Genomic DNA, 61300 nt, shown 5'->3' on the forward strand with positions numbered 1-61300 from the left:
ATTTTAGTGATGAAATTTAATGATGAAACTTTTTACATTCTAGTAGAAGAGAAGAAACAAATGTTTCTTCAGAACCCAAATATTTTCAACAATCACAAAGGAAATTAAACAAAATAACCCCAGAGGGCCTGGGTATGTGATTTTTTTTTTTTGGTTCTTTTTAAATGGGTTTTGTAAAGCAAAGAAAGGAAGGAGGTGGAACTTAACTATATTTCTTGTAATTCAAGTTTCAAGGAGAAAAATATGTTAACATAGAAGAAAGAATAGGGGAACTAGGCATTACGTGAGCCCTACTCTTATCTGAACTTTAAAAAGGTGGGTTGAATACACACACACACACATACACATACACATAAGCACACACAAAGAATTTGGTGTAGAAATATATTAAGCTCCACAAAGGAGTAGGGCGAGTTAGTGAGGAGGGAGGAAGTTTTTAAGACAGAGTGTAAAGTTGGAAAGAAAGTAGTTACAAGCAAAATCAATGCCAAATTCTGAGGGTGAATCATTAAGGGAGGATTAAAAGGAATTAAAGAGAGTATAAAAACCAATGATTGGAGCCTAGGCTGGAAGAAGAGTGGAGGGACTGCAATATGGAAAGAGATAGCTTCAATTGAAATCACTTGTATTGATTACACTCCTTCCTTACCCCTCCCTAACACCTTATTTGTAGAGAGTAGGGGGAGGGGATAAGAAGAGAAGAAGAGTATGAGGATGTAATGTAGGGAAATGAATGATTATGCCTGTGAATGTATAGTCAGTCCTCAAGATTCAAGCCTTTAGCTTTGATGACTTCAACATTCATATGACTTTATTAGCAAATTCATTTTTGTGTTGGCAGCTGTGCACTTCATGACTATGTACAGTAAGAAAAAAATGAGAGGTGTGATGCATGTAAGTTTGTGGAGTAGCTGGTTTCCTTTTAGGTGTTTCACTGGTCTCGTTCACTCTACTGTCATAGAGGGAAGAGTTCCCTGTGCATTCGTTGCATTTTTTCATTGCCTTTAAAATTCAAGTTTTGTGTTGCAATTGTGTTCCTAAACTGAAGTGCAAGTCCTTTGAGACTAAGCCCAAATGTTCAAAGTCAGTGGTGCAGCTTAGTGAGAAAATAAAGGTATTAAATAAATTTCATGTTGAGATGTCTGTAGCCATTAGACCCTTAAAGATCTCAAATGGTGCACAAAATAGACCTTGCTGATGGATTATATAAAGCTGTTATGTCCTTCATGACCTTCAATGCCATCCATTAGCCATGAAGGATAGAGTGCTGGAAATAATGTTGAGGCCTCATCAGTCTTGGCTTCTCCCAAAAGCAGTAATTGAAGTCCCAACAACCTCTCCTTTGGATTTCAGAAAGCAGCAATGATAGATAGAGAGGTTTACATTAGTACAGTATACAGTACAATGTTCTCACATTGCCATCTGATGCAGTGGAAAGTAAGATTCAGGTTGAAAAGTGTTTTGGTTTTAAGAATTTATTTGCTATGCAGTATATAATTCACATGAAAGTCAATTTTGTCTGAAATCAATGTTTTTTTTAAGTTGAGTTGTTAATACTAAATGTCAGAATTCTAGGGAGTTACTAGTGAGAAAAATGTTTTGCATATTACCAGTTTTATGTTATGTACTGCATTTTAGGAGTTTTTTATAGTTACTGTGCTAGGAAAAATGCATATTGTCAGAATGAATGTTTTGTTATAAAGAATTATACACAGAAAAGTGTATTTTCATCAGTCTTTAGTGAAAGATTACAGTTTTTCGTGGTCAAGGAAACCTATCCCCATATCTCTCATAGGTTCTATGCATCAGCATCTGCATTTTTACCTTTCACACTGTTTTCTAGGAATATTACACCTGTAAAAGTTGAGAATTGATTGTATCTGAAATGAACTTATAAGACAGAAGATAGAATGAATTAGAAAGGATCCCAAAATATGTTGCTTGTGTAACCCTCACCTGAAAAGCTATTTGTATAAAACTATCCTCAACTTTGAACCTGGCTATGTAAAAGACAGTGTTGATAAGAGCTTGAGAAAAGAGAGATCCTGTTTTCCTGGCTTCTGGCTTTTTTAAGAGGATGTTATATGGTTCCAGACTGTCTTCAGGACTCTGAAGGGAGAGAAAGACTCTGTGAAGAAGTTGACATGTAGAGGAGTTGGCATATCTCTCAAGTCCCCTATCACCAGCTTGTGTTTCTAGAGGCTTTGGAAAATTTTCCCTTTGGTGAAATCTGAGACTCCCCATTTTGGTTGAGCTGAGTTACTTCAGTTCATTTTTTTAAATGATTCAGTTTAGTGTATAGTTTTATTTATTTATTTATTTTTTATTTTCTCAATTTCATGCAAACAAAAAAAAATTAATTTTTTTTTAAATTTTGAATTCCAAATTCTCTTCTTCACTCCCTCCTCTCCCCTCTCATTGAGAAAGCAAGCAATCTGATATATATTATATGTATGAGGTAATGCGAAACATTTCCATATTAACCATGTTGTGAAAGAGAATACCCTCCAAAAACAAACCAAATATAATTAAGTTAAAAAAGTATGCTTTAGACTGCCTTTAGACTCTATCAGTTCCTTCTCTGAAGGTGGATATCATTTTTCATCATAAGTCCTTTGGAATTGTCTTGGATCATTGTATTGCTGAAGATAGCTAAATGATTCACAGTTCATCATCATACTAATTTTGCTTTTACTGTGTACAGTGTTCTCTTGGTTCTGCTCATCTCATTTCACTTTGCATCAGTTCATATAAGTCTTTGACGGAAATTGTTTTTCTATTCTATTAACCAATTATCAGACTGGTATCTAGGCTTTTAAAAAAAATTCCGTCATTCAAGTACTGGCCCCTGTAAGTCAGTTAGCCAGTATTTGAAGGACAAAGCTGATTGATGAAACTTTCCCAATCCTTGGATACATGCTCCTTGAACTTGGGTAGGAACCCACTCACCTAGGAGACCTTCTGTTCAGAGGGTAAAAAATACAAATCCAGGTGAATTTCTGCCCCAAAATAGCAAACTCATGCCCTAGTACTCCTCCACTGGAATTTAGAGTGACCTAGCCCATGAAGGTGAAAATCAACCAGAGTGGTAGAGATGGATTCCTTTGTCCAGATTACTGGAGGTGGATGAATCTCATGATCAAGTCATGTTCTCAGCAGGAGGAGTTGAAGACCTTTCTCTCATCCCTCAATAATTGTTCACCAATCAGGGTTGATTTTTACCTCTCAGGGGTACCCCATTGTCTAAAAATGTATTAAGACTTCCAGTCTCTTCATGTTTTTGTCTTTTAGAGAAACCACTGAAGATAATTTATTGATTATTAGCTAGCCTAATTAATAAATTGATTATAATTACCCAGAATCTCTTGGATTTTTCATTTATCACAACTTCCCAGGTTTTTTTCATTTTTAAAAATATATTTAGCTTTAATCAGCCAAGAGCTGCCTTCTGACCCTTACCTCCACTCAGAAAAACAAAACCCCTCACAAATATTTATAATCCATCAAAACAAATTTCCACATTGGTCATGTCCAGAAAAATATTTGTTTCATTCTGTATTCTGGTTCTTCACTTCTCTATTAGAAGGTACATAAATAACATGCTTCATCATTAGTCCTCTGGAATCCTGGTTGGTCTTTACACTGATAAAAGTTCAGCTCAATAGCATTCCACATTTATGTAACAGAAGTTGTTCATTCACCTCCCAGTTGATGGGTATCCCCTCAGATTTCCATTCTTTGTCACCTGTATACCTTTTAAATTTGCTTTGCTTGAGACTAATCCCTCCATTAATCTATCTTCTCTCTAATTCCTCTTCCTTCCTTCTTTTCCTCTCTTATTTCTTTGTTGAGTGAAATATATTTTTAAACTCAACTCTCTGTGTGTATTCTTCCTTTTTTGGGGAGGATAAGTTCAGATCAGAGTGAGGTTCAAGTGTCAGCTATTCCCACCTCTACTATATTTATTTGTATTGATGTTTTTTTGTGCTCTGATAATGTGTGATAATTTTCTCTAACTTTCCTTTATCTGCCCTTCCTCCTTTCAATGTATTCTTCTTCCTCTCTATTTTCATTTTTAAAAAGATCAACAAGATATAAACCTGATCAGTCCCAGGCTTTGTTTAATTGGACTCCATCTAATGAATCCTGATGATGCCAGGTTTCTTTTTTAAAGCATCCTGCTCATCATTTCTTATAGCACAATAGTATTCCGTCATAATCATATACCATAACTCATTCAGCCATTCCTAATTGATGGGCATTCCCTCAATTTCTAATTTTTTGCCATCACAAAAAAATTTGCTACAATATTTTTGTGCATATAGGTCCTTTTTCTTTTCCTTTGATCCCTTTGGGATACAGACCTGGTAGTGGTATTGCTGAATAAAAAAGTTCACATAGTTTTATAACCTTTTGGACATAGTTCCAAATTGTTCTCCGGAATGGTTGAAGAGTTCACAACTCTACCAACAATGCATTCATGTCCCTATTTTTCCATATCATCTTCAAAATGTATCATTTTCCTTTTCTGTTACATTAGCCAATCTGATAGGTGTGAGGTGGTCCCTCAGAGTTGTTTTAATTTACATTTTTTTTATGATGATAGATAGCTTTGATTTTTTCTTCTGAAAATTGCCTGTTATCCTTTGAACATTTATCAATTGGAGAATAACTCATATTCTTATATATTTGACTCAGTTCTGTAAATGCTTGAGGAATGAAGCCTTTATCAGAGAAATTTGCAGTAAACATTTCCCCCCAGTTTTCTCCTTTCCAGTTATCTCACTGCTAATAAGAAAACTTATTTACTCTGTATATTGTCTGGTATATATTTATTTACACTACACTGAAGAAATCCTTCCTAGTTGCTATAAAAACTATTAATGTTTACTTTTTGAGTCTGGCTGTATAAGAAGTTATAAATCCATGTAAGTTTATTGTCTTCCAGACTACATCATTTTTTCCCAAAGGTGGACCTTAAGAGACTTTATCAAATACTTTGTTAAAATTTAGGCAAACTGTATCTAAAGCATTCTCCAATCTATGAGCTTGGTAATAACCCTGTCAAAAAAGTGAATGAGGTTAGTCTAGACTAATCTATTCTTGATGACCCATACGGGTTCTGATTCCACTTTTGTGCTAAGTATTCACAAGCCATCTACATAATATTGTAGAATTTTTTTCTCAGAAATCAAATTCATTGGCCTACAATTTACAAAGTATATTCTTTCCCCCCTTTTTAAGGGACGACAGTTGCTCTTCCTTAGTCCTATATAACATTTCTTTTATTTCTTTTTCTTTATGTTCCAAATATAGCAGTAGTTCAACAATCACATCTACCTGTTCTTTCAATACCCAAGTTCATGTAGGTCCCTGCATTCTGAAACTGGGAAGCTAATGGGCCACTGCCTAAGGGCTCATCTGGACCCTCCTGGCTTTAGAGTGATTATGAATAGTAACAGTTGCTGTTTCCCACCCAGCCTGATGCCTTTCTTTTTCTTGGCCTCATTAAAGGGGCCATGCCCTGGTTACTTCTTAAACAGGCCTATTCAATGAATGGGCATTGCCTCACCCTAAGTGAGTACCTGAAAAGATCTTGACCTAAAGGGCCCAAGGTCTCCCACTGCATCCTGGGTCATTTCCAGTCATTCTCATGAATTTCTGGTCACTGGATTCAGATGGCTCTGGAGGAGAAGTGATGTGGTGACCTGCACAGCCTTCCCTCACTCGAAACAGTCAAGTGCAAGTCATGTCATCATTTCTCTGATGGCATGGTCTTCTTCAACAATGAAAGACAAACACAATTTATACTTCAATGTATACTTTCTCTGATTTTTTATTTTTGCTTTCTGCTTGGATAAAAGAATTTATTCACTATTTTCTTTGTATATTCATTGTGGAATTGGCATTTAGTGGAAAGGAAGTCAAACCTTGGCTATACAGCTTGAAATATTCCTTCCCCATTAAGGGATAGTGACTAGTATGTAGGGACCTGAGCCATCCCTACATACTAGGAATGCAGCTTGAACCTATCAATTATATCCTCTAGACTAACAATATTTAAGGGAGTGAATAGATATAATTATGGCCCAGAACCCCCAACTTTTGAGGAGGGCAGAGCAGCTAATTTCTCACCCCAACCTCCTTTCTTTCTGACAGGAATCAAAATTTCCCTTGGATAAGGATGGAAGGAGGAGAATATCTATTCTTTCCTTCCTTTGAGCTACATCTAGACAGACCTATGTGGATGCACATAATTTACATGGGTACCACAGCACAGTGTTCTACTACATTTTTGAAAAACACACTTTTAGCATAAAGATTCACTCAGAGTTAAAATGAGGGACCAGAGAAGAATTTATTATGCTTTAAGAGAGCTCAAAAAAGCAGGGAAAGCAATAATGATCTCAGAGAAGGCATCAGTAAAAATAAGCATGGTTAAATGATAAACAGGGAAACTACATTATTCTTAAAGGCACCACAGACAACAAACTAATATGAATGCTTAATATATATATACAAAATAGCATAGCATCAAAGTTCTTAAGGGAAAGTTTTATTGAATTGCAAAGAGAAACAGACAACAAAACTACAATTATGTCCAGAAGTAAATGAGCCTGGTAGCACAATGTTTAATAAACCCAAAGCTCCTACCTACCAGGGTAAGGATTACACTATTTAATAAAAACTTCTGGAAAAACTTGAATGTAGTCTAGTAGTAATTAGGTTTAGCCTAACATCTCACGCCATATGCCAAAAAACCCCCAAACCTCTAAATAGATACTAGATATAAAAGACTTAGATATAAAAAAATCATATCATAAATAAATGAAAGGAACAAGGAAGGAAATAGCTTTTACATCTATGAAAAGGTGAAGCATTCTTGATCAACTAAAGTTTAGAGAGGATCATAGAATAAGATGGGAAATTTTGATTACACAAAATTAAAAAGCTTTTGCATTAACAATCATTGGGGTTAAAATTAGAAGAGAACTGAAGAACTGAAGAGAAGAAGAACTGAAAAAAATCTTTGCAGCACAATTTTTTTTGTAGTAAAGGTTTGATATCAAAGATATATAGGTAACTGGTTCAAATATATAAAAATGACAGCCATTGTCCAATAGATAAATGGTTAAGGGATTTGAACAGTCCTTTCCCAAGAGATGCAAGATATCAACAAACAGAAAATATGCTCCAAGTGACTAATAATGAGGTAAATACAAATTAAATCAATCTTGAATTTACAGCTCACACCCACCCAAAGATGACAGAAAAGGGAGATGACAACTGTTAGAGAGGATGGCACAGTGGATAGAGCACTGTATCTGGAATCATGAAGACTTGAATTCAAATTCAGCCTCAGACAGTTACTAGCTCTGTGACTAACAGTACTGCACCCTAACATTCACAGGGTGGCTTCCTATCACAGGTTCTTAGATCTGCATTCATAAACAGAAAGGCAGCTTTTAAGGGATTAACAATCACTTTAATCAAGCACATGTATTAATCCTTTAACCAAACACATATATCATTCACCTATTTCTGGGAAGTTAGAACTCCAAACTTCAAAGAAAGTACAGAGAAATTATGTCAATAGGCATACTTCCAAAATGTCTGACCATTAACATACCAGAGAGGGAATATCTGGGTTTCTCAAAGCTGGGGTGGGGGTGGTTTCCCTTACTGGCTTCCCACAGTCCTCTTCTGGCAAAACAAACAGTTCTAGTCAGTAAGTCCCAATGTAAAACCTCACCCTCACAGTATTTATACACTTTTTAGAGGCAGAGGGCTCAATCCTCTGACCCAGAGCCTCAATAGAAAAAACAAAAGGTACCTGGGACCTTCCTACAAAACAGCTCCCCTAATCAAGCTTCTCACAATGGGCAGGCCCATCAATGGGTGGGAAAGATCCTCCCCAATAACATTCAGATGGAGGCATTATAGTTCTTGATTATACTAAAACAAAAGCAGCAAAAGATCCTATTTTACTTGCCATTACAGTGACCCTGGGTAGCAAGTCACTTAACCTCTGTTTGCTTCGGTTTCTGCCACTGTAAAACTAGCAATAATAATTAATTCCTATCTCCCAGGGATTGTTGTGAGGAGATGATATGAGATATTTATGGTAAAGTGCTTAGCATAGTACCTGGCACATAGTAGGTGCTTATTAAATGCTTGTTTCCTTCCTTCCTTGAGCACTTTGGAACTACAACCTCCAAGCCACAAAGTGTGTATCCTTTGCCTCAGAGATACCACTACTGGAACCAAGCTTCAGGAGACAAAAGAAGGAGGAAAAAGACATTTATGTACAAAAATATTTAAAGTAGCAAAGAGCTGAAGCTAAAGAGCTGCCTATAAATTGGGGAATGGCTGAACAAATTATGGTATATGTATGCAATGGAATACTTTATGCCATAAGCACAGGCAAAAGGCATAGATTCAGAGAAACTTTGGAAGGTCTGTATGCACAGCCAGAAATATAATTTTTATGTGTAATGGCCATATTATGCAATGACTTTATAAGATATTGAAAAATTCAAGAACTTCAGAGGACTGATGATGAAGTAACCTTTACCAAGTCTACTTCCTGACTGATTAGTCATAGATGACAGATTTGGTGCAACTAGGTGATGCAGTGGATAAAGTGGCAAGCTGGGAGTCAGGAAGACCTGAGGTTCAAATCTGACTTCAGATGTTTACTAGTTGCATGACCCTGGGCAAGTTATTTAACCCTCTTTGCCTCAGTTTACTCATTTGTAAAATGAGATGAAGAAGGAAATTGCAAACCACTCCAGTATCTTTGCCAAGAACACTCAAAATGGGATGATGAAGAATCAGACATGACTGAAATGTCTGAACAATGAGAGGTTTAGGATTTATATGCATATTTGGATGTGATCAATATGTAGATTCGTTTTGTTTGACTATGATTATTTGTTACAAGGGAAGGTTTGTTTTTTAATGGGGGTGTTAGGAGAAAAAGGGGAGACAATGGAGACTAGTGGAGTGATATCCAAAAGACAATAAAAATCAATGTGAGACACAGACAACCAGCAAAACTTACAAACTAACTTGTTGAATTTGTTGCATATTTAAAAAATGAACTGTATGTACTAGAGATTTTGAATTTCATGTACAATCTTCCTTATATGTTCTTTGTTTGTAAAAAAGTTTATATTTGTTAGTGTTTGTCAAGTATAGATTAACACATTTTTTATTAATGTTTATTTATTTTGTTTTCAATATTCATTTTCACAAAATTTTGAATTCCAAAATTTCTCCTCATCTCTCCCCTCCCCCAACCCAAAATGCCATGCATTCCAATTATCCCTTCCCCCAATCTGCCCTCCCTTCTATCACACCCTTCCCTTCCCTTATCCCCATCTTCTCTCTTTTCTTGTAGGGCAAGATAGATTTCTATACCCCACTATCTATATTTCTTATTTTCCAGTTGCGTGCAAAAACAATTCTCAACATTTGTTCTTAAAACTTTGAGTTCCAACTTCTCTCCTTTCCTCCCTCCCCATCTATCCCCACTGAGGAGGCAAGCAATTCAATATAGGCAATATATGTGTAGTTTGCAAAAAAACTTCCATAATAGTCATGTTGTGTAAGACTAACTATATTTCCCTCCATCCTATCCTGCCCTCCATTTATTCTATTCTCTCTTTTGACCTTGTCCATCCCCAAAAGTATTTATTTCTAATTACTCCCTCATCTCATTTGTCCTCTCTTCTATCATCCCCCCACCACACTTCTCCCCTTCTCCCCTACTTTCCTGTAGTGTAAGATAAATTTTCATACCAAATTGAGTGTGTATGTTATTCCCTCCTTAAGCCAAATCTGATGAGAGCAAGCTTCTCTTTTTCCTTCTCACCTCCCTCCTTTTCCCCTCCATTGAAAAAGCTTTTTCTTGCCTCTTTTATAAGAGATAATTTGCCCCATTCCATTTCTTCTTTTCTCCTCCCATTATATTCCTCTCTCACCTCTTAATTTTATTTTTTTTAGATATCATCCCTTCCTATTCAACTCACCTTGTACTCTCTGTCTATATACATGTGTGTAATCCCTCCAACTACCCAAATAGTGAGAAAAATTTCAAGAGTTACAAATATTATCTTTCCATGTAGGAATGTAAGCAGTTCAACTTTAGTAAATCCCTTATGATTTCTCTTTGCCATTTACTTTTTCATACTTCTCTTGATTCTTGTGTTTGAAAGTCAAATTTTCAATTCAGCTCTGGTCTTTTCATCAAGAATGCTTGAAAGTCCTCTATTTCATTGAATGACCATTTCCCCCCTTGAAATATTGTACTCAGTTTTGCTGGGTAGGTGATTCTCAGTTTTAATCCTAGTTCCTTTGACTTCTGGAATATCATATTCCAAGCCCTTCAATCCCTTAATGTAGAAGCTGCTAGGTCTTGTGTTATCCTGATTGTATTTCCACAATACTTGAATCATTTCTGTCTAGCTGCTTGCAATATTTTCTCCTTGACCTGGGAACTCTGGAATTTGACTACAATATTCCTAGGAGTTGTTCTTTTCCTATCTCTTTCAGGAAGTGATCAGCGGATTCTTTCAATATTTATTTTGCCTTATGGTTCTAGAATATCAGGGCAGTTTTCCTTGATAATTTCATGAAAGATGATGTCTGGGCTCTTTTTTTTGATCATGGCTTTCAGGTAGTCTGATAATTTTTAAATTATCTCTCCTGAATCTATTTTCCAGGTCAGTTGTTTTTGCAGTGAGATATTTCACATTGTCTTCTATTTTTTCATTCTTTTGGTTTTGTTTTGTAATTTCTTGGTTTCTTATAAAGTCATTAGCTTCCATCTGCTCCACTCTAATTTTTAAAGAACTATTTTCTTTAGTGAGCTTTTGAACTTCCTTTTCCATTTGGCTAATTCTGCTTTTTAAAACATTCTTCTCATTGACTTTTTGAATCTCTTTTGCCAATTGAGTTAGGCTATTTTTAAAGGTGTTATTTTCTTCAGCATTTTTTTGCGTCTCCTTTAGTAAGCTGTTGACTCACTTTTCATGATTTTCTTGTATCACTCTCATTTCTCTTCCCAATTTTTCCTCCATCTCTCTTACTTGATTTTCAAAATCTTTTTTGAGCTCTTTCATGGCCTGAGACCATTGCATATTTATTTTGGAGGTTTTGGATGCAGAAATCTTGACTTTTATGTCTTCCTCTGATGGTATGTATTATTCTACTTCATCTGCAAGGATGGAAGAAAATACCTGTTCACCAAGAAAGTAGCCTTCTATTGTCTTATTTATTCCTCTTTTTGAGGCATTTTCCTAGCCAGTTACTTGACTTTTGAGTCCTTTGTCAAGAGAAGGGTATACTCTGGGGACCTGTAAGTCCTCAGTTCCTCAAGGGAGAGGAGTTTACTCCTCTCCTGGCCTGTGCTCTGGTCTGAGAGCAACCACAAGTACTCTGTTCTGCCCAGGATCTGCCAGTAGGTTTCCCTCTTCAGAGCGTCCACCAGTTCCACCAGGCCAGTCCATACTCCTCCTCACCCCAGGGCTGCCACTCAGGGCTGAGATGCAGATCAGCTGTGCAATTCCCCCAAGGCCTTTAGGCTGAGGGCTCCTAAAATGGATGCTGTGCCACAGCAACTTCTGCCACCCTGGGGCCACTGGGACCAGGGACTGTTCCCTTCTCATGCAGGTGAAAGCACTTTCTCCTTTGAAGCTGTCTTTGGCATTTGCGGGTTGAAGGATCTGGGAACTGTAGGTCCTGCCAGGCATTCTGCATGCCCTGAGGCCTGCTCTAGTCCTGTCCCTGCCTTACAGCCAAGGCCAGGCTGTGCTCCACTCTCAACCTAATGCCCTTTCTTGTCAGCCTTCCAGGTTGCCTTGGGCTGAAAATCTTTCACTCTGTTGTATGGCTTCTGTTGCTCTAAAATTTCTTTAGAGTCATTTTTTACAGATATTTTATGGATTATGAGGTCCATCCTTCTACTGTGCCATTTTGGCTGTATTCCTAACACATTTTTTAGAAAGAAAATTTATTTCCCATCCTCTCTAGAATCTGAGTTGGCATTACTGCAAGGTAGAATCTCAAAGTACCTCTATAAGGCCTTTGATCTTTACTCTAAGAGTATAGTCTAAGATAGAGGTGGGGAACCCATGGCCTTGAGGCCACATATGGACTTCTAGGTTCTCAAGTGAAGCTCTTTGACTGAATCTAAGCTTCACATCAAATCCTTTTATTTGTTCCATGAAATTCGGATTCAGTCAAAGGGCTGCATTTGAGGGTCTAGAGGGCTATATGAGGCCTTGAGGTAGCAGGTTCCCCACCCCTAGAAGGCTACCATACTGGTAATGATCACAGAATTTAGAAGTCCGAAATCTCTAGGAAAACCCTGTCACTGATCAGTATCCTGTTTACCTATATAGTTTTAGTTATTTCTTGGTTCCATTTGAATTGAATTTCAAAGAGAAGGGCAGCATCTAAAAAGCAAAGTGGATGAAAGCCAATTCTCATCATAGGAAATAACGTTAGGAGACATGGAGGTGTGAGAGTGCAAGGTGTGACAGGAGCAGTAGGGAATTTCACTTTGGTTGGAGAGTACAATGTGTAGTGGTGAGTGACTGTTGTTGTTTGTCCTTGGCTCTTGAAGAGGACTATGACATGAGGATGGTGATGCCATGACTTGAAAGTGAATTGGATTCAAGTGAGGCAGGGCTGTGTTAAGTCACCAGACTCACTCTCTCCTCAAGATCTATTTGGGTCTAGTGGGCAAGTAGAGATCAGGACAACTGCAGATGGCCCGGGATGCAGTGGGAGACCTTGTTCTTAGTGACTAAAATAAAAACAGAAAGACAGAGGACTCTGAACTTGATTCAGTAGAGAGCCACCAAAGATTTTTGACCAAAGCAGTGACATGACTAGATCTCTGTATAAGAAAAATGACATGTAATGGGCATTAAGGTGAGAGAAATTAGTATTATACTATTATATTGATAATTGATTATTAATTTGTGAGCCACCTTCTTCTTCCTATTTCTGTTAAGGCTCAGCTCCTAAAAATGTCAGTCACGTTCTGACTGAAAAGATTCTCCTAGCCCCCAGGGCACATGCTCATCAAATAGGTGGGTGTGACCCCACACAACTGGGAGACCTAATTTCTGTTTAGACTATAAATATAATCCAGTATAAATAAATATAAATATATAAAGTATCTATCTATCTATCCATCTATCTATCTACCTAAGTATAAATACAAAGCCTTTGCCTGGAGGAGGAACCCCTTGTCTTTGTACCCCTCCATAACAGTGACCTCGTTCATGAGGGAGGAAACCAACCAGAGTGGTCTTGATGGAGATGAATTCCCTTGTCCAGATTGCTGGAGACTGCTGAGTCTCATCATCAAACCACTTCTCAGCAGGAGGAACTGAAGACTTTTAGTCCTCCTCCTCATTAAATGTCTACTAATCCTAGTTGAGTTTCACTTGTCAGGGGAGTTCTTTTTTATTTTTTAAAAATTTATTTATTTACTTTCATAAGTTTAAAATTTTTTCTACCTTTCTCCTCACCTCCTTTCCAGGATGGTGTGCAATCTCATATAGGCTCTTCATATGCATTCCTATTAAACATATTTTCATATTAGTCATGTTGTATAGAAAAATTAGAACATATGGGAGGAGCCATGAGAAAGAAAAAACAAAACTAAACTAAACAAAACAAAAAAAGAGACCAAATAGTATGCTTTGATTTGCATTTAGACTCCATATTTCTTTGTCTGGTTGTGGATGGTATTTTCCATTATGAACAGGGGAGTTTTTTTTTTCCAGAAGGGGTTTAAGGTATTTCAGGGTCTCCCTTGGAGTCTTTGTTTACTGAAAGAAACTACTGACTATCAATTAATTGATTACAGTCTAGCCTAATTAATAACTTGATTTATTAATTACCCAGAAACTTTGTCTCTCAAGGTTTTCATTTGTCACATGGGATAATTTGTAGAAGGAGGAGAATGTGGAGGGAAGACTATTGCAATAACCCAGGCATGTGGATTGGGTGATGTCAGCAGGAATATGGAGGAAAGAATATATTCAAGAGATGTGAAGATAGGATGGAATTGAATGCTAACCAATTAGATATTAGAAGTGAGAGAGAAGGAAAAGTCAACCATTGAACTTATAGACTGAGCACTACAGACAGAAACAATGGAGTCAGAAGGAGGAACAATTTTAGGGGAAGGACACTGAAATTTGCTAGTAGACGTTGATTTAATAATCAAAGACTGTCATTGTCTTAAAGGTTGAATTTCTGGGCAGTTTTGCCTTGTCCACAGTTGTGACAGAGGCAGGGCAGTTGCTCATGGGACAATGCTCTGGCTTTGCCTTGTACATCCAGGCAGAGATTGTGTTGGTGTGTCACAGACTTAGGAGAGAGATATTATAGCCTCATGGAGCTGCTGGTGGAGCAGTCATGCAAAATGAGTCTCTGGCATGTATTCCAGAGACCTGAGTGGTGAGTCTGACACTTGCCACTTGTGCCAGAAGTCACTCAAGTAAAAGATTCTTCTTGTAGCTGACATCTCTCTTTAGATACCCTGAAATTCTTGCTTCCTGAAACATTTTCCTAAGGAACAGCAGCCCGGCCTAGAATGCAACTGTGAGCAAACTGAAACTTTACTGGAAAGCATCAATTAAGGCCCAGAAGTAATCTCCAACAGTTGATATACATTTATTCAATTCCTACTATGTGCCACTCACCATGGTAGGGATACAAAGAAAAAAACTGAAATGGTCCTTTCTCTCATAGACTTTACATTCTATTAACCTCTTCCTATCACACTGGGTTTGAGGTATAGGTAATGCTTTCACATAGATATGTCCTGTGGGTAGTTCAAGATGTGGTTCTAGAGTGCAGTAGTAAGGTCAGGATTGGAGAAGCAAATTTGGAAATCACCTACATGAAGGTGGGAATTGAATGCATAAGATTGTCAATGGAAAGAAGAGGGGAAAGCCAAGGTCAGATCCTTGATCAGATCCATATAAAGGGATTAGGAAGAGAATGAGGTTCAGAAGAGGACCCAAAGAAAGAGCAGTTAGAAGGTCAGGAGGAAGGTCAGGAGGAAGTAGAGTTTCTGAAGCTAAGGGAAAAGAAGGTATCCCATCAGAAGGAATGTTTAACAGCTTCAAAAGCTGTAGAGAACCAATGAAGTTGACAACTGAAAAAAAAAACCAAACATTGGATTTGGCAACAAAAAAACTATAGGTGACCTTGGAGAAGTCTCCTTAGCCTGATGAGCCCAGAAGTCTAATTCTGAGGTGTAGAAAGAGTGAGTTATAGAAAAGTAGAGGAGTCATTGGATATAGATTTTTTTGGAAGAAGTTTAACAGTTAAGAGATGGGATAGTAACTAGATAAGCTCAAGAGAAAGTATTTTTAGTGCTGAGGATGCCTTCGTGTATTTGTCTGCAGATAGAAATAGGGCCAGTAGAGAGAACCTAAAGGTACATGAGATAGAAGGGGTAACTTTTGGATCAAGGTTCTGGGATCAAGGGACCATGACAGAGGGATTAGCCTGTGAGTGAATGACATGAGTCAATCAGGATAGAGTAGGACTGTCTAGTAGCAGCAAGGGCCCAGATGAAATCATGTTCCATTAATTTGTGGTAGATGTAATCAGCTCAATTTCATGACTTTATCCAACAAAGTTCAGCAGCACAGAAGTAAGAGTAGAGAAATCTGTTGATGGAAATTACTCAGGCCTGAGAATTTGAAGGCTTAAACTGGCAAAAAGAAATGGAATTGAAAAATTTAAAAATATAAGTGGAGAACAGCAGGTCTTTCCAGAATACAATGGACAATGCCAGGCAATGGATGAATTGGGTTGGTGTGGGACTGGGGAGGAATATGGTGATAAAATAGGAGTGAAAGATTGACAGGAGGTAGCTTGGGCATGCCTCTTTGATGTATGCCAGAAACCCTAGGTGAATGTTATGGTTTGAGATGGAGAAATATATAGTCAGGGAGACCAGATAGATTGCATGTTAAGATTTACTGATCGATTTACATGTTTAATGTGTGTGACTCTGATAGATTTACATGTTTAATGTGTGTGACTGGCTCCACCCTTTTATTTATAAAATAAAAGCATTTTATTTCCTACAGGTATCCTGAAAGGGTTGGAGAGTCTCTTTCCTCTGCTGGTGGCTCAAGATCTCACTGTGTTCTCATTTTTGAAGGCCCAGTGTCTAGTACCCTAGTTTCATTTTAAAAAACATTTTTAATTAAAGTTTTGAGTTCCAAGTTCTATCCTTCCTTCTTTCCCTCCTCTCCCCGCTCCCTGAGATGGTAAGCAATCCGATATAGGTTATACACATGTAATTATGTAAAACATTTACATATTAGTCATTTTGTAAAAGAAGATGTGAATAAAAGAAAAAAATGAAAGTAAAAAACAGCATGCTTTAGTCTGTATTCAGTCAGTATCAGTTCTTTCTCTGGAGACAGATATTATGAGTCATCATTAGTCTTTTGAGAACTGTCTTGGAACATTGTGTTTCTGAGAAGTCATTCACAGCTCTTCCTTGAACAATATTGCTGTTACTGTGTACAGCATTCTCCTGGCTTGGCTCACTTCACTATGCATCAGTTAATATAAATCTTTCCAGATTTTCCTGAAATCATCCTGCTTATCATTTCTTAAAGCACAATAATACTCTGTTACAAATATATCACAACTTGTTTAGCCATTCCCCAATTGATGGGCATCTGTAACAGTAGGCATTCCAGTACACACAAGAGGGCCTGCTGTTACATTATGGCATAGTCAGGCAGGATCTGCAAACTGAAAGGAAAGTATGGGGGCTGAGATAATTGTTCATTGTTTCCCACTTGTAGTATTGGGGAGTGGCTGACTCCTGCTGTTGGAGGAGGAACTCAGGAGCTCAGATTTCAGCTCCAGGGCAAGATAAAGACTGAGCAACATGTCACTGAGTGTGTTTTTTTGCAGTGTTCTATTGGGATGGTTTGGGACCCAAGGGGTGAAGTTGTTTATGGTGGGTGGGGGGAAGTGCCATGGATCCCCAGGATCTTCTCAGGACTTGGAAGCAGGGGTTGGAGTAGTTTTAAGACTGGGGACTTGGCTCATTAGAACCTGCACTTGAGAGTGCCAGGAGGAAGCCTGCAACTGGAGTGTGGGGAGAGGGACACACCTCCAACAAGGACTTTATTTGGACATTTTGTTTTGAATTGATTGTGACCTAGAGGTAGAGTATTTTGAGTTCTGCTGTTATATATCTTTGTGTTTAAGGCCATGTGGCCACTCTGGTAATGAATTGTTATGTTATATGTTCTTCAAATGTAAAGTTTATGATATGTTTATTTTGTGGGAATTATGTTGTATATAATTAAGAAATGTTAATGCCTGTTCATTTACAAGTTGCCTGCGTTATGGGCATGAAAGATCTTGGGGCCCAAAGTAATGTTAATGAAAGATCTTTCCTGCCCCTGAATAGGCCTCAGATACCTTTTGTTAATCTCTAATGAGGCACTGGGTCTCAAGCGTTGTGCCCTTGAGCTCTGAAAAGTATATATGTACTGTGAGGTGAGGTTTTGCTTTGGACTTACTCTTTAGAGGAAGGTTCATGTGCCTAATGAGATTCTGGGTATGTGTCAAGAGGTTGCAGGTCTGCAACCCCCTCCTCCCCCGCCCCCGCCAGCAACAGCTTTGAAAACCCAGATGTTCATGCTTCTCTCTCTGGTAGCTATATATATGTATGTAATGGTCAGACAGTTGGATCTGTCTGTTGATCTATGATACATGTTTTGCTTATGGTCAGACAGTTAGAAGCCTTGTCAGTCTTTATTTCTCTGCTTATATTTTCTTTGTTGGTAAATGTAATTAAAAAAGATTGTTGACCCCTCAAAAGTTGCTTTCCTTTTAGAAAAGCAGATCTAAGAACCTGTGCAGCAGACCCTCCTGTGTCCTTCTGTGTATGTTGGGGTGCTTGCTGCTATAGCATCCCTTTGATTTCCAGTTCTTAGCTACCACAAGAAGAACTACTATAAATATTTTTGTACAGATAGGTCCTTCCTCGCCCTCACCTTTTTGGTATATCTTTGGGATATAGATGTAGTAGTGGTATTACTGGATGAAAGGGTATGAACAATTTTATAGCCCTTTGGGCATAGTTCCAAATTGCTCTTCAGAATGGTTGTATCAGTTTGCAACTCCACCAACAGTGCATTAGTGTCCTAGTCTTTCCACATCCCCTCCAGCATTTTTCCTTTTTTTTTTTTTTTATCATATTAGCTACTCTTATAGGTGTGAAATGGTACCTCAGAGTTGTTTTAATTTGCATTTTTCTGATCAATAGTGAGTTAAAGCATTTTCTATATGATTGTAGATTACTTTGATTTCTTTGTCTGAAAACTGCTTGTTCATATTCTTTGGCCACTTATCAATTGGGGAGTGGATGGCATTTTTATAAATTTTACTCAGTTTTCTATATATTTGAGAAATGAGGCCTTTATTAGAGATACCTGTTGCAAATTTCCCCCCCCTCCCTGTTTTCTTCTTTTCTTATAATTTGGGTTGCATTGGTTCTGTTTGTGCAAAAGCTTTTAAATTTGATGTAATCAAAATTATTTGTTTTACATTTTGTAATGCTATCCATATCTTTTTTGGTCTTAAATACTTCCCTTATCCATAAATCTGACAGGTAAACTATTTTATGCTCTCATAATTTGCTTATGGTGTCATCTTTTATGTATAAATCATGTACCCATTTTGACCTTATTTTGGTGTGTGGTATGAGATGTTGATCTATACCTAGTTTTTGCTATACTGTTTTTCAGTTTCTCCAGCAATTGTTGTCAAATAATAAGTTTTTGTTCCAAAAGCTTGGATATTTGGTTTTATGATATACTAAATCACTATGGTCACTTACTATAATGTAATTTGTACCTAATTTATTACCTTGATCCACCACTCTATTTCTTAGCCAATACCAGACTGTTTTGATAATTACTGCTTTATAATACAGTTTGAGATTAGGACCAGGAGATGGGAAGGAAAAGGAGCAACCCTGCAAAAGGGAGCATTACAGCAATGGGACTCTGGAGGAGGGGAAGGGGTTGCACTATATAGGGGTATAGGGTGCCAGAGTCTCTCTCCTCGTAGGATCCAGGGGCTGGTTTCCCTGTCAGCCATCCGGGGGCAGGGCTTCACTTCTGGTTAGCAATTGGGTTGAGGCCTCACTAGTGGTTTGTGATGGGGGTAGGGTTGTTAGGGTGGGGTCTTGCTGTGCTGCACAGACTGATCACTTGTGTAGGGGGCTGGTGGCTTACAAGAGGGTGGGACCTCACTGGTAAATTGCCTCAGGCTTGGAGCCTTGTTGCATGTCCCCTGCTATGAAGCTGGCTGTTGCACTCCTCTCCCATCCTGTGAGACAGACCTTTCCTGCAGAGCTTGTAAGCTGCTTCCCTCCTCTTAGATCAATTCTGAGGCAGTTCTCTAATGTTTGGAGGGGAATTTGGGAGGTCTTCAGAGGGTTTCTTACTGATTCTACCATATTGGACTCCTGGTTCCATTTAACCATTTAAAAACATATTACTTTTACAAAAATGTCAAAGATGTAGCAAGAACAAATGCATAATATTTTCCCCAATACTTCAAGGACATCATACCTCCTATTCTCTCTATACTACTCAATTTGTAGGAGAGGGTCAAAGAATTAGTCTTATAACTTAACTCAATACCTATATAACACTGACCCCACCAAGCTCATGTTCAAAGCTAGTGTCAGTTCCAGCTTCTGCCAGACTGGCTGCAACACTGAGTCTGGGTTCCATGATAGCAGATCTCTGGGACTCATTCTTCTGGCCCTGACAGAGACTGCTCTCTGCACCCAGAATAGAAAAGAACTAACGAAAACACCAAGGCCTGTTTCTCAGAGGATCATAGGGCCTGGGTGGGGAGCTGGGAGGAGGCCCTTCCTCCTTATTTAATAACCTGAGTGAAATATTCACCTTCATCCTCAGATATAGCAGGAGCTGAAATCAGACTATTTTAAAGATGCTGGCAGGTCTAGCTCTGCTGCCAATGGATCAAGGTTGCTTCTAAACAGGTGGTGTGTGTGTTTGTCCTTTGTTGCCAAAGAAGACCACGCCATCAGAGAAATGATGACATGACTTGCACTTGACCTTGTTTTGAGTGAGGGAGGGCTGTGCAGGTCACCAGCCTCACTTCTCCTCTAGAGTCATAGGAATCCAGTGACCAGATATTCATCAGGATGACTGGAGATGACCCAGGATGAGGCAATTGGGGTAAAGTGACTTGCCCAAGGTCACACAGCTAGTGAGTGTCAAGTGTCTGAGGGGAGATTGAACTCAGGTCCTCCTGACTCCTGCACTGGTGCTCTATCCACTGCACCACCTAGGTGGTAGGTAAACAAAGAATGTCCATAAGTACTCTAGCTCTCCAGTCTCCTGGAAGTGGTTTCCTTAGTCTGTAATGACACTGCCTTCCATGGTCTGAACATGTGCCAAACCACCATTATGCCTATTTAATCATTCTGACCCATGGTATGAGACAGATGAAGCAGTGATATTTTGTTGCATGCCTCCAGGAGGCTCTTTTTTCAGATGTCCTTCTGTTCTCTGACTGAAAGTGCAGGATCTTGGTTCTCTGGCCTTCATGTATACTACTCAGGGAAGGTTCAAGGAGTGCTGACTGGCCCTGAGATACTTGTTAGGTTTCTGTTTGGTTCCTTCATTGTAAAGCATGCTGGATATGCTCAATTCTGTGTAAGAATAATTACAATAGCTTATATTTATATAGCGTTTTTTTGTTTATAAAGCATTTTATATGTATTAGTTATTTTTATTGTTACTTCTGCCTTATGAAGTAGGTAGTACAAGTAACATTTTCCATATTTTTACAGATTAGGAAACTCAGGGTCTTAATCGCACATTGTCATATATTGGTTTTTCTTTGCTCCATGCATGTTAGTTCACTATGATCACCTTTGTGGGTGAGAGGGGGAGTAAAGGTTTAAGTCATGAAACAAGTGATTGGGAGGTCACATTGTTCAAGGAGACATATAGAAGCATATTTATGTAAATACACATGTGTGTTTGTGTAAATATATATGTATATTTATATAAGCACATATCTATTCATCCATCCATCCATCCATCCATCCATCCATGCATCCATCCATCCATCCATCCATCCATCCATCCATCCATCCATCCATCCATCCATCCATGCATCCGTCCATCCATGCATCCATCCATCCATGCATCCATCCATCCATCCATCCATCCATCCATCCATCCATCCATCTATCTATCTATCTATCTATCTATCTATCTATCTATCTATCTATCTATCTATCATCTATCTTTGTGATGATAGAGGTAGGGGTTGAGGGAAAATCTTTTAACCAGATACTGAATCCCTTGAGAAATGAGGAAGAGTGATGCTGTTAAGTTGAAACAACAAGGCTCTTTCTGAGGTAATAGAGATGATTGGGCAATAAACTTCAAAGGAGAGGCTGAAAAGTAATGTCAGCTAATGAGAGCATCTGGAAGTATCATTGGTCAGTGAAAAGCAGCCTGACTCTTTCTCTTGGTCCACTACATTTTCATGAAGAAAAGGAGTAATTTACCCTACATGGATCCATTGTCTTCTGCAAAGAGCCAGGTATCCATGAATACCAGAAGATTCAAACAAGTATGAGAAGAAGAAATCTAGGAAAATGGTTAATAGCAGGGTATGAGTTTACAGAGGGCACAACAGAATAGGGGGGCAGAGGAAGAGATGGATTGTGGAAGGGCTTAGGTGAATTGGGATGATAATGTGGGAATAGGTACAAAAGTTGGATGAAAGAGTTTTTGCTTCAGTTAATTTCCCCTCTGAATTAAGAGGATAAGGAGAAAAGGAGGTAAGAATTTATAAATTATAGGATAGGAGAAGAACCAGCTGACCCTTCCAGGGTTTTGTGGTGACTGAGCATAAGACTGGTACAAGGGATGGTAGCATTAGCCTTCAAGGTTTGGAACTCTAAACACTAGGGATCTGGGAGTGTAGACAATGCAGTGAGGAGATGGGGAATTCTGGCTAGTGATCTACCCTGATGTAAATACATGGTGACTTTGGGGAAATCTGAATTCACACTAGGTGTCAAGTATGTGACCTTATCCCAAGATGGTGTAGGATGAGGTATAAACAGATGTATTATATGTGGAGCAGCCACTTGACTGCAAATCTCTCAGATTCTTGAAATTCATTTCCCTGGTACCTCCGGCACCCAGAGGCTTGAGATCTCAGATGAGTGTGAGTCATCCTTGGGCAAGCTCTCCAGTGTTCTTAACAGCAATATCTTCTACAATATTCTTTTAAATGAGCATCCAACTTCTGTCTGAGGTCTGTCAGTAATAGGGAGCCTCCTGAAGGCACTCTCTTCAGTCTTCTTATTGTTGTTCAGAAGTGTCTGACTCTTTGTTACCCCATGGGGGTTTTCTTGGCAAAGACGCTGGAGTGGTTTGCCATTTCCTTCTCCAGCTCATTTTACATATGAGGAAACTGAGGCAAATAGAGTTACTTAACTTGCCAGATTTGAGCTTACCAATGTGAATCTTCCTGATTCCAGGTTTATCTCTCTATCCATTTAGCTGCCCAACACATTTTTGTACATGACCAATTTTTTTTTTTGACCATCTACATTTATTACAAGGATTTTATTTTGTTTTTTCAAAGTGAGGAAGAGGTGAGGAGAGAAACCAATTACTTATTAATTAAAAAAATTAAAATAAAAGTTACATTAAAAACAAGACATGGGCAATAATCAGGGATGTCCATCAGTCATCTTGGGAGTATTACCTCTAGAGCTGATTGTTAAATTTTCACTATGAGCATTTACTTCTCAGAAATCAACAAATATTACAAATCAGGGATTGATTTATTACTTCATTTATTGTCTAGACTTAAATGATGATGGAGAAAATGTTAATAATGCATATTAAAAGTACATCATTAGTACACCCCTCCCCCCAGATGGTAAATATTTACCAGTCTATCACTGATGATAATCATCCAACATGAGAATGTGTGGAGGGTTTAGAGTCTGTGGCTTTGGAGGAAGCACCCTGGTAAGATCATGGATATCTTGAAATATCAAAGCACTGAATTAATTTTTTTCTCATTTTGGCCACTGTTTCAGTGTAATGTTAATAGAGAGTTAAGGAACCTTCATTAGGGAAGATTTGTTTTGTAGGGAGGCCCTCATCTTTTGTTAATTTCTAATGAGGCATTGGTTCTCAAGGGTTATGATGCCCTCTGGCTCTGACTCTGGGCAGCTGCTAAGGAGCCCCTAAGCATTGAAAACCCAGATATTGGTGCTTCTTTCTCTGATAACTATGCATGTATTGCTTATGTCAGACAGTTGGAAGCCCCATCTGTTGGTCTTTATTTCTGTTTGTATTTTTTCTGAAGTTCAGGGTGCTGACTTTTTCCCCTGAATAAAGTGAATGATATATGTATGTATTTGATTAAAGTGATTGTTGGCCCCTCAAAAGTTGCTTTCCTTTTAGAAAAGCATATCTAAGAATCTGTGCAGCAGGCCCTCCTGGTTATGTTGGGGTCCTTGCTGATACTCAGACATCAAGAGAATTTTGGATTCTGATTCTGTTGTGCAACATGTTAGCTAGCCCTTGCAACTTCATGTCATCTGTAAATTGACCAGCATGACACCTAGACTGTAACCTTAGTCATTGATTTGAATATTACAGCAATGAGGACTACTTTTCCTGCTCTAAATCTATGAACCTCCGGTATCCTATGGAATTAGTCTGGGAAACTCATCATGAAAAGATATGATGTTAATTTGGCATGAAAAATTCTTAGTAAAATCATGGTAGCTCTGCTTTCCTAAATGTCTATAAACAATTTTAAAAATAAATTTTCATTGTTTAACATCATCACAATTTTCTCCAGTACCTTCCTTTCAGTCTCCTAGAGAGCCATCCTACATAATAGTATTTTTTTAAAGAATAAATAAAAAGAAAGAAAATCAGTACAACCAACCAATAGATTGAAATAGTAAACAAAACAAAACAAAATAATCACATGCAGTGTGCAACACCTGTGGCCCTTTCACATCTACTAAGGCATAGATTGGGGCTGTCTTCTCATATCTCTTCATTTCAGTCCTGCTTGATCTTCATAACTTTGCTACATTTACTTTTTATTCTTTTGGTCTGTTGTTCTTTCTATTTACATTGTTACCTTGTTTACACTGGACATGTTTTCTTGACTGTGTTCATTTCACTCTGCATCAGTTCATGCAGATCTTTCTATGATTCTCTGTATTCATCATTTCTTATAGCACAGTAATATTCCATTATATTCACATATGGCCAACAAACTATGGTTTGTTTACCTTTTCCTCAATCAATGAACATCTACTTTGTTTTCAATTCTTTGCTATCATAGAAAGTGCAACTATAAATATTTTCATGTACTTGGAAACTTTCTTCTTATCAATGGCTTCCTTGGGATATAATCTTAACAATCAAGTATTTGTTTAAAAATTTATGGACATTTTAATTACTTTATTTGCATAATTCCATATTCTATTGTTATACCATTGGTTGTACCATTTTATAGCTCCACCAGCAATGTATTACTGTGCCTATCATTCCACAACCTCTCCAACATTTATTATTGACATTTTTTGTCAATTTATAGGGTGTGAGGTGAAATCCCAGGGTTGTTTTGATGAACATTTCTATTATTAGTGATCTGGAACATTCTATCATGTGGTTGTAAATGCTTTTCAATTCTTTTGAGAACCATTAGTTAATATCATTTGACCACTTATCTATTGGGGAATGGTCATGTCATATGACATAGCCATATATATAAAATATAAGTATATAAACATAAATACATACATACATACATAATACATATATGTACACACATAGTTATTTAAATTATTTATATATCTTGGAATCAAACTTTTATCAGAGAAATTTGATATCGATTGTTTTCCCATTTGACCACTTTGTTTATTAGCCTATGTACGTTATTTTTTCTGTGCAGAAGCTTTTCAGGTCCCTTTAATCAAAGTTACCTATTTTATCTTTTGTAATTGCCTCTATCTCTTGTCAGATTAAGAGTACATCTACTACTCATAGGTGTGAGAGGTACATATGACCTGTTTCTCTTTTGATTTTTTTAAAAAGTATGATCTTTAATATTAAGGTCACACATCCAATTGGAATATATTATGGAATATGATACCAAGTGTTCATCTAAGCCCAACTTCTACCAGTCCATTAACAATTTGTTTAATAATCTGTTCTAGAATTTTGCCAGGAATGGGCAGACATTAAGTTTGTGGTAGTTTCCCTAATACGCCTTTTACTTCCTTCTTTGTATTTGTTCATTCAATCTAATATTTATTGAACCCTTCCTCTGTGTAAGACCTTATATTGGAAGCAATGAGGAATGTAGAAATGAAAAAGGCACAGCTGGTATTCTCAAAGTAGTTCACTGTGTAGTTGGGGGAGACACTATTCACACACATCAATTAGACAAAAATGCATAGCATATACTTAAGCACTAACTTGTACGACTCTCAGTTCTGTAGGATCCCAGAGAACGGAGAGTCCAGCATGTGCTGGAGTAGAATTAGTGTCAAAGTCAGTAAACATTTATTTAGTGCCTACTATGTGCAGGCACTGTACTAAGCATTGGCATAAGACAGTCTCTGCCCTCAAGGACTCACATTCTAATGGGGGAAGGCAAACAATAAAAAGAAGAAGAAAGAAGGGGAGAGGAGCAGGTTACCCAGCCCTGGGGCATGAAGTCCTGCAGCTGGGGTGGGAAATGATCTGAGGAGGTGTGAATTATGGACTTGATTTAATCTTACAGAATGATGAATTTCTGGAGATCATTGTAATTCAGTAGCTCAGTCTCTTGAGTGGTCAGGGAAGGTATTAGGAAGGAGGTTGGAATTAATTTAAATTCTGAAGGAAGGGTGAGACTTAGAAGGGGGAAATGAATCAGATAGAAGTGGATGGAGTAAAGATATAGATGTTAGAATGTCAGGATGTGTAGAAGGTTGGAGTATCGGGTCCTATGGGAGAGTAATGGGAGAAAAGACTGGAAAGGGAATTTGGTACCACATTGCTGAAGGCCTTGAACACCAGGCAAACCTTTTTCTTTTTAAATTTTGTAGGTAATGGAAGTTTGGAAATGAGAAAGGAGAATGAGGTGATGAAGATGATTCTGTAGAAAGACTAATTTTGTCCTTTCACTTTTGATTAGAAGACTGGGAAAGATCTGAAATGTCCTCCTGCCTATACCCTAAAGAAATCAAAGAAAGAGGAAAAATTTCTGTTTGTATAAAAATATTTATAGTAACTCTTTTCATGGTAGTCAAAAATTGTAAACTAAAGAAGTATCCTGTTGTGAAATGGCTAAACAAATTGTGGTACGTGAATGTAATGTGGTATTGTTATACCAGAAAAAATGATGAAGTGGACAATTTCAGAGGAAACTGGCAATGCCTGAGAATACTGAGTGTGTAGGTTTACACAATGATATGCAATGTAGACTGTGTGAAGGTGATAATGTAAAATGAGGATGGGAAGATACCTTGGAGTGAGGTTATGGAGCACAGACTCTGGGACTACTTCCGAACTCCTTCTACTACTTCCAAACTACTTCCAGAGGGCTGCTGGATATGGCTTCTCTCAGGTTTCTAAGGATAATACTTGAGGGATTGAGGAGTGTTTTCTTCAGTACTGTCATTCACAAACTGCCACCAGTATGCTGCCCATTGATTATCAATTTATATCAATTAGCTAGTCTTATTGAATTAGATACCTATTTTAGATATAGGTATTTAGATATAGGTATCTAAAACGGATACCTATTTTAGAAATAGGTATGCACTAAGGTAGAACAGTTGGTACAAAACTTCCTCCCAAACCAGAGGCACATTGTTTTTCAAAAGTAGATGGAGAGTCCAGGGAAAGTGGGCTGTGACTCAGATAATGGAAATGATCTATTTTCTCTTTTTTGGTCCTTCATGGGGTCTTCTTGAAGTCCCCATTAGGTATGGTATAGGTATGATCTGCTGGGGATCTTTGTAACGTCCTAAAGATGCCTTTCTTCAGGGTGTCTGCTTAGCTGTCAATTAATCTCTCAGCTTCTGATAGTGCTGTCAGTCCTGGCTGTTCCAAGAAAATGCTTATTGATATATATGGGAAGTACCAAATCTTGTAACTTCCTGAAGCAAGGTCTTTCTCTGGCAATATGAGTAGTGCAGGAGACAGAGACCCTCTCCTTTTCTCTACCAAGAGATTCCCTCTAAGGGGCTTGGCTGAGCCTATTCCATTTCCAGGTTGGCTTATCACTGGAATGCCAGATTATGAGCTAGCTTATTGTTTTTGTCCAAGCTTCACAGGGCACATCCAACTCTCTCTTACCAACTTAATATGCTTCCATTGTAGCATTATTTCATTTTTTAATGGCTTAAAGCACTCTACTCTTTCCCACCTTGATTAACTAGCTTGTTCACACATAGTTTATGTCTTTGATTGATGGACTTGATTCAGTAGAGGTGTTTAGGCCTTGTTCATATTTAGTTTTACACATTTGATTGATTGATTCAGTGAGAAGTCTAGGCTTTCTGTGTTTGATTGAAGTGGAGTGGGCTCTACCCTTATATTTTTTCTCCACTTTAATATTTGCTGTCCTCAGCAATCAATTGGAGTGTTTTTGGCAAAGTCTACAGTCCCAAATCTTAAACAGCTCTCTAGTGACTTGGGGAGGGCAACATTATGGTTTTGTTTTTTTTTGTTGTTATATTCCCCAGTGCTTGGTACTAAAAAGTCTCAGGAAAAGTCATAATCAAATTAATAACTTGACATTCTCCTGTATTTTAAATTCTTGGTGATACAATTTAACAAATAAACATCATTTTTCAAAGTTCTGTCTGGATTGGTGCTCACAAAAGGTCTTCTCCAGTCTCCAAATAATGAAACATATACATAATAAAAAAACATAAAAAAGGAGAAGCAAACCAAGCCTCCCTTCTCAGAGGGCAAGCCTGATATCTACAGAGGTCCTGCTCAGAGTATGCTGGGCTCTCCTCACTGGGATAACTTGGAGTCCACTGGAAGTCAACCTCCTCCCCATTCAATTGAAAAAACAAACTATTTGGCTTGGTGCTTGTGTGGCAACACTGATACTCTCTGAGGATGGGGATGGGAAATAGGGGAAGAAGAGGAGAGGGGTTTGATCTTTGCCATCCTTCACTGAGGAATACCTCTGCTCTGGGTTCATTTAGGTACCAAGTATTACCACAAACTGGCACTGAGTCCAGGGAGACTACCTATCTCTCCCTTTGCTCTTGCTCCCTTCCCCTCACCCCAACCAGGTTTAATTATTAATCAACTTAAAAAGAAAATCAAACTTTATAGCTCAGAAATAATCCTGATCTCTACAAAGATTATAGAATATATGGGGCTCTCCGGATAGGGAGGAATTAGGGTGACTTCCACCTCTCTCAGTCTCTTCTCCCCTCTGTTTGGAGAGCTCAGAGGTGGGGTATGAAAGTTCTCCTGATGCCTTTCTTTATGGAGGGTAGGAATCAGACTCTCAGATCACTCCACTTTGCATCCTCTGCTCTGAGTGGTTTCAACAAGATGTTCCCCTGCTTTCCTGCCTCCTTTTGTGTGCTGTCTCCCCCTTTAGGTTGTATGCTCATTGAGGGCAGGGATTGTACTGTCTTTCTCTTTTAATTAATTGTATCCTAGCACTACGTACAGTGCCTGGAACATCATAGGCACTTGATAAATATTTATTGGATTGGACTTCCAGTCAAGCCCTCATCCTTAGGTGAGAAGCCAAACTCTTGTGGGTAAAACTCTTGTATGATTTCCTCAGTGCATAAGACCATTCACCTGGGGTTTGGGAAAACAAAGAAAGAAAGGAAAAACAAACCTTTGTGTCCCTTTCTACACAAGGGTCCCTATGCCATAGGCAACTCTCTCAGAGGTCTAGATTAAGAAATCCAGGATTCATCTACACAGGTACCATCTTGCATTTACTAATAAATAATAATATTTTTTATTAATAATTATGTTTATTAATAATTATAATAGCATTTGTATAGTGCTTTTCAAACTATCTCATTTTATCCTTACAACAACCTTGGTAGGAAGTGGCTATTATTATTCTCATTTTACAGATAGGAAACTCAGGTTGAAAGATGTTAAGGGACTTGCCCAGGTATCACTTATTTCATAAAGGTCTGAGTTCAAATTCAAGCTTCCTGACTCCAATTCTAGAACATTAGCTGCGATGTCACTTAGTGGCCTCATGACAAGTCCTTTCCAGAAATGGTACTACTATTACCAGAGCAAAACATGGAAAGGGTGAGGGCAGAGAGATTCATGGCATGGAGATGGATGGAGAGTGCAGGTCCTGGTTTGTAGAATTATGGAGAACTTTGACCAATTAGGAGCCAGGGTTTCAGGGTAGGAGCTGGAGAGCTGGAGAGAAGGCAGGAGGTAAGAAGATGACCAGAGGCCAACTGTGTAGTGGGTTTATGCTGGGCAAGTTATGGACTTGTCTCACCACTCAGGTGCCAAGTGGAGACATTATTCATCATGGTCAGACCTTAGATCCTCCATTAATGGCTTGAAATACAATTGAGCCCTTGCTCATGGAGAAAAGACTAAGGATAGGCTAAATGCTTCTTAGACAATCTCATTTAACATGAGTTTGCTCTGGGCCTGCTGTTTAAGGGTCGGGTTTGTTATATTCATTCTTCTCTAGTACCTCAAGGTGTTAGGGAGTCTTTGCTCTCTGCTATTGGCTGGACTCCTTTCCCCCAATTTTAGAGGTCCAAGCACCCCAGTTCCTTATAATTACTCTTATCTGATTTTTACAAAAGAATATTTACTTCAAAGGTATAGCTAGAACAAAGGGCTAATCATTTCTCCTAACACCTTGGGGACATAATTCCCCTCTATACCACTCAGTCTTTGGGGAGGAGAAGAGGACTAATTTAGTTTAACCCAGTTTCTATATAGCATTAGTTCCCCTAAATTAAAGTCCAAAGCCCCATCTGGCTGGTACTGTAGGCTATGAATGTGCTGGAACTAGCTCATGCTAGGGAGCCAATTGTTAAATTTTCAATGTTGAGCATTTACACCTTGGCAATTGACAAAATCTACAAGTCAAGACTTGATTTATTATTTTTTGGATTGCTTAGAATTTAGAAAGTAATGGAAAAATATTAATAAAACTCAGGTTAAATTTAAAAGTGTATCCTTCATACATTTCTTATGAGAGAGATTTTTTAATTTATTATTTATTATGTATATTATATATTATTATATATTTATTAGCTCATCACTGTCTGGGACCTTGGTTTCTTAAGGATTTCTTGCTGGATTAGCTGCAATATCTGACCAGGAATATTGGGCTCCAGAGTCCTAATGTTTCAAGATCCTGGGTCTGAGAATCCGCTTCTTGCTCTTAGAACTGAAAAAGACAAATGAAACTAACCCTAAGTCTGTTTCTTGGCCACATAGTCTAGGATTAGGGGAGGGAAATGGCCCTTAGGTCCTTCCCCTACTTACCACATGATATCAGCTGCTGTGAGTGAATGAGTTCTTCACTCACAGACATCTACAGATAAAGACTAGCTTAGTCATATTGGTTTAACAGCCAATAGAAAAATGTTTCTCCCAACCCTACCACAGTAGGCCAATGTAGAATGTTTACATAGTTCCAAATCTCCTGTCTTGCAGAAGTAGATCCTTGGCTGACACACACAGATGTCTTCATTTTAGGTGGTCTGGGGATGTGCCAGACCTCCACTATACTTATTTAAACCCTTATAGAAGGGAGGCTAACTCTTTAGATGAACAAACTTTTCATCTCATAGGGGCTGTTGTTATTACTGACCTGCATGCATCTCCCAAGGGACCTGGCAAGCCATTTTTGTTGGATACCTTTGTTGAATCTTTTTTATCTCCTTGATGAATTTTGTATGTAGTAGCACACGTAGATACATACATATTTATCCATCCACTCATCTATTGATTTATTCATTTGCTCATCTATATGTCTGTCTGTTTATTGTCTGCATCATCGAATCAATCTCTTCATGAATTTGCATTTAGAGCCAGGGTATACTTGGCCCAAGACACTGTGACACTGAAACTTTAAGTGGTGCTTCAGAAGTGTGGTAGGTATTCAAAAGCCCAAGAAAGGGAAGGATTGTATTTTAGGTGTGGGGAATGTCATGACTAAGGCACGGAGGTAGTAGACAACAAGGCACACTGGTGAGTTTGGGGCTCAAGGACAGAGGAAATAAGAGATCTGGGATATCATATGTTGCCTATTTGCCTGCTTGCTCTATCCAGGCTGAGATGAGGCAGCAGAGATGCACCTGCTGTGAGGAAAGGCATATGGGGCAAGACACGGGGGATGGGAGAAGAAGGCTGGCTTAGGGGAGAGGCCTGTTCGCTACAGCTGCAAGGGATGATAAAAAGGATACAAACACAAATGGGAATCCACAGGCTGTGCAGGATGTTGAACTCATTTACATAAATATTGTTTGCAAAGAGCAATTAGTAGTTCATTTACATTCAGTGAAGGAGCAAATTGTATTTTTTCAGGGAACCAAGTATTTGCCCATATGTGCAAATCTGGTGCCCTATAATTGTCCCCTGAAGAAGGAGCTGCTAATAGATCTCTTTTTAGTGTCTGTCTTGCTGTGTTTAGATGTACAATTTCTCTCTTAAAAAAAGACAGCCCACAACTAGGCTGGGGTCTCATCTTCATGTCCTCTCCTCAATAGCAGGTGGGATTCTATTTGTATACCTGTTCATGCTGTGAATACCCCTGAGGTCTCTGGGTTTGGGCCCTGACCTACCCAGGTGGGGGCCTGAGGAGCAAGTATCTACACTTCATTCCCTAAGGGCTTCAAGAGCTACCATCACTCCTAAGGTAAAGCTATCCATTCCCAGTCCTGAATCTATAGCTTGGTCCCGGGTCATACCTGCCTCCTGGATATGTTATTCTGGCTTACATCAGAGAGTCTAGGGGATGAGCACAGCTGAAAGTCAGACCTGGTTCTGCACAGAACTTGCAAAATATTTCCTTTCTCTGAGCATCAGGTTCATCAATTATCAAATTCTTCAACTTTAAAAAGTCTATGAATGAATGAATCTTTTCTCCCCAATGACACAGACTCCAACTCCTAAATACTATGATAAATGGTCTTCATGTGTAGCTATCATCAAAAGAATTTATTGTTTGGTGGCCAGCCTTTGTGTACTCAGCTCATTTCTTCATTAAAGTGGACTGTCAAATGGTGATATGATTCTTGACCTTTTTACTTCCCTTCTGTATTTCTCACTGTTGCATGGAATTGATTGGATGAATTCAAATCCCACCTTCTGAAAGAGGTTTTCTATGTCCTTTCTCCTCTCCTCATGCCCCTGCTAGTGCCTTTCATTTGCAGTTACCTTTCATTTATATTTTATATGTGAATTTTTTCCACACATTGTTTCCCTCATTAGAAAGGATGCTCTCTGAGGATATTATGGTTTTGTTTTGTTTTTACTGTAACCCCCACCTCCTTCTTGAAGTCTCCACAAACCTTTGCCCACAGTCTTCAGTCTTATTATATTACTCTCCCTGATCCTGTCTTTGCCAGTCAAAATTCTACCTATTCTTTCAGACTCAGTTCAATGAATGGGCAATTGACAAAATGGACACATTCAGAGTGATGCAGAGCATTAGACGGAACTAAAGCACCTTGGTTCCAATCCTAGTCCTGACCCTTGCCACTTTTGAGAGACTCTGGGCATATCACTTAGCTTCCCTGGCCCTCAGTTTCTTCAGCTCTAAAATAAGGGACTAGATAAGGTTCCTTACCCAGAACCTGTGGCCATGAGGCCGCATGTGGCCTTCTAGGTCCTTGGGTGCTTCCCTTTGACAGAATCCAAATGTCACAGAACAAATCCCCTTAATAAAAGGCTTTGTTCTGTAAAACTTGGACTCAGTCAAAAGGTCACACTCAAGAATTTAGAAGGCCACAGGTTCCCCACCCCTGGACTAGATAATTCCTGAAGTTCATTTCAGCTTTAAATCCATGACAAAATCTAGGAGGGACACCAAAATGCCAGCTAAGGGAAATGAGGTGTACTTTGGTCTTGAGAGGAGGAAATTGGCATGTGGGGGACAGAGGGTGGGGAAGGGCATGATCACTATGTCTAAGTAATAGAAGGGCTGCTTCATGGAAGGATTAAACTTGTTCTCTTTGGATCAAGAGTGTAGAACTAGGAACAATGGGTAGAAATTAGAGAGACACAGGTTTCAGTTTAATATAAGCAAAAACTTCCTAACAATCATAAAGACTAATTAAAGATATCAAAGAAAGAGGAAAAGGAGACATTTATATAAAAAATAGTTACAGCAGCTCTTTTTATAGTGAACTAAGGGGGCGCCTATCTCTTGGGGAATGACTAAACAAATTATGTTATATGAATGTCATAAGAAATGCCAAAATGGACAGTTTCAGAGGAAACTAGGGAATTTTCTCTAAAAGGATAAAGAGTGAATGAAGTAAGCAGAACTAGGAGAAGAATTCATACACTAACACCATTATAATGAAAAATAATTTTGAAAAACTTTAGAACTCTCATCAATACAATGTAAATCATGATTTCAGAGGACTGAAGATAAAGAGGTGATGGACCTAAATTGAAGAATAAGACATATTTTTTGACATGTCCACTGTGGGAATTTGCTTCACTGGACTATGCATTTTTGTTACAAAGGTTTTAAAAAATTGTTCAGTGGGGGAAGGTGGGAGGGAGAGAAAATATATGCTTGTAAAAATAATTAAAATTTTTTAAATTTAAAAATTAAAAGTTTTTAAATTTTTGAAAGTGAGAGACCTGATAAGATTAAATGATTTCTAAGGCTCTTGTCACATATAAATCATAGTATCCTATGTTCCCTTAATCCTTGACTTGTCCAAAACAGAAATGGGAAGTCCTGGATGGAGTCAATGGCCAGAGGAACATAATGAGGTCCAGCATGGCTTTTCCTAGATGCTTTCTCAGGTCTCTTTCAGCTCAGAGAGTCTAGGTTTTATGAGTACTCTGACAGTATGATTCTATGGTCTCTTCCATCTCCTCCATCAAACACTTGAAGATTCTTTGGAATACTGATTTTGTGATTTATCCTTAGCTATTCCTTGTAGTCATGATTTACTGTTACATATGCTAACTGGTTGGTTGTTGTCTTTCGTCTTTGAAGAGGACCAAAATGACACCACCATTGTAAAGTGAAATTTCAGTGTGTCCAACTATGGCTGAATGCTCTACCACAGGTTGGGCACACACATGCTAACTAATGTGATGAAAACATGAATTATATTTAAACTTCTCAGTGTCAGCAACTAAACTTTTCTAATTAAATATATGCAAATATTAGTTTATATTACCTGTTAGATAATATAAACATTAACCCCACTAGGAAAAACCACGAATCAGATTTTCTAGGGCTTCTCAGCAAGTATGTCTTGTGTCAGTACTCAATGACAAAATTTCCTCTCTGCCCAGCTGAAGACTGTGTGTCTGAGCATGGATTTATAAGCTGAAGGGAAGGTCATTATGAAGAAAGAGAAATTCAGATGTGTGAGAGAAGAATTAATTGGTGTCATAGAGGAGGCTGAAAAGGATAAGATGGAAGCTACAAGAAAAGGTGTTAGAAGAATTAGCAAAGATAATTTTTGGGCCAGAAGGAAGAAGAGGATGGGTGAATACACTGAGGTATAGAGCAATGGCAGATGAGATACAAGAGAGTTTACAACAGATAGTCTTAATTTTCTCATTAAAATTAGAGATATAGTAATTTGCTATGAGAAAAAGAATAGGGGTTGAGTTGAAGGTTTGAGAAGAGAGAAGATTTAGAACAGCAAGTGTGTTAAGTATGAAAGGAACTCATTTAGAAGTGAATAAAAAGATCACTCTGCTTCTGTGAGGTCCTAGCTGAGGTTAAATGGCATGAACTTATAATGGGTCCAGTCAATGATTTCCTGTCTCCCTTCTCCCCCTCCCCCCCACAACATCAGATGGCTAGCAGGAATATTAGAGGAGGTGGATGGTAGGAAGTACTAAGGATTGAAGGTTAGCAAAGTGTTAAGTGGTGGAAAGACTAAGGTCCAAGAGATTCAAGGTTAGGATTATTGAAGTGTCTGACCACATGGTTAAGACCGGGTAAGAAGAAAAATAAGTTTAGAACATGACTGGGATGGGACTGCATGGGATGAGGGCAAAGGACAGGAGAAAAATAAAGAATAAGAATTGGAAGGACAGGAGACTGTGGTCAGAGTGGGAAAACTGAGAACTCATAATCTTGGAGGTGTAGGAATTTTGAGTTGCTAGTGAGGTCTGAGATCTGAGGTAGAGTGAAATTTGAGGCCATATTTTCATCCATCACCCCATTACTTTTCCACAGGTCTTATTTACTAGAATCTAATGATGATAAACTGGACTAAGAATGTGAACTTCTGACTGCACTTCCATCCCTAGATCCCTGACTTCCCACTTCCCCATTCCTCCATCATCAGGGCCAAAGGATGTACTCCACCCCCCGAGCTGTCCAGCGTCCTGAAAACGCCGCAATACAAATGAAATGCGCAAGCGCCTGTTGTATGGTGGGAAGCCAGCCAGAAGGGGCCTGGGGGAGGAGGCCGTGGCCTGGACGAGATCCCACTGCGCATCCTCCTCGGCTCCCCCAGCCCTAGACTGCAGTCCCAGCCCCAGATCCTGCACCAGCGGTGAGAACCTGCCTCCCTCCTCTGCGGATTTCCAGGTCTTTACTTGTCCACTGCCCCACTTCCTCTTCTTCCTCGGCATTCTTTTTCTCTCTTCTTCCCAACCCTCCTCTACCCTCTCCTCCTGCATTTCCTTTTCTGTTTTCACCTCTTCCTCCCCGTCTTTGTTCTTTTTCATCCCTTTCTTTTCCCCTTTCTTCTCCTTTCCTTCCCTGTCTTTTTCTCTTGCCGTGCAGAATTCTCATATCCTTCTTTTATCTCTTACCTTCCCCCCCCCCCCTTCGTTTCTTCTTCTTTCTTTCTTTTTTATCTTCTATCCGCCTCCTTCTCTCCCCTCCAGGACTCCCGTGGCCAGGCCTGACCATGGGGAAAAACAAATTAGTCTTCGCCCAAGGTTCCTGTTACTTCCTTGCCTTCCTGTTTAGCTTCATCGTGGTGGTGCCACTGACTGAGAACTGCCATGACTTCCACGGCCGCTGCTTGCTCTTCACTGAGGGCATGTGGCTGAACACCAATCTGACCGTGCAGGAACATCAGCGCTTCACGGTGCAGGAGTGGGGCTCGCCTGCTGCCTGCCACTACTCTCTGCTCGCCGCCCTGCTCTCCCTGTCTGTGGCCATTGGGTTAGCCTGGCGGTCGCTCTATCTTCTGTGCAAGGGATTCGATGAGTAAGTAGTGGCGGCCCCTACGCGGCCCCTGGCCCCAAACTAACCTGCTTGGGGCTAAGAACTATGTCCCTAGGGCTCAGCTCTCTCCTCTGGACCCCATCTATTCCCTTGCAAACAAGCCTCCTCACCTGAAAACAATCCTCCTCACCTGAAAACAATCCCAGGCCAAATGTAAAAAGCCACCTTCTCCCATATCCCTCCATGTAGCCCCTTGTAAACAGCGTTCTTCCAACAGTTCCTCTGGAAAACATTCCCTTCCTGTGGAAGCTGTCTCCACTCCCATGCAAAAATCATCGCTATGCAAACAAGCTGCCCCCATCATTATTGAACTCTGTTCCTTCCCAGTCCTTGCATATAGACATCCTTTGGTGTAAACACTATCTATCCAATATCCACCATCCAAAGATCTGACCCCTTCTCCTCCTATCCTAAACAAACTTGCCTCTTCCTGGTGCAAAAATTACCTAGTCAATTCTCTTCAAGCCTGACTGGCCTAGACAACATTCCCTTTAGCACCATGGACACTTCTCCCATATTCTTATTGCTTGATGCAGAGACGGTGCAAAGTGAGGGAGGAAAGGGCCAGGTTGAGGCCTAAGTGAGAAGAGACAAAAGCCTTTCTTTCAGTTCACTGTCCCACAAACAAATTTCTTTCATCCTGGATGGGAAAAATCAGTCATTAATCTAGGCAGTTCGGGTGTGAGTCAATGCAACGTCATGTGACCTCCAGCAAGCCCTCATAATAGCTAGAATTTATGTAGCCTTTTAAGGCTTGCAAAGCACTTTGCATTTATCTCATTTGAACTTCACAACTCTGTGAGGTAGGTGCTATTATTACCTCATTTTATGCATGAGGAAAATGAGAGATTAAGTGACTTGCTTAGGTCACGCAGCTAAGAGGTGCCCGAGGTAGGATTTGAACTCAGGTCTTCCTGACTCGAGGTTCTAATACTCTATCCACTGCCCACTTGGCTATCTCATCTGCATCATTGCAGACATATGATATTTGGGACCCTCCCAGATGTTTGGGCACTGTGTAGTCCAAGCATTTTGAATGTTAAATTTAATTTTTTTTAACTTTTCTTACATATTTTTAAGGGTCTTTCTGTTCTCTTCCCTCCCCAGATCTGATGAGGCTTTCTACTGTCTAGAAAGGTCCTTAGGTCTGAAGAGATGACCTCTAGTGACATCAGTAAATCAGAGAAGTCCTGCAAATTCCCCTTCCCCTTTTCAAGGGGCTTATCCACAGAGGAGTTGCTTTCTCAAGATAAATTTTTATCCTTAAGATAAACATAACTTAAGAAGGCTATCTGCTTTGGTGTGGAATGGTTGACATCTGTGTTGGTATAAGAATGCTCTGCTCTAATGATATCACTGATCTTTGAAGTATATTATTATTGATTTTAATAGGAAAATACTTATTGCATTCTCCTTATTATATAGTAAGTTCCTTGAGGGAAGGGAACTAGGTCATTTTTCATCTTTGTATCCCCAGCTTTGATCAAAGGCCTTGAACATAGTAGGTGCTTAGTAAATATTTATTAATTCTTGAATAAGTCAATTAATATGCATTTTCTGAGCACTCATCATGTTCCTAGCCTATGAAATCCTATGTTTAATGAAGATGAGACTTACACTTTAATACTGTAATATTTCAATAATTTTATGTATCCATGAGCTCATCAATATGGATACTCCTTCCCATGCAGCAGATTGCAATCCACCCATGCCTCTCATTCTGTATCATTTATGCTTAGTCTTTCTGATATATCTTCCATAAAGAATCTGTCCGATGAACTGGAACCCTTCCTTAACTGCATTTAACATTTTGTGGTTACCAGTGCAGCACACGGATTATCAATTTGTCATATCTACCTATTGCGATAAGGTAGTCCCACCTCCTTTTCTGATCATAGTTTCCTGCATGAAATCTTTTTGACTGCTTCTTGCTTCCAAATCATTGTTGGTAATACACTGAGCCTACTTAGATGAACTATAATTCTCTCCATTGCCATTGAGTCACTATAATTTTGATTCTTTGGAGATTGTGGAATTCTATGATTTACAAATGTACATACAGGAGGAATGTTAATGTTAAAAAGAACTAGTTTTGTGTGAGGGAGCAGTCTGAGCAATTTCTTATACAATCCAAGTTATCTTTTTCCTTCTATTCAGTTGTGAGACAAGTTCATTACTTATCTGAAGTCTGTGCACATGATACATATCCTAATGGCCTAAATCAGTGAACGACTTGCTTATTTAACTGTGTGCCATTCTTCATCCACTTGGTTTTTACTGTATGAATTGTTAGACCAAAAATTTTTGAATAGCCATGGAGCAGCTTAACAAGGTCCTGTAGTATTATGGAGTTTGATGTAATAGTTAAAATATCATCCACAGATAGAAGCATCTGGAAAGTCACATTATTTTACAAGAACTCCTCTTTCTTTTGGACTTTGCTCAGGGCATCTTTTATGACAGAAGTAAACAACTTTGGTAAACATTCGTCTCCCTATTTTATGCTTGACTCATATTTGTAGCCAAATGATTACTGAATGAAGTTACAGCTCTGTGGCTGCATCTTTCAAGGTATCAAGGTATGATTTTAACATAAGCATAAAAGTGTCCTTAGAAGGAGAGACTTAAAGGTTGAATTTTGCTCTACAAAGTCAAATTCTTTTTTGGAATCAATAACTTTTCCAGCAAAATCTTATATTCCCTGTGTCTTTTAATCATATGATCGAACATGTAGTCTGCTACAGGAAATTTTTTTTTTTTTTTGGAAATCTACCTGTTCTTTTCTCATAGTTCCATTAAGGATACCCTAAAAGAATGTGTAAGTTATTTTCATAAAGAGTTTATAGAGATGACAATGTGGGCATATTTAATAGTTTATTGATTACCTTTAGATTTAAGTTATTGATTACCTTTCAATTTTCTTTATTTTGATAATAATATAGTCAACAAAATTTTCCCCTTTTTCAAATAACTTAAAAACAACCTCTTAATGCTTTCAAAATTGTGTTGCCTCCAGGATGGATTTTTTTCTGTTAGTAATTAGACTGCTACAGATCCTCTTTGTGATTTTACTTTCTGAGGTGTCATTTTCATTTCTGCCCTTTATGGATTCCAAATATTGTGGTCTCATTGTCAATTATGAAGAAAATAGATCACTTTAAAAACTCTTGTAGGTTTGCTTCATTTTTCATCTATTTGTTGTCTTCCTTTTGGTTTCACTTACAAACTCTCTTTGAATGATATGGCTTTGTTGAGTCTCAACGCCAAGTTTTTTGATTTTTTTTTTTTTTTGCAGACTTGTTCACTCTCCCACTTGTTTCCTACCATTGTTTATTATTTTGTCAAATGACATTGGTTGCAATCTTTTACTATCCTTTTTTGTAACATTTTGCAAATTAGTTTAAATTCTAAACTGATGTCAATGGCTTCCAGGTCTTTCTGCTTAGCAAGAAGTTCAAGTGTTGATTGGCTGAGGTATTTTTTCTGGGCTCTTTGGGCCTCTTTGCTGTAGTGATTGCCACATACTGATTGAAGTTTTGTAAGAAATGGTGACAAAGTTAATGTCTTTTTACTTATCTTTTTTTCACCATCAAAAGCTTCTTTGAGTAAGTCAGGTTGGAGCTGTTTTAATTGCCCGTGGGTTCTTCTTATCTTTATTTTTTTTCCTTCTAGTTTGGTACTTATTTTAACCATTGCTCTGAGTAGTTGTTGGTCTGACTTCACATAGACAATTAGTTCATAAACGGTTCCTGGACTGACAACTAGTTTTTTCCTCTTTCTTAAGATATAGCCACGTGTTTGGCACATAAAGCATGTGATACTTATTGATGACAACTTATTTTTTGTCATATTTATGATATTAGCCATGTCCAGCACCTTCTGCAGATATTAATGATATACTGATATGAGGCTTCTGAGAGTTAGTTCTTTGACTTCTTTCATTTCTCAACCCTGAGCTGACAAAGGGGACTATGACCAAAAAAAGAGGGTTAAGAATCCTTGATCTAGTCCAACATTGTAATTTTATAGATGTGGAAACTGAGGTTTAGAGATGATGTGAATTCACTAACATTGCACAACTAGTAGGCAACTAATATGAGTCAGAGCCAGAATGTGAATCCAGATAACCTCAAATCTAAGATTATCCATTCTGCCACACTTCCTGGAAATTGAGAATGCTATTTGTTGTTAATAGAATAGGGAAATCAAAATATTAACATTACTAATTCTAGTAATTTGTATTACAATTGTAACTTTCTTGATTATGATATTCACTGTCAATATTAGTAATATGACAATGTAGTTAATATTATAATTGTTAATATAGTAACATTGTTGCAATGATATCAGTGATGTTTATTATTTATATTACTGTCAAATATCAGTAATATTTGCTATTTACATAATCATTAATGATAGACTACATTATATGATGCTTTATAGTTTACAAAATATATTATATCATTACTTTTTATTTTTACTATAGTCCTGTGAAGGAGGGAGGAAAGATGGGGAAACAGATATAGAAAAACTTGCCTAACTCACAGTGCTAGCTAATTAGTGAATGACAAAGTTTTCAAGACATAAGCCCATGTTAAGTGGTATGTATGTTCTCCCACAGTAAGATGTGTGGAGTTCAAGAAGTAGAGCAGTGGCCAGACCACAGAGAATGGAATTCTCAGACTAGGATTCTTGAAGCAAGTTTAGAACAAATTGGGGATTAAACTTAGAAAACTTTTACTCAGAAGATGAGGTATAGACTGAAAGGAACTCACAAGTACAAAAATTGTTATAACATCTCTTTTAATAGTGGCAAAGAATTGGAAACTGAGGGGGTTCCCATCGCTGGGGAATGGACAAACAAGTTATGGTATGTGAATATGATGGAATACTATTGGCCTATAGGAAAAGATGAAGGGACTAATTTCAGAGAAACCTAAGAAGATTTGTATGAACTGAGACAGAATGAAGTGAACAGAAACAAGAGAACCATTTAAACAAATACAACAATATTGTAAAAACAAATACTTTTGAAAGACTTAGGAACTTAGTTCAACAGAATGACCAGTGTAATTTCAGAAGACTTAGGAAGAAACTTTCTATCTATCTCCTGAAAGACAGGAGATGAACTCAGAGTGTAGCTGAGACCTTTTTTTTGGACGTGGTCAATGTAGGAATTTGTTTTGCTTGACTATATATATGTTTGTAACAAGTGTTTTGCTTTTCTTTCTTTGTTAATGTGTGTGTTGGGTAATACAGAAAGGAGAGAAGGCAGATTTTCATTGAAAAAAATAAATTTAATGAGCTTTATCAAAAGTCATGCCGGACTTTTCATGCCTTTTCTTAAAAAATTTAAATGAGGTATATATACTGAAGGAATATAAAAAATCTTGGACTTCATTGATTTCAAAAAAGATGACTCAGAAAATGTCAACAGTTATTGACTTAGATGCCTCCCTTTTCATGTATATAAAGTCTTTATGAGGGTCATCTATACATGAATTAAGGCTATCCTTGATAAGGATATTAATGGGGAGGGATTATTCAAATAATATTCAACAAATAATGATATCTTTACCACCTTATAGTTGACTAAAGGACATAGAATGTGTAATATTTCATTATGCTTATTGTTTGTTGATTACAAAAGAAAAAGGATTAAAAAAAATAAAAGATCATTTAAGACTCCTTAGAAGATGTAAATACAGAAATAACCCTGCTAAATGACCGTCTGATAAGTCTGATAATAAGCTTTTGGCAGTCCATAAAACAGCGAGATGTGTGTTTACCAAAAATTTTTGTCGTTGTGATGAAGAAGATCCAAAGCAGAGTCCAGGTCAAGGAGGGACTCCACAGCATTGTGCTGATATCATTAAGCCCTAACTTGCTGTAGAGCCTCCTGGAAGAGATTTTAATCACTCAAAAGAGTTTGGCCCTTTTATTCACACAGGAAAGAATAATTGGATGAAGACTGTTGACTAGATTTATACATGTATCTGAATGGCTATACTTTCGAATTTGTCCAATAGTATATATTTCTGGGACACGAAATACAGTTCTTTTTTTATTTTTTTTTTAAAATTTATTATTTTAAGTTTTCAACATTCATTTCCACAAAATTTTGAGTTCCAAATTTTCTCCCCATCTCCCCCCTCCCCCCACCCCAAAGTACTGAGCATTCTAATTACCCCTACCACCAATCTGCCCTCCCTTCTAACATCCCTCCCTTCCCTTATCCCCATCTTCTCTTTTGTCCTGTAGGGCAAGATAAATTTCTATACCCCATTACCTGTATTTCTTGTTTCCTATTTGTATGTAAGAACAATACTCAACAGTTGTTCCTAAAACTTTGAGTTCCAACTTCTTCCCTCCCTACCCATCCCCACTGAGAAGGCAAGAAATTCAATATAGGTTATATATGTGTAGTTTTGCAAATGACTTCCATAATAGTCATGTTATATAAGACTAACTATATTTTCCTAGGAAGTACAGTTCTACAATGAGTTTTGCCAAGAGTTGAAAAGGAGGACAGTGGCTTAGATTGCCTTCAGGAAATTGAAAAACAAAACAAAACACAACATTTTACTAACCCCAAATTTGTCATGACAGTAAATCTCCATTTTTTCCTGTCTCTTAAAAATATTTACTTATTTTTAACATTTATTTTAAAAATGATTTCCAAATTCTCTCCCTCCTTCCAGCCCCTACTACCCATAATGTCCATGTTTTCAATGCAAATGTTTTACTAGTTTTGCTGTGAGACAGTGAGACTTAGAATACTGCTGCCTCCAAAGAAATAAAAATAAGCATCGCACAGAGAGAAATGGAGGTATCTGTGAGTCTAATGAAATATATAACCAATGAGGAATTTCAGATTGGAGTAAAGTATGCCATCAAAGAATTATATGATAACATAATTGGCTTGATTTCATGGTGAGAGAGAAGGATCACAGGAAGCTGGCCAGAGGCCTCTACTGAGTACTCCTTGAAATGTTAGGAGAAAGTGAAGAAGGACTCTAACTCATTAGATGGACTCTTGTGGCCACTTTTGGGGAAGATATGGATGAGAATGGCACAGAATAAGCAAGCATGGATGATTTGTTATCTTTATCTTTGGAGGGATCAGAGAACATAGATTAAAAACTAGAAGGAATATGAAGGGATCTTAGAGGCGTTCACAACCAACTTCCTCATTTTACAGATGAAGACAGAAGTTCAGAGAGTTTAAGTTATTTGCCTAAGGTCACACAATGTCTGAGGTAGGATTTGAACTCAGGTCTTCTTGACTTCAAGTCTCTATTTTCAATCCACTGTGTCACTTATCTGCCCATGCTCTCTGGAATCTCTTCATCCTGCAAAATCACATTAGAGTTCCTCCCAGTGCCTCCATTTAAGGAGTGTGTCCAGGGGCAACTACCTTAACACTTTTTATGTGGCTACTGTAGTGTCCTCTGCTCCACCACATTTCAGTTTCTTTTTATGTCTTTCCCCATTAGATTGTGAACTCTTTCAGGACAGGGACTGTCTTTTGCCTTTCCTTGCATTCTCAGAGCTTAGCATAGTGCCTGATACATAGTAGATGTTCATAAATATTAATTGACCAACTGACTAGACTACTAGATCTGGGTAGGCATAAGCATAATATAGTTAGACTTTGAGAAGACATTTGATAAACTTAACTTATACTTGTGGGTAAGGTGGAGCTATGCAAGTTATATGATAGAATAGGTAGGTGAATTCAGAGTTGGTTGATTGTTGAACCTAAAGAATAGTTATTACTGAATCCATGTCAACTTGAAGGGAGTTCTAAAGCAGAGTCACCCAGCAGCAATTTATTATTGACCCTATTCTGTTCAACATTTTAATCAGTGACTTGGATGGTGACATAGATGACATTTTAAAAATCAAATTTTCAAATAAAACAGAGTTGGAAGGAACAATTTACACATTGAATGATCAAGTCAGGATCCAAAAAAGATCTTTGCAGGTTGGAATAATAGGCCAAATCTAACAAAGTAAAATGTACTTATTTTAATGCTTCAAGGAACTGTAATTTAAGAGGTATATGTCCTACTTCCCCAGGTACATATGAGATAATTTAAGAACTGTTGGGTTTTCTGAAATCTGTGACCAAAATTAAAGCTTGGGAATAATATTTCAAGAAATTATACATGAAAACTGTCCAGATTTATGAAATCCAGAAGACAAAGTGAAAATGGGAAGACCTGACAGAAAATAAAAGTAAATACTCTCAGGAATGTTATAGTCAAAATCCAGCACCTCCATGACAAAGAAAAAACACTGCAATAAGCAAGAATGAAAAAAAAAAGTCAAGTATCATGGGACCAGAGTCAAGATCAAATAAAACTTGCAGCAACAACTGTAATAGAGAGAAAATCTTGTAAGAGGATATTCCAGAAAGCAAAAGATACAAGCTTACAACCAAGAATGACACTATTAAAGATTGAGTAGAATCCTTCATGGGGGAAAATAGATCTTTACAGGAATAGGGAATATTTAAATCTTTATGATGAAAAAGCCAGACTGAATAGAAACTTTGACTGTAATATAAGAATCAAAAGAAACTCAGAAAGGTATATTCCATTGGAATTAAGAGATGATTAAGTACCTATATTTTTATGGAAGAGAATAGAGAAGGGTCCCTTCAAAATCCTAAAGTGTTCAAAAATTACATGTGGATTTCAGGAAGAAAAACAGAGAAACTATGGGTGATATTGTTCTGTTTTTGAGAATTTTAAGAAAATGAAGGGATAAAAAGAAATGAGGGAGAAAGGGGTAGAATGCAATATCAGTGTGCACAAGAAGATTATACAAACATAAAGGAAAGAGTGGGTGTAATGAGCATCACATGAACTTCACTATTATCTAAACTGAACAGAGGAGGTTTGAACATACAAACACACAGGATTTGACGTAGTATTAAACTCAAAAGGGATATTAGCAAGAATAGGGAAGGGGGAGAATGGAGAGTAAAAGGGAGAGTTGGAAAGATCTTATTCATAAGCAAAGCAAATTTCAACTTTGGAAGGTGAATCCTCAAGGGGAGATTAAAAGAAAAGAAGGTGTAAGAACCAATGATTGAGGTGTGGGTGAGGAGAATATAGAACTAGTGGTGGAGTAGAAGCAAGTAGCTTCTGTTACACTGTTCACTAGTGCTGATCACGTTTGTTTCCTTTCACTATCCTCTCCTTTGTAAAGAGTGGGTCAGGAGCAAAGAGAAGAAAAAGCATAAAAAATGGCAAGAAATATACAATTAACAATCATAACTGCGAATGTGAAAAAGATGAATTCACCTGCAAAATGAAAAAGGAACAAATCCCACAATATGTTGTTTACAAGAAATTATTGGAAGCAAAGATTCACTAGTACATTACAAAGCCAAATGTTGTATGTATATATTTGATACAAAGATGGTATGGTTAAGTTAACTTGTTTTGTTGACATGGTCTGTGATGTCTTCTCATTTTATCCCAATTCCCAATATGAGCTTGGCCTCACTGAGCTCTGACCTATAACACCATACTTATTGTAGATAGCCTAGTAATATTCCATAATATATTTTTTTAGTCTTTCTCCAATCTTCTTTGTTTCTAGTTCTTTGCTACTACAAAAAAAGTACTTTATTTTTTTGTGTGTGGAGTTTTTCTTTTTATTGTTGCCTTCTTGGGGTATTTCCAGTGAGTTAGAAGTTTATGAATATGGGTTATAAGGTATGAATATTTTTCATATTCTTAAAATAGTTTAAAATTGCTTTCCAAATGGTTGATTATTTTATAGCACCAACAATGCATTAATGTGCCTGTTTTCTGTAACCCATTCAATACTAGTTGTCTCCAGCTTTTGTCCTCTTTGTTAATTTGCTTGGTCTGATGTCAAACTCAGAGTTGGTTTGTTTTGTAGTTCTCATGTTTTTAGTAAGTTTGGGGACAATCTTTCATAAGGCAGTCAATAGTTCATAATTCTTTTGAGAACTACTTGTTTATATTTTTTGATCACTTATCCATTGTGGAATGGCTTTTGGTCTTATCTGTTTGTTTCCCATATAATTTTTCTATCAGATCCTTTTCAGAGATTTGATGTGAAGATCTTTTTCTCTCCAATTGACCACTTTCCTTCTTATCTGGGTTACATTTTGTTCATTTATAAGCCTTTTAATTTTATGTCATCAAAATTATCTATTTTCTTTTTTGTGATCACTTTTATCCTGTATTTGGTCAGAAATTTTTCTACAGCAAGTACCTGTATTAATCAGATACTGTATATGCTTAGAGTTTATTGTAGTATACGATTTTTAAAATATTTGTCTACATATAATTTTTTCAAAATAAATTTGTAATTTTTTTTTAGTTTAGATATAGGGTTCTTTCGAAAGAATCTTATATTCTAGGATTCACTGAGTACCTATTTATTGAATTCAATTGTTTCTGATTTTTTTTATTTAACCCATTCTATTGATCTATTTTTTCTATTTTGCATTTGATTTTCATTGCTAATGTTCTTCTCTCCCTATCCCCTCCTCTGTTGAATATAAGCTCCTTGAGACCAGAGATTGTTTCATTTTATTTTTGTTATCATTACCACCTTGTGAGTATAGTATTTAGCTCATAGTAGATGTTGAATTGGAACTGGTGAGTTCTGCAGTACAAATATCATTATGTTTCCTGGCCAATGAAATACAGGTCTATAGATTCCTAGAATTTATGGCTGGAAGGGACCTAAATTATTTATTTTTTCCTCTCCCTTTCTTGTTTTTCAGATTTGATTGTTCAAAGTGACAGAGGCAAGAGTCAAAAGGAGATTCTCTCCAAATTCAATTTTAATTACATGATCATGCCTTTAGCTGGACCTACTCTTCCTGTCCTGCTACTCTGTGATTCTGTGTTCTTGTAGAAAAGAAAACACTATGACCCTATGATCCATCTATTCAGCTTGGATGGTTCTGTGAGGGGGGGGTAGTTTCTTGCCCCTCAGTTGACATGCTTCCCCAAGATAGGAGGTGTGTGTGTGTATCTTGTCTGGGGAAGTTCCTGCAGACATATTTCTTGGCCTGGGTCCATAGTGGGATGAATCCTCTTTCTAGGATATCAGCATTACCTCCAGTTTAGTTGCTTAATAATTATGATACAAGTCATGATGTAGATAAATGGCATCTAGGTGGCACAGTGGATAGAATGCTGGATCTGGAGTCAAGAAGACTTACCTTCCTGAGTTCAAATCTGACCTCAGACACTTGCTGGCTATGTGACCCCAGGCAAGTCACTTGACCCCATTTGCCTCAGTTTCCTCATCCGCAAAATGACCTGGAAAAGCAAATGGCAAACCGCTCCAGTATCTTTGCCAAGAAAACCCAAATGGAGGTCATGAAGAATCAGACATGACTGAACAACAAAATGAGGTTGAGGATATATAGTGTAAAGAACATTATCCCTGAAGTCAAGAATCCTTGAAAATAATTGAAATGGTCTATTTTATCCTTTGTGTTCACCTCTGTTCCATGCCATGAAAGGTTTCTGATTTGGTTTTCTTTTTTTTCTTTTTGATAGTTTGACTTATAACAATTAGTTACCATACACATTTTGAGCTTCTTGTGGCATATAATTCATAAAATATCTGTCTAATCCTAATTTCTTTCAAATTACTTTCCACTTTTCCCAGCAGGTCTTTTCAAATTCTCTGCTAAAGATTCATGTTCTTTTTTAGACTTGTCTTAGAGTCTCTACTAAATGAACAAAGCTGGGCAAGTCTTTTACCTTTCCTAATCTTCAGTTTCTTTATGTGAAAAATAATGATTAATAGTCAATGAATCAATATTTATTAAGCAACTCCTTCAAGCCGGGCACTGGGCTAAGCCTAGAGATACAAAAGGAGCCTGCCTACCCTAATGGTTTATGGTAAGGGAAGAGCTTTGTAAGCTTTAGAAAATCATAGAAAGGGGAGCTATCATTTTATTCAGTTAGGATTTTGTTCCCTGAGGTCAATGAGGAGAGGGTCATGTGTGACTCTCCATCTGGCTTACCTGCTGTTGGTGGTTCATCCTGGCTAGACATTTACAAAAATACAAATGCATCTATGTGAAGCGGGAATGAGACCTGCTTGGCCTGAATTAAGATGCTCTATGGGACTCTGAGGAGAGGCTGCCAGGATGGAAGGCAGTGAGTTCTGGGATTCTCAAAGAGCTTGCAGATGCCATGTGTTGGCTGTTTCTGAGTACTATCTCTTTGCTCTCCTCTCTACAGGACCTGCCTTGAGTCATTTGCGGCTTTGATGCTTAATATCTTCATCCTCTTCGTAGTTTTCATTGCCTGTACTATTATCAGTGTGGGATTTGACATGTGGTGTGATGCCATCACAGAGAAAGGCAGCATGCCCAATAGGTATGTGCTTGTGTTATGCTTCTTGTACCCTGGGGAGAAGTGGAGTGTGTGTGTGTGCGTGTGTGTGTGTGCATGTGTGTTTGAGGATGAAAGGAAGTCAAGTTCAAGGCAGCTCTATGTTCAAATAGATGAATGAATGAATGAAAAAAAAAGTGTCTTACTAATTACTTACTCTGTGCCATGCATTGCACTAAACTCTGGGGATACAAATAGAAAAAACAAGACAGTCTCTTCTCTCAGAGAACTCAAACTCTAATTGAGAGAGACAAAATATAAAAGAAAGTTTAGCTGCAGCATGGATGGAAAGGTCCAGGAGGATACAATGATGGACATTGTACATGGCAAGGTCCAGACATTCTTAGCTTCCATAAGGGAGTCAGATGATGGAACTAGGAGACTGTGGGCTACACAGACAGAGCAGTTGATAAAGTCTGAAGGATCTTACAAGGCAGTGGGAGGGCAGATGGTAAAGGACTGGTGGTCTTCCATTTCATCATAAGGCATGGAGTTGTTGACTCCCATTTCATCAAAGGTATGTGAGCAGTCATGCATCCTGGCCTAAGGCAAAAGGACAGGGCATCCCAGTGTTAGTGGTTATTCTCACCCATTGGCAGTCTTGCATGGGTTCTAGGATAGCTAAGACTGGAGGAGAAAATGAGGAAGGACTTTAAGGGGAGGCGTAAAGTATTCCCTTAGGTAGAAACATTAGTTCTACAGACAAATGACATGGGTTACCTAGGTAATCCACTTCCTCATCTGTAAAATGAAGTGGGAAGAGGGTATTGGGCTAGCTGGTTTCTCACAGTAGACAGATGTATGATCTTCTGGCTTCTTTCCAATTGAATTAAGAGACACTTGTGGACTCCTTTTAGTGGTCCTTGGAACCTGCATTAACTGATTCCTTCCAAGTCCTGGGAGGAGACCACATCAGATTTATTGGAAGAAACAGTGTCAAAACCCAGGAGCTGCTTTCTTCTTTGCATTTACATTACTTTCTTCTCAGAGGTTTTCCTCCACTGAAGGATATGGAAATAACTTTCTTTCCCAATATCTTTGCTGTTTTAGCTGTGAAGAGCTGCAGAATATGGACTTGGATTTGAACCCTGAAAACTCGGCCTTTTATGACCAGTTTTCGCTTGCCCAGGTAGGCATGATTTCGAGATTGGGTGAGAGGTATTATTAGCTGTTGAGGAGGGCCATTCTAGGGATGAGGGGGGAGTCCTGCTGACTTGGTCCTTTGGCTCCTTCCCCAGACCTAGAAAGGAATTTAGAGACTATTTGGTCCATTTCTGCCTGAGAAGGAACCTTCTTTACAATCTCTCTGATAAATGGATATTTAGATTCTGCTCCCCAGTTTTGGAGAGACAATAGAGAAGGAGACATTTATTAAGGTCTTACTATGTGCTAGGTACTGTGCTAATTGCTTTATAACTGTTATCTCATTTAATCTTCATAATCACCCTGGGAAGTAGGTGCTATTATTGTTCCCATTTTCTAGTTGAGGAAACTGAGGCAGGCAGATGGTAAGTGATATGCCCAGGGTCACATATCTAGTAAGTGCCTGAGGCTGGAGTTGAACTCAGGTCTTCCTGTGTCCAGGTTTTGAGCTCTATCCACTGAACTACCTAGTTGGGATCATGGATCATGGGTCTAGAACTAGAAGGGACCCTAGTGTCATTTAGTTCAGTCCTACCATTTTGCACACAAGAAAGTTGAGGCCCAGAGAAGTCATTATTAACTCACTCTTTCCTAAGGTAGCCCATTCCATTTTTCAGAGTTTTTTTTTTAACCAAATTTTTCTTTATAGTGAGTCAGTGTCTTTGTCCCTGTAACTTTCTTCCATTATTCTTAGCAATATCCTTGGAGCTGAGCAGAGCAAGTCAGAGCCTTCCTCCATTAGACAGCCCTTCCCACCTTTATGGGCTGCTAAAGCATTGAGAATTAGGAGAGAGAGACCTTAGCTTGGTTTGTTGCCAGGTAGTAAGGTGCAGAAGACTGCTTATGGGACGTTGGACAAGTCACGACCTCTCCAGACCTCAGCTTGTTCATCTGCGAAATGAGAAGTTTGGAATAGACAGCCTCTGAGGTCTTTTCCAGATTGAATTTTGTACAGCTCATAGAGAGACTGTGAACTGTCCCTGAAGTCAGGAGGTCCTGGGCTTGGCCAAGGTCTCCTCATGGTGCCTTGATATGTGACCTTAAGCAAGTTCCTATGGTCCCTTTTTATGAGAAGTGCATGATGATATGTTTACTGCCTACCTCAAAGAGTTTTTAAGAGAAATTCAGTCATTTTCCAGTCTTGTCTGACTCTTCATGACCTCATTTGGTGTTTTCTTGGCAAAGATACTAAAGTGGTTTGCCATTTCCTTCTCCAGCTCATTTTACAGATGAAGAAATGGAGGCAAACAAGATTAAGTGACTTGCTCAGGGTCACACAGCTAGTAAATGTCTGAGGCTGGATTTGAACTCAGAGCTTCCTGCTTCCAGGCCCAGAACTCTATCCACTTTTAAGAGGCAACTGCTTTGCAGATCTCAAGGCCAGAGAGTTTAAATGACTTCCAAAGATCACACAGGTAGTGGGTGAGTTTTTGGAGCTGGATGGAACCTTAGGCATCCATCATCTAATCCAGCTTTGGGCTAGACTTGCTCAAAGTCACACAGTCAGTAAAGCAGCAGAGCTAGGATTTGAATTCAGGTCTTCTGACTCATAATCCCATGTCCTTTTCTCTCCCACATGGTTATCTCAATGATAGAAGAAATATTTTTTAAAAGAATTTTAAAAGAAATAGCAATTTTATTTATGTAAAAATAAACTTTTTTTCATAAAACAAATAAAAATGTTAAATGAATTTTTATGCAAATGATGTCTAAAATGTACTGGCTTTAGTTTACGCCCTTCACTCTTGAGCACAGCCTGCTCTTGGTCAGACTTTTTCATCTTGAAGCTCATTAAATTGTTTCTTCTTCTTGACTGATCACTTCCCCAAATGTCTAAAAAACAAAAGTCATCCAGTCCACTGCAGGATGGTTAGCTTTCCACATTCGTTAGTGCTCAGGCCAAGCTGGCTCAGCTCAGTGAAGCCTTCACTAGGCAGGCTGGTGTTAGAGAGAACTTTGGATTGGAAGTCAGACCTCCCTTCTGGTTCTGGTTTGGCTGCTCATTTTCTGTGTGACATTGAGCAAGTTGATTGCCCTCTCTGACTCTGTTTCTTCCTCAGTAAGATGAGGGGATTGTCTGCTTGTCCTACCTCAGGAAGGGGAAGTATGTGTAGGGTACCAAAGACCACACTGTTGCAAGGGAATTACAGATTGTGCCTTGGTATATCCTTCTAAAGGTGAGCATCAGAGAGGGCCCAGATACTGCTAGCTGTCATCAAACAAAGTATTTTCATAATTTTCCCTAGATTCAGAAACAGTAGAGACGTGTCCTTCCAAGGAAATAAGAGCAAAAATCCAGGGGCTGCTCCCATTGGTGTTTGCTGGGAGAAAGAGAATCAATCAATAGACATTTCTGAAACTCCTATTATGTTCCAGGCATTGGGCTAAGTGCTGGAGATAAAAAGAAAGGCAAAAGACAGCTCCTGCCTTAAAAAAAGTCACAATCTAATGGAGTAGTAGTTTGGGTTGAACCTCTTTACCCCTAAAGGTGAGATTGAACAGTGGACACTGAAGCTGAGAGGGAAGGCTCCCAAACCCATCAGGTCAGTCTGGGCTAGAGTCTGCTGGGGCTGAAGCAGATCCAGATGGGGGCAGCTATGTGCTTTATTTGATTCGTGTTGGTTGCTAAATTGGAAAATAATAAAGAACAATGGTAATCATAGACAATGATAATCAATCTGTCATGGAATGAAGAGTGATTGAGTGGAAAAGTCCCTGTGTAGGAAACCTGGGTTCTATCCTTGCTCTGTCAAATACTAGCTGTGTGATGCTGGATAAATCAACTTAACCTCTCTGAGACTCTGCCTTCTCACATGTAAAATGGGGATGATCGTACCTATACCACCTACCTCACAGGGTAATACTTTGGAAATCTTAGAGCACTGTAGAAATAGTTATTTATTATTATAATTGATTATTGTTATTATTGCTATTATGTTGGAGTCATTCTTTTTTACTTTTTAAAATGCTATCCCATTCATTTGCTCACCTACTCCTCATAAACACCCCATGAGGTAAGCAGGGCAGGGATTATTGGCCTCATTTTTCGATGGGACAACTGGAGGATGGAGAATATGTTACTGACCTGGGTCCACCTCCTCTGTGTCTTCCCTGAGTAGCCTGACCTCTGGATTTATCCCCCTCCCCGAGTTCTGACTTGGCTGAAACTTGCAACTTGGTGCCTGATTATCTTATTTGGCGCTCTCTCAGATCATCAATCACAGAGATTTAGAACAGATTTCAGAGAGCATCTAGGCCAATACATACTTGATAATCCTTGGTTATTGAATTCAATTCAGTAAACATTAAGTAAGCACCCACTATGGCCGACACACTCTGTGAGCCACTAGGTGTACAGACAAAAAAACAAGCAGCAAACTCCAAGCTTTGCGGGGAGCTTACATCGTACCATCATCCAGTCTCTGTTTGAGCCCTAATGAGATTGGAGATTTGTCGAGACAGAGGGACTCTGTGTTTTTCTCTTACTCATGTCAGAGACCCAGAAACACTGTAAGGCACCAAACCAACTCAACAGATGAACCTATTGCCAAACTGCCTACCTTCTCAACCCCCAACCCCAGGGGATGATGCATTCCCTTGTACCCCCCTCAGACCCTTCCGCTCTATCCTTCTGTCCTAGTTTGGACTCTGGGCTGCCTGGCTGGCCTGGCTGGGCACCACCATCTTGGCCTTCCTGAAGGTTTACCACAACTACCGGCAGGAGGACCTGCTGGAGAGCCTCATCCACGAGAAGGAGCTGCTGCTGGGTCGAGCCTCGTCAAGGACCTTTTTTCAAGATGACAAGAGCGGCATGATCTAATTCCAGGGCCACCTTCCTTCCCTCCCTCTTCCTGCACTATCCCTCCTTGTTCCCATTTGTGCCCCAGGGGCCCTGGCCTGGCCTTTCCCTGCTAGTGCTTGCTGAAGCAAAGTTGTTGCTAGTTTGGACTGAAATTAGGTCTGGTTTCAAGTCACCTAGTCCTGTATCCACCTGAAAGGTCTGTGGGTAGCCCACAGGTCCCAGGTAGCCTTGAGAGACTCTTCTATGTCCTCCTCATTCCCATTCTCAATCCCTTTCCCTCCCCCAGCCACTCTGTCATCTTCTATGACTCTGGCAATGCCAGTTTGGCCCATCTTGGTGCCAGTGTCTTAGCTATAGGGCAAACTAAAAAATTACAGTGGTGCTGGTGGCTAAATTTTGCTCACTTAACTGGGCTAGTGTTGAACTTTGAGTGGCCTCTCAAGAAACGGTTTGTGAAGTACATCGATGAGCAAGATTGTCAGAGGCATGTTTAAACTACTTTCAGGAACAAACAATTGTAAAAGAACTTAAGCAGATCAGTTTCATTTCACATATTTCCTTTCGCACATAAGGACCAATGCAGTTGATGTTGCTAAGGGGATTTTTACTTGGAAAACTTTTTGATAGTAAATTTGTAATTACTTTTTGTGCTTAAAAATAATAATCACCTCCTAAAATGACTTTAAATGTGAACTTCAATCCCTTAGACATTTAATAAGCATCTACTATACGCATAGCAGAGTACTGCATCAGAAACATGACGTTTAAATCATGCCTCTGACAATAACCGGTTGTGTGACCCATGGGAAGCCACTTAGTGTCTCTGAATCCTAGGCAACAGGTTACAAGTTCTCTACCAAGTTATGGATGTACTCTGTGATGGTGGGGGTGGGGGTGGGAGGGGTGAGTTCCCACCCCCATTCCTTGAGGAATGTGTAAGATGTGATTCTAGGTGTTGGGGATACAAAGATAGGGCACAGACCCTGTTTGAAATAGTTTCTAATCTTTTTTCACCAGATCATTCATTCAAAAAAATATTTCTTGAGCACCTATTAAGGAGTAGTTCTGAATTAATAAGCTTTGATTCTGATGATTAACTGTTTAGTCCAATTGCCTAACTTAAAGCTTACCTTATTTGGTGTTTAAAATTGCTTTGTAACATGCCGAGTGGGCCTAACATCATTTTTGCTGCAACTATCCACCCAACATCCCAAGGGCAAGTTTCATTACTTAGAAGCTGTTCAGTACCTAGAGGCAGTATAGTATGGTAGTTAGAGCAACAGTCTTGAAATCATAATTATTTGGGTTCAGATCTTGCCTTAAACGCTTAATAGCTGTGTGACACTAGAAAAGTCACTTTACCCCTCTGGGTCTCACTTATCTCATTTGTAAAATGTGGGATCTGGACTTGATGACCCCTTTTGGCTTTAAACCCATGATCCCTTGAACAATGGGGAGCACCTCCTGTTTCAAGGGATGAGTAACTACCCCTTATCTCTCTACCCTCTGTGAGCATTACTTGACTGACCAGCAGACAGTTCCATTTAGAAAGTGAGTCCTTTTTGGGACTGACATCTCCTCCAGTCCATGGATCCAGGTCTTACCTCAGACTCAGATAAAAGGCTTTTTGATATAACAGACTATCAGCTTGGAGTCAGGAGATCTGAGTTCCAATCTGCTCCTTTTTTAACTGTCATCTTAGGCAAATCATCCCTTCCTCTAAGTCTCAGTTTCTTCCTCCATAAAATTAAGGAGCTGGACTAGATCATCTCTAAAGTCTCTTCCAGCACTAAATCTTATATGCTTAATTAACTGGATCAGGTCAAAGGGTCTATCCTGCCCTCCATCCTGATCTCAGTAGGATGGTGTTTCCTCTTTTTAAAGTCTGAGAGTAGTCCCAGATCTCGCTCCTTTGACTAGAAATCAGTGTTTTCTCCATCTCAGTGTCTTACATGGTCTATGGGGAGCTGAGGCTGGCTGACAACCTTATCATCACATGCTCCCTTTTCCTTTAGTTGCTCCCTTTAATTTCCCAGGATTGTTGCTTCAATTCTCCAAGTAGAAACATCTGCATAATTGTCATCATGAAGGCCCAGCATTCCTGTGTTTGGCATCATGCAGGCAAAACATCTGGATGTATGGCAGGCATTTCAGTTAATATTCAGATGCCAAAGTATTTCCTAGCCAGGAGGAGGCTCCCGGTGGATATCACAGTAACCCTTTCTTTGGACTGTTGAATTTACTTTTCTTTGGCTGTATTAAAAACTCAGAAAGTTTCTCAACTGAGTGAGTGATTATACTTTCCAGTACCAGGCAAGTCTCTTACTCACTCTGAGCCTCATATATAAAATGAGGAGTTACACTCACTCATCTTTCAGATCCTTCTCCTTCCAAATTCTAGAAACCTTTGGCTTTGTGACCGCCATAGGGTCTGGGGTCTTGGAGTAGTCCCAAACCCTGGAGCAGCAGGCTCTGTAGCCCTCTGTTTTAGAGCAGACCTCATCCTGGATCTGATAATGGATAATAGTTATGCAGAATTATCTGTGATCCAAATGAGAACTACTGGAACATCGAGGGGCCTGTGGTCCTGGGAGGATATTATTGTTTTGATGGCTTCGGGCCTTTTCCTTTCCAATAGTTTTCAGGCTCCTAGAAAACTCTAAAATATTACATAGGCAGGCAAGCTTTGATTCCATGTTTCTTGAGGGAGTATCAAAATGACTAAAGCAGCAACAACCACAATAATAAATCCCCCTTCTATGGCCCTGTAAAGTTTGCAAAGTGCTTTCTCCACAATGGTCCTATGAAGGAGGTCAGCCCAGGTGATCTCCATGGTCCTTGCAAAACTTGCAATCACTTGTGTCTACCTTAAAGACAAGGAAGCAGATCCAGAGAGGTGTAATGTCTTGTTCCAAATCACACAACCAATTTAAAAAACATTATTAAGCACCTGGTCAGGCCTCATCTGGCATACTGTGCTCAATTCTGGGAACCACAGTGTAGGAAGGAGATTGATAATGTAGCCTGCTAGAGAGAACAAGGATTTGTATTCAGGATAGACCTCAGTTCAAATCTAACCTCAGATGCTTACTAGCTATGTGACTGGGCAAATCACTTAACCTCTGCCTGCCTCAGTTTCCTCATCTGTAAAATAGAGATGATAATAGCACAGGGTTATTGTGTGGATCAAATGAGACGGTATTTGCAAAGCATTTTGCCAACCTTAAAGTGTTATATAAACACTAGCTATTTATAGTAATAATAATAATTATTAATTATCTTCCTGAGAAAGGCAGCCAGAATGATAAAGGCTTTTTTGTCCATGCCAGATGAAGAACCTAGGGATATTTAGCATGGAAAAGAGAAGACTCAGTGGTGTGGCATGTGAAAAATGAAATGACTGAAGAAACAAAGGTTCAGTCTTCTGAGCATTTCAATTTATTAAGCAATGTATGCCAGTTGCTCAACAAATTGGGACTAGGCGCCTTCAGTTTAGGGCTCGACCCTGAATATAGGGGGAGACAGACGTTTATACATTAAAAAAAATCAAATAAGACCAATTAATTAAAAGGAAACTATATAACATTAAGCCATCCGATTTCTAATTGGGTGAAAGATTAGGGTCTTTCCAAGTTGGCAGGAGGAGAGTGAACAGGTATAATTCCCTGAATTCAGAAAAAAGAGGTGTCCCACTTCCCCCAAGTGTCTGTAAACAACCAAAAGGAGCATGGAGGCAATAAATGATAGATCAGTATGGGGCCAATTTTCAGATTAGACATATAGCTTTGAGATGGACTTTGTGAGAAAACTCCTTGCATCAATCTTTGGATCTGACTGGAATTTTGGACAGCCTAACTTTGGTTAAGGTTTCTAAGCAACAGGTAGGGGTCCAGTTTTCCAGCCATGCAGAGCTGGGTTGAAGCAACGCAATAAGGTTTTCCTCCAAATCTCACAATTGTATAAAAGTTTTCTCACAAGACGGAAATTGACTAGACTCATAATTGAGTAGAAAGGGAACTGAGTTAGCCTCAGAACTGAGTCACAAGATGGAGTCAGTGTGGTTCACTCAGCTCCCACAATTAACCACTTGCTGTCCTAATTCCCTCAATTCCCTCAGTAGGGACATGATATTTGTCTACAGATTGTTGTGTTTGTCCTTTGTTGCCGAAGAAGACCCTGCCATCAGAGAAATGATAACATGACTTGCACTTGACTTTGTTTTGAGTAAGGGAGGGCTGTGCAAGGTCTACAAATATCTGAGGGAATGTCATGCGGAAGAAACTTTAGAATTGTATTTGGCCCTGAAAGGCAGAACTAAGAACAAATGGGGTAAGGTGGAAAAAAATCAGTTTGTACTTTGATGTCAGGAAGAACTTCCTAATGATTAGGACTGTCCCAGATTGGAATAGGACACCTTGAAAGGTAACGAGTTCTGGAGGAGCACTTGTTGGCTATGTTCTAGTAGGAATTCTGTTTTGGATGAAGGTTAGACAAGGCTTTAGATTTGACTAAAATCCCTACCAACTCATAACATTTCAATAATTTGGTTACTCCAAAGCTGGGTGTTTCACTTGTCAGGTTTGATGAAGAAGGAGCTCTTGTTTGGAGAACAAATCTGAGATTTTGTTATTTTGTGATATTTGGGACCCTACTTTAGTCCCTCAGTGCAGAAAGTAAGTTTTCACACATAATAGCTTCTAAGGATTTCTCTAGCTCAATCTGAGGGATTGTGACCTAGTCTATAAACTTCACAATGGCAGGATTGTGCCTTATTCACAATAACTCTTCTCATTTTTATAGTTTTTCAGGTGTTGTAAATTGGTTTCCCATTATGGTCAGCAGTTCAAGTGTTATTGGCTCCATTTCATAGATGAGAAGATTCAGGCTCAGAGAGTTAAAGTAATTTGCTCAAGATTTCATAGCATGAAGAGTAGGAGTCAGGATTTAAACCCAGGTATTTTGAGTTCAAGTCTAGCCTTCTTTCTACTACTCTCTGCTTTTTCTGTATTGTCATACAGATTATATGGATTTTAGATTTAGAGCCAAAAGGGAGGCCAGACATCATAGAGCCCAAGAATGTCATTTTATAGATGAGGAAACTGAGGCCCAGAAAGTCACACAGTATTTGAATGCAGGACTTCCGAATTGAATGTCCTCCCCGGTATATCATTTTGCCTCATCCATATGGTATATATGGAACCTTAGATTTGGAGGAAGGTGGTCCGAGTTCAAACCCAGGCTCTGTGGGATTTGGTCAAGTCATTTAAATTCTCTGAGCCTCAGTGTCTCCATTTGTTAATTGGGAACATTGATACTTGCCCTACCTCACAGAGTTGTTAAATGAATGGCTCGACCTTTCTAGGCCTATCTTTCCAGTAAAATGTCTGTAAAAAATCTGTACATGAGGAAAGTAGACCAGATGACATCTAAGGGCTCTCCTGACTCCAGATTTAGGATCGAAGATCGTAGCAAGTTACCTCTGTACTGCATTAGCCAGAAGGAGAATTTGCATGACAGTGAAGGAAGGTCACATAGTTGCTTTTTGCTAAGAATGACCCTAATCTCTGTCTAGAAAGTATTAGATTTAGAGTTTGAAGAGACCATGTACTCTAATCCTCTTTCCAAAAGAGGAAACAGGGGCTGTGACTTATATGAGTTCACACAGGTAGAAAATCGCAATGATGGGACATAATCAGTTTCCCTGGGAAGACTGATCTCTTTTCAAAGAAGAATAATTCATTTCCAGAGGTGAATGGTTGTTGTTCTAAGAGGGAAAATGAATTCCAGATCTCTCAGAGATCAGGTCAGTGAAAGAGAGAGGAGATGAAAAGATTCTCACCCTTCCTGCTCCTCCAAAATCAGGGAGTTGAAACAAGACCTGAGCATTTCCAAGGCTGCATGTGAGCCAAGAGAGAGATGAAATTCCCCCAAGTGTATCTGGGCTTTTTGTGTCATGAAAAGTCTTTAGCAAGAGCCTTCTCAAATGGGCCAAACAGAATCACGATCTGGAATATATTGTCCATTTTTTTCTTTCTCTTTTCCCTTCATTTGGTACCTACTGAGTGATGCTCCCAGAGTTTTAGACTTGCGAGGGACCATAGAGTCCAACCTTCACATTTTACAGAGGGGTAAACTGAGACCCAGAGAGGTGAAGGAACTAGCGTAAGATCACACAGCTAGTAAGTTGAAGAATTTTGATTCCAAGAAAGGTTTTCTGACTTCAAGTCCCTTTCATCCAATTAAAAAAAGTCATTTGTATATACATTGCTAAAAATACTTTCACCTCTAAGTGCTTACTTGGAGTGAGGCAGCATGGTGTAGTGTAGTACATAGCTGACCTTGAATTCAGGGAGATCTGGGTTCCAGTTCTGTCTTGGACACGTGCTTGATGTGACCCCAGGGAAGTCCCTCCAAGCCCAGGTTCCTCACTAAAACTATCAGTTGCAGGTCAGGTAGTGAGCTGCCTGGGTAGAGGGAGTTCCTTATGCAGAGCTCTCGACATCAAGGAATAGACATATTGCTCTCCATTCTCATCAGTTTCTTTCTATGAGGTTTTGGGACCCAGGAACGAGCAGCCTGGGGTCCAAGGAAGGATTTCAAGTGTGGGCCTTTTGTTCACCCTCTGTTTTGCTGCCTCCTAGATGGACAGTTACATCTGTTGCTGATTCCCTGATGTTTTCTTCCTGCTGCTTGTATGAAGTGGAATTTTCCTCAGTTAAGGGTGACTCTGCTTCCTTTGCCCACCCTTGATCAGCATCATGACTCCCTCTTCTTTCTGCTTATCTCCCTTCAATGTGTCTCAGACTTGTTTCTGCAGCCTCTCTCAATAAAGTTGTCTTCAGCATGGTGTGTGGTGTGCTTTTGTGCCTAAAGTGTTGCATCTTTCCTTTCTATCCTGTGCCCCTTGGCACCTCTCATTTGGGTCAGGAGGCTCAAACCTCTGCCACTGAGGAAATTATGACTTTCCAACAGCCATTGGAAAGACTAGGGCAGAATTGGGCCTCTCAGAGCAACATGGTGACTGGTGAAGGTCAACCCACCACTGCCTTGACATGAGAAAGAATCCACTGGGGCCAAGTCTCATGTCCCAAGATTGGTGCTCTCACGTATCTCAAATCATAGAATCTAAGAGTAGGGAGGGTTAGAAATGAGGAGTAGTATAGGTACAAGGGACTATAGAAGTCATCTGGTCCAAAGCCCTTATTTTACAGATGAAGAAACAGACTCAGAAAGATTAAGTGACTTGCCCAAAGTCACACAGCAGTTTGGCAGAGCAGAAAGAGTAGTAGGTTTGGACAGTAAGAAGGCAGGATTTAAATTGTAGCTCCCAACTCCTACTACTTGTGGGATAACAGACAAGTCACTTATATTGCCTGTTTCTCAGTTTCTTCAAGTGTAAAAT

The 61300-nt window shown here is 38.9% G+C and overlaps 1 protein-coding gene and 1 long non-coding RNA gene across 2 annotated transcripts in view; both read left to right on the plus strand.

The window, feature by feature from the left end:
* The window catches only part of LOC140518177 (uncharacterized), a 13047-nt gene extending 10740 nt beyond the window's left edge, over positions 1-2307 (plus strand). Inside the window, exon 3 of the long non-coding RNA XR_011971842.1 lies at positions 1-2307. This exon is cut by the window's left edge and continues 1182 nt beyond it. This is a non-coding gene — a long non-coding RNA (uncharacterized lncRNA).
* A 33350-nt stretch (positions 2308-35657) lies between these two features.
* TMEM179 (transmembrane protein 179) lies at positions 35658-60742 on the plus strand. The gene is made up of 4 exons (XM_072630065.1): positions 35658-36525; positions 48801-48938; positions 50004-50082; positions 53737-60742. The coding sequence occupies exons 1-4, from the start codon at positions 36221-36223 to the stop codon at positions 53914-53916; spliced, it is 702 nt and encodes a 233-aa protein (XP_072486166.1). The 5' UTR covers positions 35658-36220; the 3' UTR covers positions 53917-60742.
* The last annotated feature ends 558 nt before the right edge of the window (positions 60743-61300 follow it).

This window comes from Notamacropus eugenii, chromosome 1 (assembly GCF_028372415.1).
Source record: "Notamacropus eugenii isolate mMacEug1 chromosome 1, mMacEug1.pri_v2, whole genome shotgun sequence".
Classification (NCBI taxonomy): domain Eukaryota; kingdom Metazoa; phylum Chordata; class Mammalia; order Diprotodontia; family Macropodidae; genus Notamacropus; species Notamacropus eugenii.

Excerpts from the sequence above, each read along its gene's own strand:
- TMEM179 (XM_072630065.1), top strand. The coding sequence starts at position 36,221 with ATGGGGAAAAACAAATTAGTCTTCGCCCAAGGTTCCTGTTACTTCCTT. Across the intron at positions 36,526-48,800 it reads CTGTGCAAGGGATTCGATGA|GACCTGCCTTGAGTCATTTG; the intron begins GTAAGTAGTGGC and ends TCCTCTCTACAG. Across the intron at positions 50,083-53,736 it reads ACCAGTTTTCGCTTGCCCAG|TTTGGACTCTGGGCTGCCTG; the intron begins GTAGGCATGATT and ends CTTCTGTCCTAG.